The sequence below is a fragment of the Trichosurus vulpecula genome, chromosome 1 (assembly GCF_011100635.1).
Source record: "Trichosurus vulpecula isolate mTriVul1 chromosome 1, mTriVul1.pri, whole genome shotgun sequence".
Lineage (NCBI taxonomy): Eukaryota > Metazoa > Chordata > Mammalia > Diprotodontia > Phalangeridae > Trichosurus > Trichosurus vulpecula.
This window is the reverse complement of record NC_050573.1, coordinates 194,045,125-194,116,411: the sequence shown is the minus strand read 5'-3', so window position 1 is coordinate 194,116,411 and position 71,287 is coordinate 194,045,125. Positions and strand designations below refer to the sequence as shown.

At 39.9% G+C, this 71,287-nt stretch overlaps 3 protein-coding genes across 4 annotated transcripts; 2 read left to right on the top strand and 1 right to left on the bottom strand.

The window, feature by feature from the left end:
- Positions 1 to 11,988: 11,988 nt before the first annotated feature.
- C1H6orf62 (chromosome 1 C6orf62 homolog) lies at positions 11,989 to 26,993 on the top strand. Its single transcript, XM_036766055.1, has 5 exons — positions 11,989 to 14,469; positions 16,137 to 16,313; positions 20,110 to 20,232; positions 22,405 to 22,539; positions 25,646 to 26,993. The coding sequence occupies exons 1-5, from the start codon at positions 14,341 to 14,343 to the stop codon at positions 25,769 to 25,771; spliced, it is 690 nt and encodes a 229-aa protein (XP_036621950.1). The 5' UTR covers positions 11,989 to 14,340; the 3' UTR covers positions 25,772 to 26,993.
- Positions 26,994 to 28,266: 1,273 nt separating this feature from the next.
- Positions 28,267 to 38,514, bottom strand: ACOT13 (acyl-CoA thioesterase 13). Of its 2 annotated transcripts, XM_036766070.1 has the most exons (4): positions 38,353 to 38,514; positions 38,140 to 38,259; positions 31,276 to 31,460; positions 28,267 to 28,543 (listed from the first exon to the last, which is right to left on the bottom strand). In XM_036766070.1, the coding sequence occupies exons 2-4, from the start codon at positions 38,221 to 38,223 to the stop codon at positions 28,387 to 28,389; spliced, it is 426 nt and encodes a 141-aa protein (XP_036621965.1). In that variant the 5' UTR covers positions 38,224 to 38,259; positions 38,353 to 38,514; the 3' UTR covers positions 28,267 to 28,386. The 2 variants fall into 2 exon arrangements, with proteins under 2 accessions (XP_036621965.1, XP_036621961.1); XM_036766066.1 differs by having other exon boundaries at positions 38,140 to 38,361.
- A 155-nt stretch (positions 38,515 to 38,669) lies between these two features.
- TDP2 (tyrosyl-DNA phosphodiesterase 2) lies at positions 38,670 to 57,224 on the top strand. The gene is made up of 7 exons (XM_036740813.1): positions 38,670 to 38,923; positions 39,007 to 39,092; positions 42,455 to 42,628; positions 43,638 to 43,729; positions 44,550 to 44,668; positions 49,080 to 49,250; positions 52,673 to 57,224. The coding sequence occupies exons 1-7, from the start codon at positions 38,690 to 38,692 to the stop codon at positions 52,952 to 52,954; spliced, it is 1,158 nt and encodes a 385-aa protein (XP_036596708.1). The 5' UTR covers positions 38,670 to 38,689; the 3' UTR covers positions 52,955 to 57,224.
- Positions 57,225 to 71,287: the final 14,063 nt, after the last annotated feature.

Genomic DNA, 71,287 nt, shown 5'->3' with positions numbered 1-71,287 from the left:
TTAGGTTCATGGCCTCCGACATGACCACTGGACCTAGAACCACCTGATAGCGTCAGGTTGACCAGCACAGCCGCCTAGCTGTCCGACCCACTGAGACCACTGGACCGAGAACCACCTGATAGCGTCAGGATGAATAGGACAACCTGGCTGTCTGACCCACTGGGACCACTGGACCAAGAACCACCTGATAGTGTCAAGATGAACAGGACAGCCTGGCTGTCCGACCCACTGGGACCACTGGACCGAGCTGTCCGACTCACTGGGACCTGCTGAGGTCAGGGCCAAGAAGCACATCCAAAATGTTTGGAGAGCGAGGAGGGGGATTGGGAGAGGGGGAGGCTCACATACCTTCAGTCTTGGCTGGAGAAGAACTTGAGATTAGCAGTGCTTCCCAGTCAGGGAACCATAATGACGAGGGTTTGGGGTGAGAGGTGCTCAACACCCCAAAGTACCGACACACCGGGTCCTGCCGAAAGAATTCGACTCAAGCTTTCTCAGCCAAGGGAAAAGATAAAGTTTATTAAGAGTTAGCCAAATAGGCTTGCCCACCCCTTGCGACGCCTGTAAGGAAAGCGGGCCAGACCAATCTGAGCTAGATTGGATCTGACCACCTTCATGGAGGCAAGACGGAGATTATATACACAAAGGTTGGAGTGACTAGAGGTAAAAATGGGATCTTGGTAGTGATGAGGGCAGTCTCTGGGACCCCTTGAACCCTTGAACTCTCCTTGAATCTTCCCACTTGATCTGGCCTTGGCCTGAGGCTATAACCATTAGGCACAAATGCCTACCTTGCCCAGTCCTCTATTGTCCAGCTGTTTCCCACCCTTAATCCTGTTTCCCATCCTTAATCCTGATCAGAATATCTATACCCTAGCTCTGTTACCCTAGCCCTTTATGGTCTGTCATTTCCATCACCCCAGACCACCCCTCAATCCCTCCCACAATCTTTGTGTATATAATCTCCATCTTGCCTCCATGAAGTTGGTGAGATCCAATCTAGCTCATATTGGTCTGGCCTGCTTTCCTTACAGGCGTCGCAAGGGGTGGGATGTCTTGGGGGCAGGCCTATTTGGCTAACTCTTAATAAACTTTATCTTTTCCCTTGGCTGAGAAAGCTTGAGTCGAATTCTTTTGGCAGGACCCGGTGTGTCGGTACTTTGGGGTGTTGCACCCCTCACCCCAAACCCTCTTCAGTAGGATCAAAGGTGGGAAGTTGTTGCAGGCAATCAGGAGGTAACAGAGAACCTCCACTGGTTAAGAGTAACAGAGATATGGGCCTAGCAATGATGAAAGGCTTATGGCCTCAGGCAAATACCTCATCAAATGGGAAGATTCAAGGAGAGTTTGAGGGGATTCCCAGAACCTACAACCCATCAAAGTGAGGGTTCTACCATGTCACCACCTTACTCAGTAAACTCTAGTAGCTTCCTGTCACCTTCAGGGTCAAACACAAATCCTTTGTTTGGGTTGTAGAGCCCTCACAACCTAGTCTCCTGGCTCTTCTTTGTACCTTTTCAATCTTTTCACACCCTACATAGATCTTTCCACCCTCCTCCAAAACTCTTTGATCCAGTTACCTGAATAAGACCCTTCATCTCTTGACCTCTGGCATTTTCTCCATGCCTGGAATCTCTCCCTCTTCATCTCTGCCTCTTGGTTTCTCTGGCTTCCTTCATGTTCCAGCTAAAATCCTACCTTCTACTGGAAGCTTTTCCCAATCCCTCTTAATTCTAGGGCCTTTCTAGTGTTGACTATTTCCTATTTATCCATCAAATAGCTTCTGTGTACTTGTTTGCATGTTATCTTCTCCTTTATATTGTGAGCTCCTGGGGGGCAGTATGACGTATTCAGAGAGGACCAGCATCTTTGGTACTTGGGGGTTTGAACCATTTCAGGACTGACTATCTGCCTTTGGTGTTCAGCCTGTCACCCAGCTCTCACCTGTAGCTACAAGAAGCTGTAGCATTCCCATTGACCACACTCTGCTAAAACCATCTTGGCAGATGGGTTAAACTGGGTTGGGGGTAATCTACAGGCCTCAAACCCATCCATGAGTTAGGGAGATGTCTACCTCAAGCATATGATGAGAACAATTTGTTCCAATGGGCCATGAAATCAACTAATGCAGGCACTGTGGAGTGCTTAGAGCTTGGACAGACATCAAAGGCACCAACGTCATCCACTGCATCCTAGGCCCTTGCCAGTCATCCTAACATTTGCCCTGCCACTGGACGTTGATGACTCTGAAAGGGAGAGTGAAGCTGATGATTTTGTACAACTCTGCCTCACTTAAATCCAATTCACCATTGGAGATACCATTGGTCTTCTTCTAAAAGGAAAAGCAAATAAAAAAATTCTAGAGGGCAGAAACTGGCTTTTGCCCTTTTTTTTTATCCCTAGTGCTTAGCAGTCCTTGGCATTGTGTAGGTATTTAATAAATGCTTATTGACTGACTGACTGACTGACTGATCCCTATAAGGTATTAGTTGAGTTCCTGAAGAACAAAAAGCCTTTGAGATTAGAAGAAATAGTAGACTTTCAGCATTCATAATAGTTTGTGGGGGAGACTTTTTGTGTATCTAAGAAAATGTCTGCCTTTTACCATGGCAAACTTTGAATATATAACTTAAAACAAAATGCAATAAAGTCTATTCATATCTACAGAAAGGCTGAGCTAATGAACTCCCAACTGCTAAATCCAAAGGACTTATATCAGTTATCTTTCTCCTTGACCTTTCTGCAACATTTAGTATTGTTAAATATCCCTTCTTCTCAATACTCTTTCCTTCCTTCAATTCTATAACACTAAAGTCTCAGATTCCACTGCTACCTGACAGCTACTTTTCATTCTTCCTTACTAGTTTCTCATCTTACTCAAGCAACGTGAGCATCCTCTAAGATTCTGCCTTCGGCCTTCACCTCTTTTGGACCTTCTTTTGCTTGAGGGTCTGATCCACTCAAATATCTTTATTTATCACTTACACAGAAATCATTCTTAAAACTATCTCCTATGAACCCAGTCCTACATCTTGAAATAGTTTTCTACTTAGATGCAGTGAGGGAAATGATTTATCATATTGTTTGGGGAAAATTATTATGCTGTTAAAATCTAAATTTAAGTGATTAAAAGTGTTTCACATCCAGATTATTGCTGAGTTCCTTTAGGTCCTGGATCCACCCAAAGCATTCTTGTTTTAGGCTCTCATACCAAGTCTTATTTTGGGTCCCCACACCAAGTTTCATTTTGGGTCCCCACACCAGGTCTTGTTTTGGGTCCACCCAAGCTTATGTTTGGGTTCCTTTATCTTTTGTAGTTCAGTCACTCAGTTGGGATGTCCAACTCTTTATGACCCATGTCAATACTTGGCAATTTTTGGCAAGGCTACTGGAGTGGTTTGCCATTTCCTTCTTACATTAAGGCAAACAGATGTTAAGTGACTTGCCCAGACTCAAACAGCTAGTGAGTATCTGAGGCTAGATTAAAACTCAGGTCTTCTCAGCTCCATGACCAGCTCTCTATCCACTGAGCTGTCCCTTGTCTTTTGGCTCCGCCCAGATTTTATTGATCCTTTACAATTATTCAAATTTTTCTCAATTGACCTCACTTTCAAGTTACCAGGTTGTGGTTCTGTGGTCCTTATTCTGGTACTCTTGTCTAAATCCTATATAATGTAAACCTTCCAGGGAACCTGGACTAGAGGGAGCCATGCCTCCTTTTTGCCTTCCTTTCTACCAAATGACCGAATAAACTTCTTTCTATAACGATTTCAGACAACAATGCCGTGTTGTCACCATAAACTCAACATTTCTAACACTGAATGCATCATCTCCTCCCCCAAAGTTTACCTCTCCTTTTAGACATCTCCATTTCTATTCTTGAAGTTACCCAGCCTAGAAACCTCAGATTCATTTTCCTCCGTCTTGTCCTACTCTTTCCCACTGCCATGCCTGGAAGAGTCCCTTCCCCTACCCCTATCCCTCAATTACTCCTCTTAAAATTATTTTCTTTCTTCAATGTTGAGGTCAGGTGCCATCTCTTCATATCCCACCTCCCACTTCTCACCCAATAAGTGATTACTTTGTAATTCCCTTATTCTACTTTGGTTTAAACTTCTCCCATACATTCATCATATTATAACATTATTATGTTTATTTTGTGTTTGTCTTATCTTCCCTTCTAGACTTGTTGATGTTCAGTCATTTCAGTTGTATCTAATTCTTCATGACTCCATTTGGGGGATTTTCTTGGCAAAGATACTGAAGTGGTTTGCCATTTTCTTCTCTAACTCATTTTACAGATGAGGAAACTGAGGCAAACAGAGTTGAATGACTTACCCAGGGTCACTCAGCTGGTAAGGGTCTGAGGCCAGATTTGAACTCAAGTCTTCCTGACTCCAGGCCCAGCATTCTATCCATGGTGCCAACTAGCAGCCTCTAGTCCCCTTCTAGACTACGAGATCCTTGAGGACAGAAATTATGTCTCCTCTTACGTTTGTATACTTTGTGCCTAGTATAGTGCATAGTACATTGAATCGTATATGTGATGGAACGATGGGACCTGGACCCCTAAAAGGAAAAGACTGTGTCTTTGAAGGCAACCCAGTCCCTGAATTTTCCCATGCATTTCAGCAACCTAGATCACTGATGCCTCAGCCCAAGGCACCAGCCCACCTAGGTCACCTTATTGTCTTACTTGACATTCCTTTCACTGTCATCTTTGGCCCACCCCAGACTACTTGCATGCAGGACCACTCTTTAATCTCACCTAGATCATCTAATTAATGTACTTGATAGTCCTTTCACTGTTGCATCTGGCCCACCCCAGACTCCTTAGTCCAATCCAGATCCTTTTACTGTCCTTTTTGTATATGTGTCAGCACCATCTTCATCAAACTGTGGATTCAATAGGAACCCTGCTTGCTTCTATAGGTGTTACAATAAACCAACAATGTAACAATATTCCAATTTTCCTACATCCTATCCAGCAACAGACATAGTTTTGGTCTAGGAGTAAAAGGCTGTATTGGTAAGAAAGGTGGGACTTTTTTTTTTTTACTGTTTTCTCTTTTAGAATGCTAAAGTAATCAAGTGCCTTTGATTAAGTCTTACTAGGTGAAAAGCCCCAGGCCCACACCCTTTTGCTGACTAGGTGTAAAGCCCCAGACCCACACCCTTTTGCTGATTAGCTGTGAAGCCTTTGGGGGTCCTAAGAAGGGTATGTAAACTCAGGTGTTAGCATTTTGTTTGGGACTCTCACTCACTGGAACGGTGTTGGTGTGGAGACCCTGCGTAGCCGATGGAGCACCCCCACTCCCCTCCACCTTGAAGAAAACCCAGATGTTGGTGCTTCTCTTTTTGGTAACTATGTATGTGATGTCTGATCAGACAAAGCCTGTCTGTTGAATTGTGTTATTTGATCTGTTGATATTTTCTGTTTGTAATTTCTATTTGTATTTGCTCTGAAGTTCAGGGCTCTGGTTTTTCCCCTGAACTAAATGAATTATATATTTATGTTTGATAAAAGTGCGACTGTATACCCCTTAAAGTTGCTTTCCTTAGAAAAGCAGATTAAAGAACCTGTGCTGGCAGCTTTTGTTGCTGGTCTTGTTGGGACTTACACACCTATAGCAGCTGCTAGCCACATTGTTGTTACAAAGGCCTGTGAAATCAGCCTAGCATGGAGTTCACAGGATATTTCACATCATCCTATTACTTAAAACAGAAACGAGGTTCAAATATCCACTTGGCATAGTTCCCATCTAGTCCAGACCATTCCCTAGCAAGAATGGCCCCCACACATGAAGTTTCCTAACCACCCACTACACAGGTAAGGAGTCATCCACAGTCATAGAATGTGTCATGCTAGAGCTTTGCTTTCCTGACTCCCCTACCCCAAAGCTACCAAGCAAAGGAAAGTTTATAAGTGTTGGTGATACCATACCCAGAGACCGTGCGTGAGGAAAAGCTTGAGGCTGCTTTGTAAATTTATCTCTCCCTGATGTGCTCCCTGCCCACATCTAGGATAGTCTCCTGTCTGTCCTGAGCTGGGCTCAAAGCTTCTACTCTTGAGCCTCTTTGTGAGTCAACTTGTAGATTTTGGTCAGTCTAGCAACATGTGTTATGGTGGTTGTGAGCTGTAGTTCTTCTGTGCTGTGATTGCCAAGATAGATGATCTGTTTGTTCAGCTTGAAGGTGATATCCAGTTGGAGTATGAAGAACTTGAACTGGAATCAGGGGCTCATATCCACAGCAGGCAAGGGCACCTGGACGGCAAACACGATGTCATTGGCTTCCATCTGCCTGGGAGGGACCTCATCAAAGTCCCAGACCTTGTCTCACTTGTTGGGGCTCCAAGGCATGAACCATTTGGATTTGTGATCAACTTTCTTCATGTCCACGAAAATTTCACCAAAATGTAGGACCCTGCTGTACTGGGGCCCTGGAGTGATCAAGCCTCCCACCAGCAAAGCGATGACTTGGAAAAGAAGCAAGAAACCAGGAACAACGAGCTTCTCGGTGCTCACGTTCTCTATAATTTTCCCAGCCATATTTCCAGACTTTCCCTCCCCCCACCCCAGCTCCTTTCTTTTCCTTGGCTTTATTGCTTCTCTGCATCCCCCTTCCCTCTCAAGAATTTTTTCAACAGTGAAATCACAGGCTTCCATCAAGGGCAACTCAGGGAGACATGAATCAGCGCTCAAATGAATCATGTGTTAGGATTGTCTTTTGGATTTTGTCCATGCACTGAAATAGTTCTGCTGAACTTTTGTTGTTACCTAGAACAGCATTGTGTCAACACTATCAGTTTGTGTTTACATGATAGTAAAACATACTGTGTGCAAGATTCTATTTATTTCAAATTGGGAGTGGATGCTGAAAAACTCAGAATTAATTTCTTCAGATTGTAGGCAACAGTATATTCAACAAACATTTATGAAGTGCTTATTATGTGCAGTATAATGCAATGTGACCTTTTCTGGTTTTAGAGGATGAGGTGGTTCTCTGTGCTAAGGCTAACCCCCTCCTCTTCTGCCTTTGATCCTATTTTACCTGTCTCCTTGGGAAATAACTCCATTCTCTCTCACCATCACTCTCTTCCTCTCTAGTAGTTCCTTCTTCTCTGCTTACAGACATTTGTAATTCTCTCCATCCTAAACAGTTTTCTCCCTTGATAATGCTACTTCCTCAAATTATGGTATTATATTTCTTGGAAATTAGTCTACCAGCTTCCCTTATTTTCTCACTATCCATTTATTTCTTAATTCCCTGTAGTCTGGCTTCTGTCCCCACCTTTTTAATGAAACTGCTTTATCCAAGGTAACCAATAACTTTTTTTTCTGATCAACTATGTGACTTCACTGGTATTGGGAATGCCTAATGAGGAAGATATCTATACTAATGAAGGGACAACATATAAGTGCTCTGTCTAGGATCCTGAGAGATTAAGTGATTGTAATGGCAAGCAAAGTGGGACTTTTTGTTTTTCTCTTTTTTCTTTTGGAATTCTAGTTTTTCTCAGCACTAAGGTAATCAAGTGCCTTTGATTGAGACTTGCCTTTGTTTCAATAAAGAGTCTTTGATTGAATCAAGAGTCTTTGATGACCTGCTTAAGTCACAAGAAAGCCTAAGTCACATGAGTTTGAGTCATTTGGTTGTGATGCCCTCTGACCCTGAAGAAGTATATATATATACTCTGAGGCTAGCATTTTGCTTTGGTGGGTCCCACTCATTGGAAGACTGTTCCTGTGATTTGGCCAGACAAGACTGTGGGTAGCCATTAAGGAGCCCCCCTCCCCTTTTAATTATGTATGTATTGCTATGGACAGACAGTTAGAAGCCCTGTCTGCTGATTTGTGTTATGTGCTCTGTTTATATAATTTCTTCTTGCAATTTCTGTTTGTGTTTTCTCTGAAGTTCAGAGTGCTGACTTTTTCCCCTGAACTAAGTGAATGATATATGTATGTTTAATTAAAGTGAGATTGTAAACCCCTTAAAGTTGCTTTCCTTAGAAAAGCAGATCAAAGAACCTGTGCTAGCAGCCCTCCTGTGTGCTGGTGTTATTGGCCTTATACCTGCACAGCAGCTGCAAGCAGCATTGTTGTTACAGTGATTTATGGGCTACTCAGCCAATATGTGTATGTATCAGAGGCAGAACTTAAACCCAGATCTCAACTTCGTGGCTGGCTCTCTAGGTACTATATTATACTACATCAAATTAATAAATTCAAAATTTTTCTTAAACCTAATTCTTCTTGACAGGTTGCTACAGCATTTGATACTACTGATCACCTTGTCCTTTCGGCTTTGTTTTGGTTTTTTTGGAGGTGTAACCAGAATGGCCTTTGTTTTCTTTGAGTGACTCAATTTATCTCAGTGAGCTTTACTAGGTGCTAAGCCCCAGGCCCAAACCCCATTAGGTGTTAACGTAATCCATGTGGATATGAACCTCCCAGAGTCCTAAGGGGAGGGGCCAACTCAAGAACCAATCACCAGAGCCTGAGCTCTGGTGATTCAGATGATGTTTGATGTCTGAAGCCCTATAAGAAGGGAGGACAGAGCCATTTGTGCAGGGCTCTGGAGATGGTGTTGATAAGGAGACTCTGGGCAGCTGTAGCTAAGGAGCCCTCCAGCTTGTAAACCTGGATGTTGAAACTTTGTTGAACTCTGGTGTTAGGATTTGAATCAGACAAAGTCTGTTGATGTTTGTAATTTGTTTGCATTTTGTTTTGAAGTTCAGGGTGCTAGATTTTTCCTCTGAACTAACTGAATGATATTTGAATGCTGAATTAAAAGTAAGCTTGTCAACCCCTTCACCTTGCTTTCCTTAATTAAGCAGATCAGAAGAAACTGTGCAGTTGGCAGCTTTCTGGGTGATGGCTGTGGGTGAATCTTATACCCCCACAGAAGCTGCTAGCCGGGTTGTTAAAACAGGAGGCAATCCAGATCAAGTGACTTGCTCAGGGTCATTCAGCAAGTGTGTCTGAGGGCAGATCTGAATTCAGGTCCTCCTGACTCCAGGGCTAGTTACTCTATCTACTTCCATACTTAACTGCCCCCACTCTCACCATGCCCACGCTCCCTTGGTTTCTGTGTCCATTTTTTCTTGTTTCTTCTGCGTACTTGGGTCTTCTCTGATTTACCTCTCATACCCTGTCCTTGCCCTTCTCTTTCTACATTCCCTTGTCAACTTTCATCTAAGGCTTCAATTATTTCTATGCAGAGGACTCCCAGATCGAATGAGATAACATTAATAAAGTGCTTTGCATATGGTAGTTATTACTGTTATTAAACATCTCAGAGAACTTCAATACTGAATCTTCAATACCACCAGACATCACTTGAAAGTCTTATCTGCATAATGATGGGGTTTAGACTGTGGGAATCCCCTTGGATCCCAAAAGAATTTGGGTCCCATTTGTTTGAGGGGGGAATGATGAGGGCACACAGTCTCTGGGAACCCCCTTGAACTCTCCTTGAATCTTCCAGCTAGAACTGGCCTTCCCCTAAGGCCACAAGCCTTACATTATCATTAGGCCCAAATCTCCACCTAGCCTAGCCCACCCTTACTCCTGATCAAAATATCTATACCTTAGCCCAGTAACCCTAGCTCTTATTGTCTGTCATCTCCAGGTAGACTTCAGCTATTTCCCCATTTTGGAGTCTGACCTCATCCAGGTCCCATCAAGCTCCTCCTTAGACTCCTCCTCAAGACCCTCCCTAAACCCCTCCTCTAGTCACCCCAGACCACCTCTCAATCCCTCCCACAATCTTTGTGTATGCAAGTCTCATCTTGCCTCCAGGAAGGGGGTCAGATTCAAACAGGTGTCACAAAGGGTGGGATTTCTTAGGACAATCCATTATTTCAAACCCTTAATAAACTTTGTCTTTTTCCTTGGCTGAGAAGGCTTGAGTTGAATTCTTTCGACAGGACCCACAGCGTAGGTATTTTGGGATCTCCAGCACCCCTAGAAACCTATGGTTCCCTACCATCATCATTTTTCTTAACCTCTTCAATTTGAAAATCAATATATCCAAAACTGAACCCACCTTTTACCCCAAACCTTCTCTTTTCCCCAATTACCCTGTTTCTGGTCACGAAAAACTTCAGACACAACTTCCAGTCTTCTATCTTCCTCAAATTGTAAATTCCTGAGAGTAAAAGCACTGTGTTGTTTTTCATCTTTGTATCACGGAAAGCTTGAACAATACCTTTCCCCAGTAGGTAGGTCATAGGATCAAAAGATCATGGGTGAAAAAAAAATCATAGATGTAGACCTGGTTAAGGACCTTAAAGGTCATTTAGTCCAGAGTCTTCACAGATGAGGAAGCTAAGGAGCAGAAAGGGGGAAAGTGGCTTTGCCCAAAGTCACACAGGTGACTAGGTGGCTGAGCTTCTAATCAAATTAAGGTTCTTTTGATTCGAAATCCAGCATATTTTCCACTTTATCAGGGCTGACTCAAGTCTGTTAGATTGAATAAAACTGCTAGGTGCTGGGAAAGATGCAAAAATAATGACATAGGTCCCAGCTCTGGAAGAGTTTAAGAGCTAGTAAAGGAGATAAGACATAGGTGCTCAAATAATAACAAATTAGAATACGGGAAGTCTATTAAAAAAAAAGAAAACCAAAGCATATACTTTGGGGGTGGGGTGGGGTCATAAAATCCTTACTAAGGTTCTGATAGGATGTATTTAAGTCAAGATAGCTATACTTGTAAAAGTCTAACGTTTTGATTTATTGCAGGGGCTGCAGAAGAGTCACTTTAATGTTTGGTAGTTTTGTGCGTTTACGTAGAAGCCAGGGCGCCTCCGAAATAGCCGCTCCTTTGAACAACGGTGACTAAAATCCCCTAAAACTACATTTTCCCCCTCCAAGTTACCGGACTGAGCGAGGTGCAGATCTTTCTCAAAACAATTAGGAAAGAGAGGAAGCCCAGCCGATTTACTCGGAGATCCGATCAGATAATCGGAAAACAAAACAAAAATTGTAAGCGGCTTCTCCCTTTCGCCACAATTTAGCAAGGAAAGTGAGATTTTGGAGCTAGTTTCAAGCACAATGCAGAATTTAGCCTGGGGCATAAGGGCGGTAAGGAAAGATGACCCCGCTCTTGCGACTAGAGAGGGACATCTTTCATTCCCCCACCCTCCTTGGGGCCTGCTAGTCCGACCCCTCCCATTTTACCGATTAAAGGATTGAGGCTCTGAGAGTGACTTGCCCAAAGTCATCCACTCCGATAAAAAGTAGCATTCTAGTTGGAAGCCAGGTCCCGGCTCCAAGCCCGGCGCACTTTCCGCAGGGCTTGGCCCCACGAGGCAAAGGGAAGGAAGATCAGTGGGCAGTTTGGGCTGTAGCAGTTTCCCCGGAAGATCAATGATGGAATTGAACTTGAATTGGCTACAAAAAGCTTCCCTCCATCCCCCCCATCCCCGCTGTAGATCCCCACAATGGGGTAGGGGGGACTGATTAGCAGTTTGGAACAGAAATATCCGCAATAGAATGTCCTGAAGCCTACTTCGGAGTCCCTCTCCTCCCAACTCCGACTTCCCACCTCAGCCGCCAAGCCGGGTACTTATTACTTTCTTTCCCTTCCCCCAGCCGTCCTCTACAATTCCATCCGGGTGCTTCGTGGGGGGTTGGGGGTGGGGGAGAAACCGAGGGTTCTGACGTCACTGGAGGAGGGAGGAAGCTGGAAGCTACACGCGACCCCTCCAAGAGGGAGCGGAGGGAGTGGCGGGGACACCCTTCACGCCCTTCGGAGAAACCATAATGGAAAGGGGGGGGATTTCTTTTATTAATTTCTTCGTCTCCAAGGCCTTTAACTCATGATAGAAGCTTAATTTACATGATGTATTAATTTAATTAAATTATAGATATTGTCTCCATTTTAATTTTGTCCTTTTCATCCTTTTATTCCAAGTATCTTCCCTCGTCTTTGTCTTCCTACCCCTTTGCTGTGACGCATGTGGTACCGGCCGGCAGCATGCGCAGCCGCGGTGGCGTCGGGGCGGCACCGCTGAGGGGCGGGTGACGCAGCGACCGTCGCTGCCATTTTAAGTTGTTTGTTCTCGTTTCTTCCCTCAAACGCGTTACTGCCCCGGCCCGGGAGGCGCTTGCCGCCGCCGCCGCTTCCGCAACCACCGGTGGGGGTGGGAAAAAAAAAAATTCGAGGCTGTACCATCGTCGACGCCCACCACCCGCTGTTGCATCAGCTTTTTTTTTTTTCTTCCCCTATCCTCATCAACCTCGTTCTTTTCCTGGGAGCCCGGAGCCCGCTCGTTGGGGGGAAGAGAGAAGCGAGAGCCGATGCTCGGACAGGAATAACTTAATTCTTGGGGCTCACTCGGCTGACGGACCTTAGTGCAGGGTCCCCTCCCCTCCCCTCCCCCACCGCCAGCGCTATTCCCACCCCCCTCTCTCCTCCTCCTCCTCTTCCCTCTTGTCTTCCTTCTCTTCTCTCCCTGCCTCCTCCCCAGTCGCAGCCACCGCCTCCTCCTCAGCTGCCGCCGGGGTGCCGAGCTAGACTATGGGTCCCAGGTGGGGGCTGAGCGGCGGCAGCAGCGCGGGCGGCCCGGTCACAGTGCGCACTGCAGCAGGGATGGAGGGGCTCAGTTGGCTGGTGGTTTTCTCTTGACATGGCTCCTGCCCGTGCTGCTAGCAGCGCCCCCGCCGCCGCCGCCTCTTCCGCCGCCGCCGCCACCGCTCCGCCCGCAGGCTGCGGCTAAGAAAGCCCGAGCCCACCCCACCCGAGAGAGAAGAGAGTCGGTCAGTGAGTCCCGGTCTCTGCGGGGACACAGAGGGAAGGGGATCCCAGCCAAACAGCCCAAGCCTGCCCCCAGCCCTCTCCTCAGTCTGTTTTTGTTTTCCTAAAGGAACAAAAACAAAAGAAAATCCTTTCCTAGACCTCCCTGAACCCTAAACCAATACTTGGGAACATGATCTGCCCAACATGAGGGAAAACTAAGCGAAAACCGGGATTTTTTTTAAAGGGGGGGTGGGGGAGGGTTCTTTTTGTTAAATTTTTTGTTTCTAACAACTTTTATTTTCTCAATTGTTAACTTTTCTTTTTTTCCATCCACCCCTACCGGGGGTTGGGGGGCTTGAATCGCTTCCACGATGAGATGAACGAAACCCCGAGTGACCCTAAGTTTCCCGTGGTGCGAGTGAGTCGCTGAGGAAAAGGGGTGGGGGCGGGGTAGAGGGCAGGTGGTGGCCCTGGCCATTGCCTGGGACGGGAGAGCCAACCTGCCCTGCCATGGTCACCCACAGCTAAATCGCACTCCTCACCTCCCAGAGTGAGCAAGGGCTGCAAGAGAGAGAGAGAGACAGAGGGTCAAGTTCAGTAAGGAACCCTGGGGGAATGTAGCGCACTCTTCACTGGGCTGGGGGAAATTTGGATCCCGGACTTAAATCAGACTTAACCACAGAGCGGGAATAAGAAACGGTATTTCTCTATCCCCCCTCCTCCTGCCATCATGATCCTCCTTGGCAGCAGCTGCAGCCGCCTAAGGGTGAAAATGTGGGTGATGGGGAAGTTGGTAATGACTCCGCTGTTTTTTCTGTTGGCTCCTTTGGGTAACAGCTGCCCGCCCCCGGTGTACACTGTAGTTTATTGCAGGGAAATCCTGTACCTCTCTTCCTTTTCTACCGGTTTCGCACTTTCCTCTTTGCTCTCCACCAAGTGTAATCAATAACAAGCACTGGCGATACATAGCAATAGTGAAATCTGAAATACTAACCATAATTAGATACCACAGCCATGGGTCTGGCTGGGTAAAACCCAATTGGATATTTCAGTTTCATTCACTTACCCTTGGAAAAAAAAATCGGGGATCAGTTTCCCCTTTCCCCTTTTGATCCTTTTCCTTTTTAAACGGGCCAGAAACCAAACTACCCCACCAGATGGATTTAAAGGATTGGGCTGGTGTTAGCTGTGTTTTATTGTACACCTAAATCTTGATGAAAGGCTTCTAATTTTATTTACTTTCCTTGCCCCCCCCCCTTATTTTGGCAATTAAGTTGTCTCCCATAAATGTGTGTTCAAAATTTTTGATTCAAACTCTTTCCTGTCTTTCTACCCTTCTCCTTCCCCATTCCTATCCATTCCAAAATCTTACTGTCCAAGACACGATTGGATGGCATTTTTTTTTGTTAGCCCTCTAATATGATAGTCTCCTCATAATTGCTTGGGGTGCGTTTTTTGGGTTACAGCTGTTTTAGCTATTCAGTCATATTAGCAGGAATAAAACGACTTGTTTCTGTTGTACTTGAGTCTTAAGAAAAAGTGCCCATAGTTTAGCGACAATTTCCAAAGGCTTTAGTACCACCTGTATTTTACAAAATGGGGGACCCAAACTCCCGGAAGAAACAAGCTCTGAACAGACTTCGTGCTCAGCTTAGAAAGAAAAAAGAATCTCTAGCTGACCAGTTTGACTTCAAGATGTATATTGCCTTTGTATTCAAGGAGAAGGTAACTTAAGAAACTTTTTGTTCCATGAACACTTGGGTGACTTTATTAAAGGGTAACAAGTTAACTGTAATAGGTATGCATACTAATTGAAGAAAATTGCTTAAAATTGACATTGCCCCTGCTATGTGTTTCTTAAGTCCAAGGTATGTGTAGCCTATGAACATATGAAGTACCCTATTACACATGTACTTTGATTTGGGGGAGGGAGAAATTTACCCATTTGTAATCAATTTTGTGCTATAGGACTTTGTAGCATTATTGGAAACCATTGTTTGTAAGTTTATATATAGTCACGTGTAAATTATTGAATACCAGGTTTAAAAGTAACATTTGAATTTGAGGTATTAGAATTATTTAAAGGGACTAATTGGCACCAATAGCACTTTATGAGAGGGTTCCAAGTGACTGATCCCCTTCGACGTAGTACAAGAAAGGAAATATCCATAGATGTACTACTACAAGGAAATTTTTACTCAGAAAACAATTTTAAAGAGGAAGGCAAACTTTTTTTACAGCCAACTCTGAAGTTTAAATACATCATGATTTAGTTTTAAGTATCTGCTTAAGTTGAACAAAGCTTCATCTTAAGTGAACAGCTACTGTTGAATTTAAAAAACATTTTATCAAGAACTCTATCCCTTAGTAACAGTATTGACCACATAGTAGGCACTTTTATCATTTGTTGAATGTCATGTGTGACGATGCACTCTTGGATTTGTCTTACACTGTGATCCTATTGGAAAAGTAAAATTTGGCTTCTCCTAACTCCAACCAAAAAAAAGTTCCTGGTGCAGGAAGGATAAATACTGTGCATTAGGTGCCAAAGTGGTGAATTTTAGAGACCCTTCTCTTTGAAGTGCTAGCCTCAAAATTAATCCAACCTAGGTGCCAACAACCATTATCTCCAGTAGTCAAATACAGAAGTGATATCTCTGTCTCTTTATCTTGGATGATTTAAGCAAAAGCTGCTGTGGTATGAGAAATTAGGAATGAAACTGACACCGAGTACAACCTAGAAACCAAATTATTAGGCTTTAAACTTGTATTTTTGGCTAGAAGGTAGCTCAAACTCTTAACAGTTATAGATTAGCTTTGACCCCTATGGAAACCTCATCTGGGCTTACCCTGTCTTTGTGAAGTGACTAGGCAATTGCTATGACTACTGTGGTGAAGAGTTTGCTTAGGGACATGGGATCGTCATACTTGGAATAATGTAGTTCTTAAATGTGCTACGCTTCAAAAGTTGAGTTTTCATTGGTACTTGCTGTCTAAAAATGTTGATACTTGTATGTTTAAGAGGAAAGACCAAAACTGCTTTTTGCTAAGTAGTAAAAGTTATATGCTTATTCTTTGATTAGTCTTTTTCTTTTTTGTAGATGGGGTTTAAATTTGCAATTTTAAGATCAGGTTAAATTCTGTTTACTGCTAATGTGAAGTTATTTTAGTGAAGATATAGAAATGTTAGGGTCTAAATTTAATTGGGTGAGAATAAAAATTTTTAATGTTTTTTTCTTAAAAGTCTTCTTGAATTTGTTTTTTGTTTTGCAAACAATCAAGAATGTTGTTGGTTTAGAATTGTGTTTCACACTAAATTTCTAATTGGCAGTTACTAGATTGTGTGTAGCTGAAAACTTAAGCTAATACAAATGTTTTGTTTTTTTTTTTAGAAGAAAAAATCAGCACTTTTTGAAGTGTCTGAAGTGATACCAGTCATGACGAACAATTATGAAGAAAATATTCTGAAAGGTGTGCGAGAATCCGGCTATTCCTTGGAAAGTTCCATAGAACTTTTGCAGAAGGATGTAGTACAGCTCCATGCTCCCCGCTACCAGTCCATGCGAAGGGTGAGGAGCCTTGTTTTCCTTTGCGCTTGTCCTGATGATAGGTAGAGTTGTAGAGGTAGCTTGATTAAAATAAAAAACTTTAAAATGGGAAAGCTACTTTGGCTATGAATTTTTTGCTTTAAATATCATTGGATCATAACTCTTAATAACAAACTGACAGATTGACTTTTGAATCAACTGAGTATTTAGTATAACTTGAAATTCAGGTTATTTCATAATTCTCATTGGGCCAACTTAAGTCTGTAAACTGGGGTAAATTTTGTTAGTGGTCAATTAAAAGCAAATGAGTTTTAATTTTTAATTTCTATTAATTTGCCCATGGGGCATTATTGTCTGCTGGTTCTTAGCTAGCTTTCTAAACTTGGAGAGAGGTGGGGTTTTTTTCCCCTCCACTGCCTGCAGTTGCCATCTCATGCATATAGATAGCCAAAACCACACTAAATTTCAGGTCTCTACTGCTTTTAATTTTCCATATACATTTTGTATTTAGATAAGAATGAATCAGTTCCATATTTGTGCAGATAATTACTTTTGGGAAGTCAATTACATCGCATTTATGAGATGACTAAAATACTGTATAAGCACAGAGACTACAGTAGTATACAAATATCCAGGATGCCTTTTTTGCCCTTTAAGCTGTTTATGAATCTCACCTGTGCAGCCTTCTTTTGTAACTTAATTGTACACTTAGTGGTTTTGAAGTCCTCATCTTTTTTTGTTTTTTTTTTTTTAAATGTCAAATAGTTGTGTTCATCAGACTTTAGGATCTAAATTGAAAACCCACTTAAGGTATTATGTTCCTATAATAAAAATAAAGGCCACATTATGGTAGTGATTGGATAGAGAGCAAGGCCTCTTGACACTATTTGCTTTGAGATGCTTAACCTACTTAATCTATTAAGTGCCCCCAGGGCAACTCTGAAACTGAAAGTTACTAATCTTCATCAGGGAAGAGTTTCCATCTTGGAAGTACCAGTGGATAAAGTCTGGTCTGGAAAACTACCCCTTATACCCCCAATTTAATAAGAACTTTATACTCAAAAGAGTTTTATTATAGATGGCTTCACATAATTAACCTTTTGGTAAAGAGCTTGCCTGTTTAGAAGGGCAAGAAAATTGTGGTGTTAGGGACTCAGCTTTTCAGACTTTTTCACTGTAAAGCACATGTAGAAATTTATAAAGTATTGATGGTATTTCTGGATTGGGGGAAAGGGTTTGTATTCCCATTAAGATTATGGCTGGGTATGAAATAAGTCTTTGATATTCCCTCAGATAGAATGGTACTGACTGTAATTGATAAATGCTTTCTCATTGTTTGTAGCTCTTATCCATACTTGTTTATAAAATTGTCTGCAGAAGAGCTACTTGGTGTACTGGGAGCCCTTCTTTCCTGATCACCTTTTAAAAATTTTAAATCAATTCTTTTTTTAATTGGATTTTTATTTTAAATTTAAACAACAAAAAGTAGCATTTCCATACACAGCAGAGCACAGAGATTCTAGATGGGACTGTTAATTTTCATTTCATAATGCATGCTTTTAAAAAGCATATAATTTGGTTACTTTCAAAGCTGTTCTGTTTTGTACTTCCTTTTTCTTTGCATTCTTAAAAAAGTTTCAATGATCCCTTTTTTTTTTTTTTTTTGGTATTACTGTTGCCAACTCTTTCTCCTTCCAAATTAAGAAAGAACCACCCTTGTAACAATAAGCATAGTCAAGCAAAGCGAATCCACACAGTACCCATGTTTAAAACAACGTATGTCTCTTTCTGTACCTTGTGTCCATCACCTCTCTTTCAGGAGGTGGATAACATGTTTTTTCATGAGTCCTGGAGACAAGGTTAGTAATTGCAATAATGAGAGTCCTTTCAGAATTGTTTTCTTTACAATATTATTGTCCTCCTGTAAATTGTTCTGGTTCCATTCACTCTTAAAGTTCGTACTACTTGGGATACTCCAAAATCATCACTCTTACAGAGAAACAGTATTCTACTACATTCCATATACATTTGTTTGCCATTCCCCTGTTGTCCAAGAGACGCATGTAAGGCACCACCTTTTTTATTCTAGCTCTTTGCTTTAAAAAAATTTACTCTTGGACAGTCTTTGTCTTGACATTGAATATATATCAGTCAGTCAGAGACCTGGTTTGTTCATTTATTCCTTGCTTTTACTGCAAGCCCTACCCATCTCCTTTTCTGTTTGTACATTTTTCTACCTCTTCCCTGTAATTATGTGGTAGTTTGCAACAGCTTAGTATGTGGCTTTCTATTGTCCTTTGGATAAATTGCAACTTTAATTCTTCAGAAAACATTTAGTAAAACCTGATGTGTATGGGAAGTCCAGGTAGCTAATGATGTTTTGAATAGACTTAAGATAGATAATAAACTTGGCCAAGAATGGAAGAAGAGGAAATGGGGCCAAATTAGGGATGAGAGGAGGAGTGAGGAGGAAGGATAAAGCAGGGAGAACTTCGTCTACCAGTGAAAGTTGGGATCCTCTCTGCAACTTAACCACTCAATGACCTCTAGTCAAGTCTTTTAAGACTCAGCGGCTTGTCCAGAGACATACAACCAGTGTGTATCTAAGATAGGATCTGAACCCATCTCTTTCTGGTTCTGCTGCTACACTAATTGCCTCTTATTTTTTTCATAGGAAAAAAAGTCATAAATAGGTTTTCAGTTTAGATCCATATTTAAGTTACTCAGTCCTTTCAGTCGTGTCTGACTCTTCATGACACCATTAAGACATTGTATTTAATTTAAGTTAGTGACTTTCACCTGACTCCCAACTTCTGGAAACAAAGACTATGTTCTTTAACACTAATATTTGTCTGGTGAGCCTTTGTAGCTTTCAAACATGGACTAGCACTGTGAGGGTAGGCTTTTGTAAATAATATATTCTGATAAGGAGTGGAAAAAGGATAAGGTTGTGCACACAGAATTCCGAAATGAGAGCTCAGTTACACAATAGCACTGTGCCTGGCACATAGTAGGCACTTAATAAATGTTAGTTGACTAACTCTACCAGGATGGGCCATATTAGAAACCACAGATGATTATGTTCATCAGGAAGCTTGATCTGGGAAATGATTTAGAAATACTAGAATAAAATTCATAGTTTTATGTATAAACTTTCTACTTTATAGCTTTCCCATTGCCTCATAAAATGTTCTGTATGTAAGTGGTACTTAGTATATGTTTATTTTTGTTGTTTAGTCAGTCCTGTCTGACACTTCCATGACCCCATTTGGGGTTTTTTGGGTAAGGATACTGGAGAGCTTTATTTCCTTCTCTAGCTCATTTTCCAGATGAGGAAACGGAGGCAAACAGAGTTGAGTGACTTGCCCAGGGGTCACGTAGCTAGTGTCTGAGGCCAGATTTGAATTCAGGTCCTCCAGACTCCAGGCCTAGTGCTACCAAACAGCCCAACATGTTATTATACATATAATATATGTTTGTTATATTAAATAGTAAAAAGAGTAAGAGTGATAACACTGACAGTCTAACCTGGAGAAGATTAGAGAAAGTGTTGCTTGCCTTGACACTCAAGGTCTTGGATAGAAGTGGACTACTACTGTGTTCAGGCATGGTATTCAGACATTAAGCTACCTGACTTGCCTATAAGTTCAGTGGTAAAATATAGCTGGCATTAATACGTGAACTGTTAAGTATAAGGACAAACTATAATATATGTAGCCCTACTAACTTTTAGAATTTATAAAGCTTTTTGTTTTCTTCACTTAGGATTCTGTAGCTGATCCCTTTAACACCTTAATGTTTTCCATCTTTTGTATAGGATGTAATTGGCTGTACTCAGGAGATGGATTTCATTCTTTGGCCTCGGAATGATATTGAGAAGATTGTCTGTCTCCTATTTTCTAGGTGGAAAGGATCTGATGAGCCCTTCAGGCCTGTTCAGGTATTTTTAGTTCTAAAAAATTCTTTGAAACTTAATAAAATACGAGTGCCTTGATTAAACAGTGAAATCTTTTTTGGGTTAAGTAGCACTGTGTGTTGGTTAAGAACAGTTTGTGGGCTAGAGTAATAACATTTAGAAAGGAACTACGATACTTGGAAAATTTTAAAAGAAAAACCTGAGTTAGGAAGTAGTGTCTTTTTTTGTTCCTAGATCTTCCTAGGTGAATAGGGAACAGCTTGTTCCCTTGAAGAAAAAAAAAATAGGTCTTCTCTAGGCAAAGGACAGTGACTGATTCCTGATATATTTTACTATAGTTATCATTGTACCTCTCCATTTCTGAGGTCATTGGTCTATTTGTAGGCCCTTCCTAGAGGGAGATAGCTTATCTAAATATGAGACTGTTGTACCAAAAAGAGGGGTTCCCAAAATATGGGTGCTTGTTAATGGAAAGAATGATTGCAAATGGAATTAATTCTTAGAAAAAGCTCACAGTACAAGACAGCTACATTGAAGTTGCCACTGATGTTTAAGATGCTGGATGGGTGATAAAACAAGGATATCCAATAAATAGACCACTTGACTAATATTGAATTTCGTGGGCTGTTCAGGAAGTTTAACAATTGAAGGGATGAATCAGCTTAGTTCAGCAGCTTAGATAAATATGGAAAAACAAAGAACTAAATTGTCAATTTGAGAGTTCCACATGGTATGATATATGATGGCAGATTTAAATAATCTTAAATTTAGTAAGATGATTTTAAAAGTATATATTTGAATACAGTGGATGAAAAGAATTTAAATATTCTTGCTTCATTGATGTGTAGATTACAGAAAGAAAAGTAGATTCAAAGTTTCAAAATCTTTGGCTAAGATACTAAAATCTGAAACTTTTCGTTGAGATACAACATAGTAGCATTTGAAAAACGAGGCTTGGCACCTTTAGTGTTTCATTATGTTCATTGCTACAGCCTTTAATTACAGAATTAGTTCAACAGACCAAAGCAAGTTTTCTTTATTGAATATTTTTTAACTCCAGTACTTAAGAGAAATGAATGTAAGATTTAGAATTTTTAAATGGAAATTGAACATGGAAATGAGGTTTTTTGGGTTTTTTTTTTGGTTTGTTTTTTTTTTTCAACTTGAATAAACTACTTTTTTCTGCAGCTATAGCAGTGTAATGGCAGCACAGATGGTAAAGGCATCAGTTAGTGGATTTAGAGTTAGAGCCTGAGAAGTATACTAGAAATCTATTCCAGCCCTCTCATTTGATTGAAGAAAGTAAAGTCCGTAGTTTGAAAAGATTTGCTGAGTAGCATAGCTAGAATTGGAGCCCAAGTTCTGAAGTTAAAAAGGGAACAAAAGGTAGTGTCAAGTCAGTCTTTGAACCCACACTGGGGCATAGATTCTCCATGCCCCAAATTCCTAATTTCCTTTAACTTGGTATACAAATGTTTTTGAATTTAAGCTTTAAGTGTCTAATTTCAACGTTTGTTACCTAGCTCTCCATTTGACAAAATTTTTCATGTTAATTTTGTGGTTAGGAACAGATGTGGGCTAGAAGGTAATATATTTGGGTGGATTTGGGATTGGTTGAATGACTATATCCAAAGTACAATCTGTAGTATTGAATATCTCAGTGTCAGCTTGAAGGAATGTATTTACTGAAGCACTCTTAAGGATATATCCTTGCTTGGTTTTTATACACTTTACAACAATTATGAATGGCCTCGTTGAAATATGGATGGCATGCTTATTTAATTTTCAGGCAACACAGAGCTTTGGAAAGACAGACTTAGTTTTGATATGAGGGCAGATTTCCTAATAACTAGCACTATTCCAGGATGGAATGCTTTAGGTAGTGTAGTAGGTTCTGCCTTCCTGTATTTCATCCGGCCTTCACTTTAAGGAATAAGTACAACTTGGACCAAATAGCATCTGTATTCTCCTCTGACTAAAATTCTCTAAAGTAGTAGTGCCAGACTAGGACCTGTGACCCAAATGTAGTGTTCTTTCCGCTGTTATGATACCTTCTTATAAGTCTTTTGGTTTGACTTATCAGATGTTTTTTCTAACCCCTCTAGTTTTTGGGGGGCACCTTATTTGTAACAGTTTCCCATTAAGATGGACTGTAATGTATGATTATGGTTGTACAGCACTATCTTTCTCATACAGGCCAAGTTTGAATTTTATCACAGTGACTATGAAAAACAGTTTCTGCATGTACTGAGCCGAAAGGACAAGACTGGAATTGTTGTCAACAATCCTAACCAGTCAGTGTTTCTCTTCATTGACAGACAGCACTTGCAGGTAAATAACTTTGTAATATTTTGTTTGATGGCTCTCAAAATTAAATGGAAATGTGAGCTTTGCCCTTGAATTGATGATTTACAAGAAATTAACAGATATGTATTTAAAATCCAAGTTTTCTAATAATGTGGAGTCCTTCACAGTATTGTGATAATCTTTTAAAATTTGCCCCTTCTGAAAGCTGAAATAGGAAATAATGTAGATAAATTGTGTGGTTACTTGAAACTTAAGGGGTCCTTAAAGACATAACACAAGCTGCTTTTTTTTTCAGTGCATTCTTGGCCCATGCTGCTTTATTGCTAAAAACCAAAACCAAACCCCAAAAGTTTTATACATAGTTGCAGAGTTTCCAACTTAGGTTTTTAAGAGCAGTTCCACTTTATACCATCAAAAGAATAAAGTCTGTCCTTCAAACACAAACTTCTTTACCCTCTATGTCTTTTAAGGCAGGTTTTCCAGATCAGATTTAACACTTTTCACCTTAACACATCATTTTGCCTTTAAGTTTATATGGTATTAGCTCTTTAAAGTTACCAGCCTGTTGATGACAAAAACAGCCTTGGAGTCAGGAAGAGCTGAGTTCAAATACAATTTCACTTTGTACCTGTGACCTTGGGCAAGTCACTTAATGTCTGCCTCAGTTTTCTCAACCGTAAAAGGGGAGACCAAAGTACCTACTTCACATGGTTATTGTGAGGATCAGTTAAGCTATTTGTAAAGCACTTGGCACAGGCCCTGGCACAAGCACAGGCTCTTCATTATTGCTTATCCTCTCCCTAGAAAGCCTTAACTATTTTTAACATATATTGGACATAAAATAATTAAAAGCTTTAGAAGCAAAGAAAAACGATGGTTCCTGTTTCCTTGCCTAGTGCTTGGCTTATTCCTAGTTATTCAGATAATCAGAATTTTCTGATTTTCATGGCATCTGGCATAAGATTGTGTAGTAAGAGATAGGCTAGTTTGTACCCCTTTGAATAGGAATGGATTCTTAGTCATTATTAAGTACATTCTTAAATTAAGCTGTTGCCTTCCCAGTACTTCCTGTTCCCCATTTGATATATTCTTCCCTTTATAGGTGCCTAGTTATGTCTTCTCCTTCCCCTTTACCCTTTCAAAATCTTTCAAGGAAAGATCTAGAATTCATTCATATTAAGGTAAAAATGGCTAATGTATTATCCTCTTCCAAGATATTTATATTTTAATAATGACAAAGTTTTATATCTTAACCATGAGATTTTTCATTGACTTTAAAGCACCAGCAATTTTGAGGTGTAGTACTTGTCACATATTAGGTGCTTAATAAATGTTTGTTTGAATTGAGGCAAAAGGATGATTTGGAATCTCAAATCACCTGGCTTAAATAATAGCTGTTTCAAGAAAGCTGGCCCTCAAAGTAACATTTTGTTAACAAGTTAAATTTTTGGCAATTTAGAGTGGGAACTTTCCAGTCCTAATATTTGGTAAGATGCACTAATTTTTTTGTCTACCCAAACCACTTCATTTCTCATTTTCTGCCAAATTAATCTATAGACATCTAGAACCTTTTTCATATTGGCTTAATGCATCTGTCTACTGTTAGTACTAGATTCTAGAATTAATCTCTAGTAGCCATTTCATGATTGAAAGTCCTCTAGTTCTGATTTCTAATAATGTGATTTTGTTGCTATGTAATTTTTTTCTTTGTTTTATAGATAGTATTCATTAAATGGGTTTTATTAATTGCTTACTATGTGCCAGGAACTATGCTAACCACAAGGGATGCAAAAAGACAGAAATACTACTGCTGGCAAGGAGCTCACATTCTAATTGGGGGCGGGGAGAGGGAGAACAATACAGCATGTAAATAGGTATCAACATAAATATCTACCAGGTGAATGGGAAGTAATCTAGGAGGAGAAGGCACTTACAGGGGAGACCTAGAAAGGTCTCCTGCAGAAGATAGAATTCGAACTGAAACTTGAAGGAAGCTAAGTCATGGAAGTGAGGAGAAAGAACATTTCATATATGTGGGATAATTAGTATAGTGTTGTGAGATGGACAGTAAATGGGCCAGTGTAGCTATAGTAGAGTTCATAGAGGGTAGTAAAGTGTAAGAGGAGGGGAATGGTAGAAAGGTGCCAGAATTTAGGAAAAGCTTTGAATGCCAACAAGAATATTTTACATGTGCTCCTGGAGGTAATAATGGAGATGTGATCACAATTATACTTTAGAAAAATCACTTTGGCCGCTGTATAGAAGATGAACTGGAGTGGGGAGATACTTGAGGCAAGGAGACTATAATTAGAAGGGTTATTGTAGTAGTCCATGTGAGAAAGATGAGAAGGAGATGTGTATGAGAAAGTTTGTGAAGGTAGACTGAGAAGATTTGACAGTGGGATTAGGGTGTGTAGCATGAGTCAGTCAGGGTGGCACTGAAGCTGAGGGCCTGGATAACTAGGAGGAGGATGGTGCCTTCATACCAGTAAAGGGGAAGTTTTAAAGAGGAGGAAGGTTTTGAGGGAAAAGGAATGAATTTTGTTTTGGACATGTTGAATAGGACCTCAAGTTTGAGATGTCCAGAAGGCTGTGAGGTGAGACTGTAATTCAAGAGAGACTAGAGCTGGTGTATAGATTAGGGAACCCATCTCTGTGGAGATATGAGAAATTGTAGAGTGAAAAAAGGCCCATAACAGAGCTTTCAGTTAAGGAGTATGAAGTATGGGTGAAGTAGATGAAGATCCATCAAAGCAGGGTGAAAAGGAACAGTCAGATAACTAGAACCTGAACAGACCGATATCAAGAAAATCCAGAGAAGAGTATCCAGGAGGAGGATGAAATATCAAATGTTTCAGAGGTCAAGAAGAATGAGGATTAAGAAAAAATTAGATTAAGCAATTAAGAGATTAATAACTGTGGTAAGAATAGTTCCTGTGGAATGATGAGATTGGAAGCCAAAGTGTTGTGGGCTCTGTCCTTAGAACTAGATTGTATTGTCAGTCAGCATTACATAGATTTATTTAACAAAATGGTATTTACATGTTGTTCTTATACTGCAAGGAGTTTGATTAATCTCCATTTTAAAAAAAAAACCTCACTAATAAAAAACCATTCCTTTCTTTTCCAGACTCCAAAAAACAAAGCTACAATCTTCAAGTTATGCAGCATCTGCCTGTACCTGCCACAGGAACAGCTCACCCACTGGGCAGTTGGCACCGTTGAGGATCACCTCCGCCCTTATATGCCAGAATAGAGTACTGGCCAGCAAAATGGGAAAGATCACAGAATGCAGCAGCGATTTTTTTCTTGTTTTCTTACCATTTTATTCTTTCAGAGTTTAGAAGAAAATGGACTCATGCACAGAACACTATACATTGTGAAACTTCTTCATCCTGGATCTTTCTTTTATCATTTGTATCTCGGAACTTTAAAAAAAAAAAGATGTCTTCTGCATGGACCTTGTGAAAGAAGGTGCTTTGCATATTTCTGCATTGCATCAGCATCTTACTAAAATGTGAAAGGACTGTTGTACACTGAAATGCTTAAATGTATCTGAAAGCACAAGGTGAAATTCATTTGTGATGGTCTTCCCATTTGTGCTGGTTATGCCTCCCCAACATTTTGTCATCAGTATTCAGAGGGTGAGAAGTGAATGTAACAGGTATATATATTTTTTTAAAAAGCAGCCTTAGCTTGCTGTAATCAGTTCTAGACCACTGTCCAATTCATTCTAATGAACAGAAATGGTTGCTACAATAGTAGTGGGGAAAGAAATCTCACATGAAAAAAGAATCTCATTCATTGTAGGCATTTTTGCCTCTTATTTTTGCTGGGTCATGTTTATTTCCTAGCACTTAAATGTGTCTCTTTCAGATCTCTTTCCCCAAGTTGCTGTGTAAAAAGAGTATTCTGCTGAGTGGATACAGTTAATACACATTAAAGCAGACCTGGAGTCTGAAGTAGCGAAAAAAGCAGCTGTTAAACTAAGACAAAGTGTATTTATAGCTGCAAAAAAACATACATAAGAATTTTTGTTTTCTTGAAGAGATGACACTTTTTAAAAAGCTGGTAAATTGTGCCGGAAATACTGGTTTCTAAAATGTCATAAAAACCCAGTAAGGTGGTTTTTGTTTTTTTTTTTTGTTTTTGGTTTTGTTGGTTTTTTTTTTTTTGTTTAGAAATTATAAAACAGTTGTGATCTTAAATTGTAAAATAGTGTTTTTGGAGTGTCAAAGTTGGTTCTGACAGAACATTTTGTTAAGATTGTGCAATGAACCTAAGGAAGACTACTGTGTAGGGTTTTTTGTTTTGTTTTTAATGAAGAAGGCTTTGCTTAAGTAAGTACTTTATTGGAGTAAATCTGTATAAGCCTACTCCCTTGGGGTAAAAAATAGTGCTTACCTGTTTCAAATTTATATTTAGCTTTTATTTGGAATTGGAAAAACAAGAGATCTAAATAAAATAGGTGAAAGCTACCTGACTTTGTATTCATGTGAAACACCCAGTGGTTGGCACAATGGCAAATAGTTTGAGAGGCAGGCTGGCATAAGAGAGAGCTTACATTAAAGCCATGAAGAGTTGGGTTTTAGTCTTTGTTTCTGTATGTTTACTGTATGTACTGTGGGCAAACTGCTTAACCTCCGTGTTCCTTGCAAGACTGAAGTTACAAATCACTATTGGTAGGTGTTTGCTCACTGAGAGCTCTCTATACCAATGAAATCAGGCCAGTTCCTATCCCTTTCCATTTCCAAACTGTAGTTCTAGAGGAGTTTTCTCTTTAACTGTTATATTTATATAATGCTTTATAAAAATTACTGGATCTTCACAACACTAGGGTAGGTGCCATTATCATCTTAAAGATGGTAAGTAGGCTCATTAGTTAAAATGGTTTATCCAGAATCACACATTTAGTATATGAAACAGGATTTGAACTCAGATTTTCCCAACTCCAAGACCAAAACTCTTATCACTTTTTCTTCACTTGCTGCCACCTTCCCTTTCTGGCATGTGGCTAAACCATTAGCTTGAGAAAATTATGATGCTGGCCATAATGAACATTACTTTATCTCATTCATACCAACTTCCTTGAAAATATCTTGTTTTTGGATGTTATAGTATTTTCTAAGTTTCAAATTTAAAGTAAAATGAAAATGATAGTTAAACTAGATTTTACTATTATATTCAAATAGCTGTTTTTCCTCTAAAGTAGGAAAACAACTCATCTAGTATTAGAAGCTATAGAGAGCCTCACTTGACCAGGCACCCTCAAAGAAGTATTGATTCCACATGACTCCTTTGTCAGTTAATGAATTTAAATGGAAGCTCAAAAAGTCACATTTACCTAAGAACTACCTTGTTACAAGGTTTAAATTATTTTAGGAATGAGATTTTAAAACAGGGAAGTTGATACTATGGGGACAAAACCTCCAAATCTGCTTTCCTGTATATGTTGAGGGAGATGATGGTTTTATTACAACCTAGTTACTACTTGTGAAAGGCATTTTTGACTTGGTGCCCTTGAAGGCCTACAAAGGGTTTGAAATTCATTTTCATTTTTTAGTGGTATCCTGGGTCCTTCACAGTTGAAATTTTTACTTACCATCAAAGTCATTTGTATTTTTGAGTCATTTAAAGACTCACCCTCTGTACACATTTGTCTAAAACTAAGCTCCATTTTATGGCACCCCGCCACATACTCTCTGCTGGATGTTCTGCTTCAACTTTAGTCTTTGAATAGCTTCCACAGAATTTCACAGCTAAAATTGTTTATTTTCAAAGTTAAACTTTTTAAAACAAGTTACTTGTTCAAACAAATAACAATGAAATAATGATTGCTTCTTGAATAACATCTTTAAAGCAATCTTGCTTTTAGTTTCCTAGGTGTTTTGTATGTCTCCCTTGTGCTATCAACTTTCCTGTGGCCTTGTTTGTCAGATCCACACTTGCAAAGGCAAGAGTTTTTCCTTGCTTGAGAATGTGAGCAGCAATCACTACTTCTTCTCCTACCTTAGCCGGGGATAAGTACCTTGAAATAAAACATAAGGGATATAATTAATGGAAAGAGACTGATTAAAGGAATAGATACTTCACATATTTAGAGTGGGAATGGACCTCTAAGGTCATCTAGGAAACCCCTCATTTTACAGAAGGCTGACTGAGGCTCTAAGAGCCACTTAATAATGACTGCCCAAATTCACAGTAGAACCAAGATTTGAACCTATTTCCTCCAACTACAAATATATCATAATTTCAACCATTCAGTGCTGCCTCTGATAGTGTTTCTGTGAACACTGGGAGTACTAGAGCAAAATCTTGACCTGTTCTTTGCATTTGTATGCCATCTCAGGTTTGATTTGACTTAGTTTCATGTAAGTGCATTTTAAGATACTGGAGTGGTTTGCCATTTTCTTCTCCAGTTCATTTTACAGATGAGGAAACAGGCAAACAAGGTTAAGTGACTTTTTCAGGGTCACACAGTTAGTAAGTGTCTGAGATTAGATTTGAACTCATGAAGATAAATCTTCCTAATTCCAAGCCCAGTGCTCTATCCACTGGACCACTTAGCTACACCCCTGCCTCTGCCTCCTCTCTGTGATCCATTTCAATGGGTTTACTAGCTAGATTTCTTTCTCCAAAACCGAGCCTTAAAGCCAATTCACTCTGGAGCTCATAGATTGGACAATAGGTCCCTGCCCTCCTAGCACAGAGTGAATGTAAATACCGAATAGTAACTGTTTCTCTTTTGGCCAGCAACCTTGAGAGTCTTCCCCTCTCAATTGGATTTTTTTTTTTGAGTTTTGATTAAAGGGGCCTATTTAGTGAATGATGTTACCTCACTCAAAAGTGAGAACCAGAAGGGACCTTAGCCTGAAAGGGCCAGGGTCTCGCAATGCATCCTGGGCCATCTCCAGTCATCTTGGTGAATATCAGGCCACTAAACCGAGATGGCTCTGGAGGAGAAAGTAAGGCTGGTGACCTTGCACAGCCCTCCCTCACTCAAATCAAAGTCAACTACAAGTCATGTCATCATTTCCCTGATGTCATGGATCAAGTACAGAGGCTATTTTTAAAACACTGACTGAAAATACTAATTGCATGTTTAATTAGAACAAAATTTGATCACCTTCCCCCAGTTTTTTTTTCTCAATTTGAGTCATTTATAAACGTCTAGGTTGCAACAAGGCTTATTCACCTCCCCTTTTTAGTCTATTTGGAAAATTAAAGGTCCAATATTCAACCTAGAGCTTCCTCTTGTTGCTTTGTCAACCTACATTTGTGACCTAGTAAAAGATTCGTGCCTGGCACATGGCAGACCCTTAAAACACTTAAAATCAAGGTTTATTTGATTAGGCATTTTACCAGAGTCAAAAACTTAATAGTGGTATGTTAAGGCAATTTTAATTTTGTTGAACCTATTTAAAGATTAATTTTAGACTTTTAAAATAGAATCCATACTGCCATATACCATGAAAGTCTCATTTATCAGTGTGTTCGTGCTAAGATTTACAGCCTTGCCACAGTAGCCCATCTGAATTTGTTGTTTATTGAACTGACTTTTCAAACACAAGCAATGCTAAACAATTTACTCAGACTAGCCTCGTTTCCCCTTAGGTGGATCAGCTTGACAGCTACCACCAGGGGTTGCCCAGCTGATATCTTTGGCTATAAAAACTTTCAAAGAAGGAAGCTGTGCTGAAAAAATTTTCAGGGTGGTTTCAGAATTGTGTAATTTTTTTGTCATGAGGGGCAAGGGACAGACTGCTAGGTTAAGAATCTTGCTTGAGGTCTATGGAAGAAGTGTTACTAAGTAATCTAATTTTTTTTTTTTGCTCAGATGGAATAAAAAGAGGCTATTAGGAAGAACTTCTCAACTTTCTGAAACTTAAAAAAAGGCATTAACTCGAACCCTGCCCTATTATGTGTTTGTAACCTCAGCCAACAATTTAAAAGAATTCTTTTCTTCCTATTTTTATTGGTAAGTGTGAAAGGGGAATGATGGCACACCCACCTTTTTCTGATGCTCAGACCACCAGCAATTCTCTGATGTTTATATAATTCATTTTTGCTATAATGTACTCCTTTATGGAATAGGAAGGTTTAGTTCTAGCTTGTATGTTTGGCAAATATACTGACCTGAATATACCCTCTCCTTAACACTGCTGGCAGAATATGACATCTGGACCTCCTCTGCAACTCTTCAAATGGGTCTTGTAGTATGAGGCTCAGGAAAGGACACTAAGAAACGCAAGAAGTTACCTAATTTCTATTTCCTCTTTCTTCCTGTGGCTGTCCTTCTAACATTACTAGTGACATATTCCCTGACTAGTAATTTTCTAGTGTATACTCAGATACTTCCCACATTATAATTCTTTTCCTTTGGGATTTTATTTTGCAGTAATGCCCCATATTTACTATGATAACTGTTGTAGCACTGCAGTTTGTGGAATTTATCCATACTTAGTTGTATATGATGGTACAAGTTATCCTTGAAAGAAAATAAGGTACCTAACATACACAGTGGTAAAATTTATAGCTTAAATATATACCAGCTAGGAATTTGTGGCAGCTTTATGATTTTCTCCATTCGCAATGTGTAAATTAAAGGGTAAGATGGCTGTTTTCAGGGGCAGGGTAGCTCTTAGAGCTAAAGCCATACTTGCATCTAGAAAATTTATAAAGCTAGTCTCCTAAGCTTATTTTTATCTTAATAGCTCTTTTATCTCAGCTGATGCCATTTAAAATATATTAAGTACATACGTTATGTTTATGTCCACACTGACTCCAGGTTTTCCCCTTTCTGTGTTGATCAAAGCAAGTGTAGATATGACATCTACCAGAGTTGCTGTTAAGCCACCATGTAGAGAGCCAATCCTATTCAAATGTTCTTCTTCAACTTTCATTTCACAAACCACCTTTTCGGGACTTGCAGAGAGAACCTTAACCTAAATGTAGAGGAAAGATGAACACAACTGTTCACTAAATCAATGCATAATTTTATCAGATTAAATAGCAAGACACACAAATGATTAGGATGTATTTCTGGGTGAACCTAAAGTTGAATGAGACATCAATTTTCATCCCTAAACACTGCCTAATTTTTTAATCACCGATTTAAAAAAATTCATCTTAAGGAATAAAAAAATTAAAGATAAGTAACAAATAAAGCAAAACAATCTCAACAGAAAAATGGTATTGTTATACAATTGTGTTAAACACAATTGTTTTCTTGTACTGTATTAAAGCAGTAAACAAGTTATTGTTGATATAAGTTGATACATGTTCATTGTACAGACAAATGAAGTCTTAATTAGTGTCCTCACACTAAGGCCTGTACAATATTTAGCTACTGCTGGAGAGCTTTGCAAATGCACCCATTTTCAGCATTTTCAATGTGATACGATCATCATTTATGTATTCATAACTTTTATGAGCATTTCTTTCTACTTCTAGGCTGCCAACTCAGTCTGTCAATCAAGAAATCCTCAGTTAAACACTTGCTTTGTGTCCAAGCACTGTGCCTATATGTGTTGTCAATAGTATTCATTACCCTGAGGAGTTTGCAATATATGGGTTGGGATGAAAAGACCCACAAGAATCAGAAATCAATCCTTCTTTAAAATTATAAGAAAACAGAATCATGTTTAAAACCCTCAGCTGTTAATGGAGAAGGAAAGAAGAGAGGGTAGGCATATTTCTGAATATCTTAGGAAATAGGAGGGCAAGGGAGACAAAGCTGATGAGCTGAAATAATTGTAATTATTTAAAATTTGAACAAAACGTAAAAGGGAAATGAAATTAGAACTGAAAGGTTTGGTGTGCTTTTTTTTTAAACAACTGTCCCAAATAAAAAGATATACCTGGATATTGATGGCTGCAAGAAGACAGTTTATACAGGTAAATGCACATAATCATATAGCAAAATGTACTTTTTCCCAACCATGAAATACAAATTAAAGTATTATACCCTAATTAAAGTATTGTAGTCTATTAAACAATCAAAATAATACTCTCGTCTTGGGTGAGGAAAGGGCTCCTTTTGGCCTATCTCTTTGAAAGCTTCTCTCCAAACTTCAATAAAAAGAAAATAAAAAGCTTTGATCTCTTTACTTCATCTATTACAGGTACTCTTCTAAATAGCATTTAAACACTTTGGGTCATTTTCCCAGATAGGAGAGAATGAAAAGAAGTGTAGGAGTAATTCAGTACCCTTTAAAACAGACACAGGGAAGGTTTAAATAGGCAATATTTTAAAGTTCTTTGCCAATCTGCCTCTGAGCAAAAAAATGGGATTGCTGTCTGTCAGTTATTCCTTAGATCTCAAGTAAAGTGATAAACCTTATGGGATCACTTGGAAAAATACGTTAAATTATAATAGATGTGAAAATGCTTTATAAACTATAAAGCACTATTCAAATGTGAAGTAGTAGTATTCTACTAGAACTGGAGTGGAAAAGAGCAGATACTAAAGCACCTGCAGAGATCATGTATACAAATCAGTATTTCCCTTGGTTGATTTTATTTGGTTTTCTCTGATGTAGCAACAAAGATAATGCTGAGGTTATGAATCTAGGAGGCAGAGAGGATGGTTCTGTCTTTGCTAGAATTAGGGTGGGTTTGGTGGGGAAAGATGAATGTGGTTTTGGACATGCTGAGTTTGAGGCCTTGTGCTAATTCCAGTTTGAAAATATACAACGGGCTGCACACCATCTTGGGGTGGGGGGAGGTGAGAGATGGGGAGAAAATTTGGAACTCAAAATCTTATGGAAATGAATTTCAAAAACTAAAAATAAATAAATACAATAGGCAACTGGTGATGCAGGACTGAAGTTGAGAGAGATTAGGGCTGGAAATAACAAGATGTATAAGTCATTGGCATAGATGATCAAATCCATAGGAGCTGGTAAAGAGCTTTGCCAGTCATACTCAGGTCCTGTGACTCAAAACTATCACTTGGTACCATGCTAAAACACCTTGAGGATAGGACTGTATGTCCTATCTTTTTGTATCCCTCAAAGCACTTGGGACAGTGCTTTGCACATAGCAGGCAATCAGTATTGATATGATACCGAAACAGATATCCTTAAAGCAAATCCAAATCAAAACTTTTGTGTAACTTTCCTTTTGCAAATTCTGAGCTAAATAGAAAAAATCGATAATTTCTCCCTGGCTCTGTCTAAAGAGGCAATTGTATTTTCGCTTTTTGTCCTGTATGATGCACATTTCTGATTTGTACATTGTAAATATACTTTATTTTTAGTCAGTATTTGTTCAGCTATCCTTCACTGCCTGAACAGAAGGACCAAAACTCTTCCCCTACCTCTAAAGGCATCCTTTGTTGCCTTGGAATCTAGGATGCATGCCAGAATACCCAAAGCCAAGAGATTCTACAATCTCTGGCTCAAAGCTTACTCATTCTACACTACAGGTAACACTAAATGTCATAAATTCAAAGCTATCTTACAGTGTAAATTTTTGGGAAAAAGACTATCTCAATTTGGTTACAGAGTAACATAGAAGCCATAGAGGTAGCCATTGGAAATTTGAGACATTAACTTTGTAGTCATTGTCTTCAGAAATCATTAATAAAATCAAATCTATTTTCTAACAGCCACCAAATCTTATAGAAATTCCTGTTTATTCCTGTTCCTATCTTCTAGTTCAAACACAGTCCTTTAGGGAGGGCTAGTTGTTTTTTTTTTTAATAAAATTCAAGCTGTTATGAACTTATATTGAATAGTTTTTATAGGTGGCATGATACTGTGGATAGAGAGGTGACCTGGGAGTCTGGATAACCTGGGCCTTAAGACCTGCCTCTGATACATACTAGCTCTGTTACATTGGTTAAGTTACTTGGCCTCTTAATACTCTAACCAACTCTCTATGACAGGGCTATCCAAAATTCGGCCCTACAATGAGAATGTACCACAAGCGCAGAAATGCTTTAGTAAACAAAGCCAAGCTACCATAGAGCTCTCGCTAAAATGGTGAATCAAAATATATTGTCTATTGTTTCAATAAAAACTTTTAAAAGTAACATGACTTTTTGGAGCACTTGCTAAACCTAAGGTAAGACTACACGTTACCTATTATATTGGTGTACTGTATTTTTTATTCTGGGTGTGGCCCTCGAATAATTATTTTATTTTAATGCAGCCCTAAGATAACCTAAGGTTGGACAGCCCTGCTCTATGATTATAATGTTCAGTGTAATTGCTAATCTACATTACAGGGGGCACAGGGGTACTCATCTGGAATCTTCCTACCTACATGGATGAAATCACAGGCCTGCAGTGCCCCCAAAGTGTTAAAAAATAATCAGCAAATAAGCATTTATGAGGCACTTTTTACTATGTACCAGGCACTACGTTAAGCCCTGGGGATACGAAGAAAGGCAAAAGCAGTCCCTGCCTTCAAGGGAATGACATCAGTGGAAGAGACCACTTGTAAATTCAATATATATAAAACAGATAAAGAATACATAGAAGGTAATCCTAGAAGTTACTTTATTCTCTTGGTTGCTAAGAGGACAAAGAAAAAAGCTGCAGAAGGTGAGATTTGAGCAAAGTACTGAATGAAACCAGGGATTCTAAGAGGTGGAGGTGAGTAAAGAGAGCAGCCCAGGCATGGATGACAGCCAGTCCATAGGCATAGAGACCATGGATATAGTGTTGTGATCAAGGGATGGTAAGCAGGACAATATACCTGGAATGATGTGTACCTGGAGCAGAGGGAAGTAATGTGTCAAACTAGAAAAATAATAAAGGGCCAGATGATGATGCACTTTAAACAATGGACATATTTTATTCTGGAGGTAATACAAAACCACTAGAATTTAATAAGCAGGGATGTAATATTAAAAACAGCATCAGTAATTCCATTTTGTTTTTTAACCATCATTTAGTGAAATTAAGTTTCAGCTGCCTGTAAGTCACCTGATTTTAAGGCATAAGTTCACTCCTCTTCCCCTCTATCATCTGACCACAAGAATATCCCCATACCCCTCACTTGATTGTCTCCCAATATCCTCCACCAGTAAGAAACCTGGTATCATAGTCACTTCATCCTATTTTTCATTTCCTTCAAATCGTATTTTAACTGGGTAGAAACCAATGATAAGGGTTCTTTGCTACTGAGAGATTTGGTCCCAGTTTGTTATGCGAGTTGCATGCATTGCTTAATAAATCATTTCTTTATTTCAATATTAACAGTTTTGACAAGTTCCAGCCAGGAGAGGAAGATGTGAACCTTCACCAAAAAAAAAAATGGAGATGAAATGGTCAGATCTAAACTTTGGGGAAATGACTTTGGCAACTAAGGGAAGGATGGGTTGGAGTGGGGAGAGACCAGACAGGGAGACCAATTGACAGCTACCCAATAATCCAGTTGAGAGGTGATGAAAGCTTGAAATAGGCTTGTGGTTATATTAGTCAAGAAAAGGAGACATATATGAGATGTTATGAATATTGGTGAAAAGAATATTGCATAGAACTGAACTGGTTCACCAAAGGATGAAGATTTGGAAGGGAAAAGATTTTAGCCAGTATAGGAGTGATGGCCTGGGGAAGTATTGGGAGGTAGAGGGATTAGAGTTCTTAATGAGAAGAAAGAACAGGGTTAAAGGTTGTAAAGTGTAGGGAAAGGTGGAAACTTTGGTCAAACTGTTTGACCAGTTAAAAGAATTTCACTGTTCATGAATATGGAAATGGAACATTTGTGGGTGATAACAAGATCAAGGGTATATTTATCTCTGTGTGGGCTGGTCATTGAGGGGAAGCATCAATATTTATTCTGGGGGAGGGGGGCAGCTAGGTGGTGCAGTGGATAGAGACTGGTCCTAAAGTTAGGAGGACCTGAGTTCAATTCTAGCTGTGTGACTCTGGTCAAGTCACTTAATCTCAATTGCCTAGAAAAAAAGTTATTCTGAAGTCCTCTAACATGAAGGTAGGAGTTGGGGTTGAGAGAAATCTGTAAGCCAGACACTGAATTCACTGAAGGAAGAATGACCTAGAAGGAAAAGGAGTGGTCTGGTTTGGGTGATAAATTTGGATATCATGAAATTCAAATAAGTTGATGAATTATGTTGGAAGAGAGTCTGGAGGTGGCAATGGAGAACAAAGAATATTTTGACTCCCCTCATCCTGACCAGCAAATTGGGGAATATGAAAGAAAATGTAGCCAAGGCTGGAAGGGTGACCAGGGAAATAGTGTTGTCAGGAAGCAATTAAGGCTTAGTGAATAACAGAAGATAGGAGGGAGAAAGAAGAGGTTTAAAATGAAGGGAAGTTTCTCATTATGGAGCAAGCATTCCATAAGTCAGAGTGGAACGGGTGGGCAAATCTGGAATGGGACACTATAGGGGAAATGGCAGGCTGGAGTTGAGGTAGAAAGAACCAAGTAACTACAGGAGTTTGTTATCAGCAATCAAGGTTTTTAGAATCAAGGGGATGAGGAGAGAAGGGGTTGGTCACATGCTAAGAGGTTGGTGAATAAACTCTTTCCATTTTACAGAACTGCTTCCCAGTGCAATCAAAGGCAGATAAAACTATCCCATTTTTATTTCATTCACAGTCACAAAGCCTCCACACCCTGCTCTAGAAGAGTCAGACCAGAGTCGCCCAAGCACTCTAAGTTAAAATGAAGTCAAAATTCATACATCATATTTAGCTTTGCAAAATGATTTAGACGTCTTCACTCATTTGATCTTTACAACCCTATGGGGTTGTACCCTGTATTATGGGCACTGTTTTACAAATGAGTACACCAAGATTCAGAATTTTTTTAAATCAATCATCATCCACAAGTGTTCCATTAATGAACAATGAAATTCTCTGAGCTGGTTAAACAGTTTAACCACCTTTGACCAAAGTTTGCACCTTTCCCTACAGTTTATAACCTTTAACCCAGTTCTTTTTCCTCAATGTGACCACTAAACCCTGGATACTTTCCTAGGCCATCACCCTTACACTGGCTAAAATTCGGTTCAGAAAGTGATTCGCTGATGCTCACAGAACTGGAATTAAGAAGCAGGATTCAAATTCAAGTCTCACTTGACCCAAAGTCACTAACATTCTGCATGGTGACGCGGTGCTTCCATCTAGACTGTACCAAAATTTCCTAGGCTTCTACTATCCTTCTGCTTAGTCATGTCTGGAACAGAGTATAGGCATTCTCTGCCACCTACGAAGACGCAACATTTCCCATGCTTTAGCAGATGATTTATTGTGGGCCCCCAAATCTCATCATCAGGTGACTGCTCTCTGTACTTCCCTGGTGGATATAACGGAGGCACTGCACTGGCCTTCCAGTCTGGCAGGGACGGTCTGAGACACCAGGGTCAATGTTGAAAACAATACAGTCATTAGATGGAGGAGGAGACATTCCTAATGGTAAAGGAATTCATTAGAATTTGGTGCCTGAAGGGAGATGAGGGGGTAGAAAAGAAAGTAACCGGGCTACTGACACGCTTTCGGGTCTGATAAGAACAAGCTGTATCGTAAGGGACAAAGCCTCCCAGCGGATCTCAGGGAGGACTGGAGACCCTCCCGGCCCCAGCAAGCCCACTCCCGCTCCCGCGAACAGGTGTTCCGCTTGGGTCAAGAGCCCGCCGCAGGATGGCGATACCTTTCCCAAAACTCTATCAAAGCCGCTTGACTCCCCGAAGACCTTCAGCACCTCCTGGACTTTCTGTATACTTCGGTAACTCATGGCCAGTCGTTGCCCAGCTTCTCAACCCTGCACAAACTGAAAACGGAACGGACAAACCAAAATAAAAAAACTGCCCGGGTAATTGCGAGAACAGAAAGCAGGTGAAGACGCAAGCCCTCCCGCCACGACCTCCAAGATGACTCCAGATGTCAGACACCCGGGCAAATAAAGGTTTTCCCCAGTGCTCCCCGTTCCCTCCGGCTCTCTACAGAGACTGCAGCACTTGAGTTCCGCAATCAGACGCTCCCCTCTGAGTCTCCTGGGGATGCGTTAGAACCCTAACCTCGATCCTTCCACCCAGACTAGACCTGGCCAGCCCCGCAGGGCGCGCCCTCTTTTCCCTCCTCCTGGAGCACGAGGGAGGGGTTAGAAGAGGGCGGAAGCAGGTGCGGTTTCCCAGCCGGGCGTTTGTGCTACGCAGCGGCGGAGGAAGTGGCGCCTCAGTCTGGACGCTGGTAGTCAGGGGATGCGCCGGCGGTTACTCGCTGTCTCCAGTGCCATGGATCTGGACGACTCACCGAGGGAGCTGCGGGAGCCGCGGGAGGAGGCGAAGGTGGAGGAGGAGGAGGAGGAGGCTGAGGAGTCGGAGGAACACTTAGTGCAGGAGCGCCAGCGGTTGTGCGCGGAGTTCGCGGCGATTACAGGCCGCGGCTGCGGCGTGGCTCAGTGCTATCTGGCGGAGAACGACTGGCAGATGGAAGTAAGCCCTCGCTCTCGCGTCCGGGGCCCCGGCCGTGGGTGGCTGCGCGCGGCCGCCTCCATCCCTGTGCCTTTGCTTTTCAGAGGGCGCTCAACTCCTACTTCGAGTCAGGCGTGGACGAGGGAGCGCCGGAAGCCGGGCCGAGGACCCCCCCGCCCGCCGCGGTCTGGTGAGTGAGCGAGGAGGGGGCTGGTGGGCAGGGGCCACGGCTGTGTCCAGCCTGACGTCTCTTCGCCGAGTCTGCGAGCACTTACTAAGATCCTGTTCTGGGCGAGGGGCTGGAGATGCAAAGAAAGGACGGTGAAGATCAGCCCCTGCCCCTTGCAATATGCAGGCAAGATCATGAGTACATGTGCATTGCATGCATGTATGCACATGCATACATGTATGTATATGTGTCTGTGCACACGAGGCAGCTAGGTGGTACAATGGTTAGAGGTATGTGCCTGGAGACCTGAGTTCAAATTCGACCTGACACTCGCTAGCTGTGTGACTCTGGGCAAGTCATTTAACCCTATTTAATCCACTAAAGCGAAATATCTTTGCTAAGTATTTTTCAGTATCTTTGAAAAGAACACCCATACGGGGTCACAAACTACAGAACGACCAGAACAGTACACATGTATGCGTGTATATGCATATATGCATATTATATATGTGTGTATATGTATACAGGAGGAATTGGAACTAATTTCAAAGGGAGGTCATCTTCAAGTGCCCTGAATTTCCATCTAGAAGGAGCTTTGGAAACCTAATGCAAAGATTTTTAAGGTGGGGCACTCTAAGGAGTCTCATCAAATGAATTTCAGGGGGTCCAGGAAACTTGAATGGGGGGAAAATTTATTCATATTTTCTAAACTAACAGAAATTTAGCATTTCCTTCAATTATGAAGGTAGGCAACAAAACATTATGAGGAGGGATTTATAGGTTTACCTGAACTTTGAAAGGGGTTACTGATCTAGGAAGGGTTTAGAAAAGCCCTGGTATACTCTATTCTCCTCATTTTTATAAATGAGGAGCTTGAACTCTAGAGAGTTTAAAAAAAAAAAAACAACAAAACTCGGCCAACTTGAAGCCACACAGATCTGTAAGTGAAAGAAGTGGAATTTGAACCCATGTTCAAGTCTGCTCCTCCAGATCCAGTACCTGATAACTGACTTTTAATATACAGTCTATTGCCAAGTTTTGTTATTTCTACCTTCACAAAGTCTCTTGTAGTATATGACTACTTTCCACTCATACAGCCACCCCTGGACTAGATGGCTTCCAAGGTTCACACATCCTGTTTAACCCTCATCCCTTCTCTCCTGAATGGTTGCAGTAGCCTTCAGATTGGTCTCCCTGCCTCAAGTTTCTCCCCAAATCCCATATTCCACTTATCTGCCAAAGTGATCTCCCTGAAGCCCAAATCTGACCATGTCACCTCCTTACCCAATAAACCTATTGCCTAGAAAATCCTCTGCCTAGCTTTTAAAGCTCTTCAGAAGCAGACCTCTTTCTGCCTGCTGTTCACAAGTTGTCTGCTTCCTATTGTTTTAGTCTTTTTAGACTTTACTTCTCTCCTCACACTCTTAAAATTCAGTGACCTCTGGCCCTCTTACTGTTCCTTATAACATTCCATCTCCCCGCAGTGTACCTTTTCACCTGCTGACCCTCATGCCTGGAATACTCCCTCCTTGCCTCTGCCTCCTGACTTTCTGGCTTCCTTCAAAATTTAGCTCATATCCCACCTTCTGAAAGGGGCTTTTCAAGGTTCACCCTTTCCCTCACCCCCAGTAGTACCTTCTCCCTGAACTTATCCTTTCATTTACACTGTGTGTATTTGTGTGTATCTTGTATGTACAATTTCTTTGCATGGTGTTTCCTCCTTTAGAATGTGAGCTCTTTGAGGGCAAGGACCTGTTTCTGCTTTATTTTCCCCCTTTCTTTTTATTCCTAGCCCTCACCCTCAGCATACCTATCTAGTACATTGTTAAAGCTTAATAAATGATTGTTGATTGATTCTCTTCAAGGGTAAGAGGCCATGTATGGAAAGTTCTAAAACTTCAGAAGGAATAACAATCACTTTAAATAGTGCTTTAAAGTTTGCACAGTGGTATATATAAGTGATCTATCTCATTTCATCCTCACTACAGTTCTTTGAGGTAGGTGCTATTATCACTTCCGTTTTACGGAGGAAGAAACTGAAACTCAGAGGAAGAAATTAAAACTCAGGGACTGAAATCTTTGCCCTGGAATGTACAACTAATCATGTCTGAGGCTGAATTGTAATGGAGGTTTTCCTGATGCCAAGTCCAAGGCTTTGTCTCCTATAAAGTCAAGATAAAAACCTTTGACTTGGTAACCACTAATCCCTCAGGGACACATAGGAAACTGGAAAAATAAAGCTTTGAAAATAGAGTTGACATGACATCTTTGAATGAAAATTATACAAACATTTGCTAAGCATCTGTTAGATTGCCATTGTCTACTTTCTTGTGAGAGGCAATGGTGGTGTGAAGCACAAAGATTAACAAGTCTACGTATGTACCCAAGGACTTCAGTCTAGTTAGGAGATATATGACAGATACACAGTTACCTGCAACGTAAAATAAAACAGGACCAGGACATAAGAATGGTACAAAGTGGTATGTGAGTCTGAGGAAGTAAAGGTTATTTGCTGCCTGGGGAGATGAAAGCAGTTCTTGGAGAAAATGGCATTTGAAGGATTTGAGGAGCACCTGGTCAGATCGGAACTTGCTCAGTATTTATTTACATTACTTTTTTAATCAGCAGGTTCCTTGAATGGTCATTGCTCTTTAGTCTTGAAGTCAAACATAAAAGCAAAGCTAGGGAATCATTCTTACATTAATCTTTGAAAACCATGAACAACAATAATTATATTGTTAATTTGTGAAAATGACAAAAATCTAGTGGAGCCAAGTTATTCCTTGCTGCTTTTTCTAACACAAACATTCCTTTGATAATACATCTTGAGCTACTTATCTCATTTTCTCCAGTAGACTTGATGAAGAAAAATTTAAGACAGCTGATAATCTTGCTAGACAAGAAAAGGAACTTTGTGCTAGAATGAAAATCTCAAGAGTTTAATGAGTTTAAACATGCTACTGAAGGATATTCAGAGAACAGTCTACCTAGTATAAATGGTCTACTATATAGAGAAGGCATTAACCTGTGGTGCATGGAGCCCTGAGGGGTCTTGTGTACGTGGATGGGGAAAAAAATCAAATCTGTTTATACTTCTAATTGAAATTTAGCATTTCTTCAATTTTGAATTTTTAAAATAAACTCCATAGCTTCACCAGACTACCAAAGGCAAAGAACCACAGATTTAGAGAACATAGTTTGAATGACTTAATTTTTCTTTAGTCATCTGAGCATATTGTATGTCTTCAGACAGATGCCTTAAGTCTTTTGTACTTTGCTGTGTTCCTCTGCAAAATGAGGGCAATGAAAGCTTTTAAAATAATTCTTAAATTTCTTAAATTATACATAATTTATAAAACTATTTTTCTTTCTATTCTTGCTAGTGTTGACCTGACAAATGAACCAACAATTAATGTCACCAGTACTGGTGTCAGTATAGAGAATTGTGTCCAGAAAGAAGATGACAGTACATTTTCTTTAATTACATGGAATATTGATGGATTGGATATACACAATTTGCAAGATAGGGCTAAAGGAGTGTGTGAATATTTAGCTTTGTAAGTATTATTATTTACTTCTAATTATAGCAATTCTATACATTTGTTTAACAACTTAATATTTCAAAGTGTTTTCACATCTATTTTCTCATAACTAAGGTAGGTAGGGCATGTATGATTATCCCCATTTTAGAGATAAAAACTGAAACCTCTTAGATTAAGTACATGAATGTCTAAGGTCACAGAGTTAAATTAGAAGAGCCAGAACTGAAACCTGATTCCCAGAATAGTCTTTCCACTAAGATGCCTCACTTTTTGTATTTATAGACCATACTCAAAATAATTAAATTCTATATTTTTGAGTACAAAGTATAATTCTAGAAAGAACATAATGTTCATAAGAACATCTTTGCAAAGGAGTAAATGTCAAGTCATAAGTCAATATCAAAATATAGCTTGGGATACAAAATTTCCCATGGGAAATGCTGTATTCAAAGAGGATTACATTTGAGCATATTTTTGAAGTTAACATCTCTAGCTGGATTTAATATGGCAATACCTCTTATGTTGATTATGTGTTTATTGAATATATTATTGGGGAGTTTTTAATCCTAACTTAATTTCAGCAAAAGTAATTGCAGGGTCATTTTTGAGGATATAGGCTAGACACATAAAATCAAAGATTTGGAAGAGAACCGTAATTTTAAAGTTGCATTTTATTTAAGTCGAAATATTTAAATTAGATGGAAGAAAAGGCAGGATTGATTCTCTGCAGATAACTTTGATTCCAAACTTTCATGTGGGGTGTTGCTATAACACTATTTTTCCAGTATTAGAAAAATGAGTAGTTGGTGCTTTAATTTCTGTCCATGAGTACCCTTCAATAGCCAATAAATAACATAGTAAATTGTTAACAAAATTGTCTTCATTTTTGGAATTCTGGTAAAATGACAGCTTGTGTTTTTCTCAGTTATAAAGTAATAAGTTTTGGTATCATTTCCTTGAGTTTGTCCTAGTGAAATATTATATTTGTTATTAGTCCTATGACAAACTCATTTTTAAAAATTAGGTACACTCCAGATGTGGTGTTTCTTCAAGAAGTGATTCCACCATACTACAGCTACCTAAAGAAAAGAGCAACCACTTATACAATTATTACAGGTAACACCTTTCTGCTAATTTAGCTTACCTGTTAAGAGAGTGATTTTCAAAATATCTACCTCTTTAAAAACATCTTCCTTCCCCTCTTTTGTTTGGAAAATTGTCTCTTTCCTTAGTTGAAATAGTTTAATCATTGATGTTAGCTATGCAGTGGCTGGGAAGAAAGTGAATAGTATCTGGTTCTTAGAATGGGATCAGTAATGACAAATTATTTGTTAGGTAAATGACTTTAGTTTCTGGGGCGTCATTTTAAAATACTAACTTTAGAGACAACTTCATCTTTGAATTAAATTTATCTTTGAAAGTAGATGATAGTTGCACTAACAGGCAATGCTTTTCTTGAAAGAATTTATGTGAGTTTATAACTGTTCTTTGTACAATGAATGATAAAGGACATAAGATGAAGATGGGTTGGACTCGAAGTGCTCTTGAAATATGTTCTAGCCCTTAATTCTATCTTTTAGTAATCCTTTAGATCAGAGGTTTCAAACACCAACGCTTCCAAATGCAGCTGAACGAGATTAAAATGTAATTGGGAAACATTTAACAAAATAAATTAAAATATAGTACAACATAGATAACTTTTTTTAATTTAAAATTTTTATTTTCAGATCCAAATTTTCTCCCTACTCTACCCACTCCACCATTAAAAAAACAAGAAATATGATACCCAATATACATAATAACATTATATTTTAAAACTAAGTCAGTATGTGGCCCTGTGTGGATTAGTCACTCCCATTTCTATTTCAGTTTGACAACACTGCTCTAAATGACATGTTCATGGAATGTAACTTTCTTTTTTAAAAAACATATTAAGGTAATGAAGATGGCTATTTCACTGTAGTAATGTTGAAGAAGTCAAGAGTGAAGTTAATAAGCCATGAAATTACACCTTTTCCGACTACCCAGATGATGAGAAACCTTTTATGTGTGCATGTAAGTGAACTTCTAAAGAAATTACTCTCATTTTTGTAATTTCATAGACCTATAATTTAATAAAAGTTTGCCTTTCTCTTTAAAATAAGTTCCTTTCAATGTTCATGAACTTTGTGAATGAGCTCAGATGTCAAAATCAATTTGTTTAAAGGCGTATCTCTCCTGAGATAGATGGATTTAATTTAAATCCATGTTTGCTTCCTGAAAAAATTGTTGCTAGTTCTCTAAGTAGCTGGCACCTTAATATTAAATGGCAAATTACCCTCAATTAACCAACCAGTAATTGGAGAAGAAAACATCTGAGGGAGAGGGCAGTGGAGGGGAATATTTATTGGCAAGTATAGCTTTTGTGGCTTCACTGAAGGCATTAGATGAAGTCAATTCAAATGGCATTTTCTTGAGGAAGTAAAGACCTTTCCCACTTAGACCTCACCTAGCACCCGTCTCATTGCACAGTGCCCTGCACCTTGTAGATGCAGTATGATCAATGTTCATTAAATCTAATCAGTGTAAGATAAATTCATTGCTTACAAGTACTTACCAGTAAGTACTTAGGGAAATACACAAAACTTAGAAAAACCTTGGTTCCTGTCTTTATGGAACTTACAGTCCTTTAGGGACATGTGACCAAATATTAATGACTGTAATATATAGCAGTACATGCAAATATATAAGAAAGATGTACTATGTGAGTTACAAGAGGGAAAGGCCATTAATAGGAGCGTTGGGGAAGACTTTCTGGAAGTGTCTTTTGAGTTGGCTCCAGCTACTGAATCCCCATCCCAAGTCTTTTCTTCTCTAAGCACTGACCCTTCTTGTCCGTGGAAATCCTTTCACATGCACCCTTGATCCCATCCCCTCCCATTTCTTTAGCACATTGTCTCCACTCTCATCCCTACTTTCTTACTAATTTTCTGTAGCTCTCTTATCTACTGGCTCTGTCCTGCCTATAATACACCCATGTTTCCCCATTCCTTAAAATACCTTCACTTGGTCCGACCATCCCTCTTAGCTGTTGTCCTATATCTTACCTCCTCTTCTAGGCTAAACTTTGAGAAATCTGTCAGTAGTTGTTGTTTCCACTGTCTTCCACTCACTCTCTTCTAAACAATTTGTATTATGACCTCTGACCTCATTATTCTACTGAAACTGTTCTTTCTAAAGTTAGTGATCTTAGTTGCCAAATCTAATGACTTTACAATCTTTTTAGTCATTCTTTATCCTTCTAGAGAGGGCATGTAGGTGGCTCAGTGGATAGAGTGCTGGGCCTGGAGCCTGGAAGACCTGCATTCAAATCCATACCTTAGACACTAGTTGTGTGACCCTGAGCAGGTCACTTTTAACCCTGTATGCCTCAGTTCCTCATCTGTAAAATAAAGCTGGAGAAGGAAATGGCAAACCCTTCTACTATCTTTGCCAAGAAAACCCCACTGAAGAACTGCTTAACAATTATCCGTCTTGACCACTTTGCTGTCTTTGATACTATCAGTCATCCTTTTCTCCTGGATGTTGTTGTTCAGCTGTCTGACTCTTTGTGACCCCATTTGGAGTTTTCTTGGCACAGATAATGGAGTGGTTTGCCATTTCCTCCTCCAGCTCATTTTACAGATGAAGAAACTGAGGCAAAAAGGGTTAAGTGACTTGCCCAGGGTCACCCATCTAGTCAGTATCTGAGGCCAGATTTGAACTCGAGTATTCCAAACTCCAGGCCTGGTGCTCTAGTCACTGTGCTACCTAGCTGTCCTCTCTTTAAGTCTTCATGATATTGCTCTTTCCTGGTTCTCCTTGTTAATCTCTTTTTTTCTGGATCGCCATCTGTGATACTGCCACAAACTGGGAGTATCTCCCAAAGCTCTAAAGTTCTAAACCTTTTTCTCTTTTCCTTCTATACTGTCTCACTTGGTAATTTCATCTCTGTGCATGTAATACTCAGATCTGTATATCCAGTCCTAACTTCTCTCCCAAGCAGCAGTCCTGCATTATCAACTGCCTTTTGGACATCTCAAATTAGAAAACTTTTAGCCATCTGAAACCTAGTAGCGTGTCCAAAATAGACTGCAACATCTTTCTTTAAAAAAAAATATTTCTTTCAGTTGTTAAAAATTGGTTTTCTTTCCCTCCCGCTTCTTCCATTGGGGGGAAAAATTCTCATGTAAATATGTGTAATGTTATATTACCAGCCTTTCCCCTAAGCCCTTTCCAGATACTGTGTTGCTGAGGGCACCACCATTCCCCCGGTCACCCTGGCTCACAACTTTGGTGTCATCCTTGACTCTTCTCATCCCACATACCCAGTCTTGTCAAATCTTGTCTCTTCTACCTTCACAACATCTCCATCATATGTCCCTTTCTACTCATACAAACACCACCCTTATATAGGCCCTCATCACCACATGCAGTAGTCTTCTAAATGGTCTCCTTGCCTGAAGTCCCTTCCCAGCCAATCCATCTTCTACTCAGCTAACAAAATGATTTTCCAGTGGACATCTGACCATGTCACCCCTTTGCTCAGTAAACTTCAGTGGCTCCCTCTTACCTCCAGGATCAGTGTAAAATACTTTGACATTTTAAAGCCCTTCAAAGTCTTGCTGCTTCTTCCTTTTCCAGTCGTAATACTTTTCTCCCTACTCTCTGTTCTGTCTACATTGGCTTACTGGCTGATCCTTGAATGTGACAGTGCATGCATTTACACTTGTTATCCCCCATGCCTTGAATACTCCTCTTTGATACCTCCTTTTCTAGCTTCTCTGCTTTCCTTCAAGACTTAGATCAAATCTTTTTTAACTTTTACTGTTTCACATTATCATATCCTTTCCCCTCCGCCATCCTGCCTTTCTTTGTATCTCCATTGTTTAACACAACACACATAGTAAGCAATTAAAAAATGCTTATTGAATTGACTATATGAATACAAAATGTGGTTCTTTGGGAGGGGGGAGGGTGCAGGGGCAATGTAAGAGTCCATTTTTCATGGGAAAAGATCTGATGGTTTTAGCGGTGTTGTATTGGCAATTAAGGTGGGACTTTTATTTACTGTTTTAGAATGATAAATTAATTAAGTCTCTTTGAGACTTACTAGGTGCAAAGCCCCAGGCCTAGGTGGGTGTGAAGCCCTCAGGGTCTTAAGGGGAGTTGCTGGGACCAGAGCCAATAGTAGGAGCCTAAGTTCTGGTTGCTCAGATGATGGCTAAAGAGTGTATAAAAAGAGGGAACAGCTATTTGCTTGAGGCTCTCATTCCTGGAAGAGTGTTGGTGTGGAGACTCTGGGCAGCTGTAGTTAAGAGCCCTCCAGCTTGTGAACCCAGATGTTGATGCCTTCTTGGTAACTATGAATTGTATTTGGTCTGTTTGTAAATGTATGTTTGTAATTTGTTTGTATTTGCTCTGAAGTTCAGGGTGCTGGCTTTTTCTCCTGAACTAAGTGAGTTTATATGTATACGTTGGATTAAAGTAGGATTGTTAACCCCCTAACGCTGCTTTCCATAGTAAAACAGATCAAAGAGCCTGTGCTGGCAGCATCCTTGTTGTTGGGCTTGTGTTGGTCTTTCACCCCCACAGCAGCTGCTAGCTGAATTGTTGCAACAAGTGACTTCGCTCATTATGAGTATGACATGGTAACCTAAAATATCAACATTACCTTGAGCTGCATTAAAAGAGCCATCATGCCAGAATAAGAGGGGTGATAGTTCTTCTGTACTCTGCCCTGATCAGATCATACTTGGAGTTCAGGTCTGCCACATTTTAGGAAGGATACCAGTATATTTGGAGGCATGTACAGAAGAAGGCATCTAGTGTGGTGAAAGACTTAGAGGTGATGCCACATATTGTTGAGTATGTCATAGAGAAGACAGGCTGGCCACATGAGAGCTTTTTTCTTGGCCCCAGAGAACAGAACTAACAGTTAGCTCTGTCTAAAAAGGGAATGGATTGCCTTGGGAGATTGTAGGCTCTTCCTCAGTGGATTTCTCCAATTGGAGGCTAGCTCACTTCTTGTCAGGGGTGTTAATATATAACCAGTTCCTAGATTTTGTAATTTTTCAAGTTTGGTGTCAGAAGATAAAAGGGTAGAATTCATCTAGCTACTTACCTATTCCATTTCTTATCTCTCTTCTTTTCATATTCAGACTTTTCTTGAGAAAGTTGTTCACTTTCTTGCTACTCTCTCTTTCCCCTTATGATATGGCTTCTAACCCCACCCCTCCATTCTCTTATAATCACTGTCCTTTTTTTATACCCTATATTTTCATGTCTCCTTACCTGTGCCAATCTGTTCCTTATTTGTTGATAATAATACTGATTTGATGGTTTAGTGAACTTTTGAGGTGTCCTCAGACCTTCTCTGATTAAAGTTTAGCATTGGAAATTAAAATAGGCAGGCTGCAACTTAACTCAGGGTACTTTTCTGTTGCAGGTGACTATATGTGGTAATGAGCTTTGCCTGTTGAACTCACACTTCGAGAGCACCAGAAACCATGCTCGGGAACGGATGAATCAGCTAAAAATGGTGTTAAAGAAAATGCAAGAGTTCCCAGAGTCAGTTACAGTTATATTTGGAGGAGATACAAATTTAAGGGACCATGAAGTGAGTTACAGTGTATCATTTCAGTGTTTCATGTGGTAAACTAGTTGCTTTGTCTTTCTTTTCTCTCTTAAGTGACCACAGAATTTCAGAGTTGTGAGGAACCTTGGTGGTTTTCTAGTTCAGCCTGTAGCTGAAAAATAATCTCTTCTGCAGCCAGTGGTCGTCCAGCCTTGACATGAAGGGCTTCTTCCCAAGAAAGCCCATTCTACTTTGAAGTAGCTCTAGTTGTTAGGAAACTTTTTGTTTGTTTGTTGGTTCTTTTGGGTTTTTTTTGGCAGGGCAATTGGGGCTAAGTGACTTGCCCAAGGTTACACAGCTAGTACCTGTGTCAGGTGTCTGAGACTGGATTTGAACTCAGGTCCTCCTGACTCCAGGGCCAGTGCTGTACTCACTGTGCCGCCTAGCTGCCCCAAGGAAACTTTTCTTATGTGATTCAATCAGCAAGTATTTATTAAGCCTCACCTGTGGGCCAGGGTAAGCACTGGGGATATACCTACAAACCAGAGGCTGAAAGAGCTTACCTTCTACTAGAGAGGACGCTTGTTGCTTCTGCAACAATAATTGATAATGTGACCCAGTCTGTTAAGCCCAGGTCTTTAATCAATCTGTTATATGCACAAACTATTATGTATATCAGCCTAATTCTGTAGTTATTTACTGAGTTGTCTGCTATGTGTCAAGTATTCTTTTAGGTAGAATGGGTATATGAGAAAGTGTAAGACATGGTCATTGGCCATAAAGACCTTATAATCTTGTTAGAGAAACAAAACAGGAATTAGGTAATGATCTGAGGGTTTATGCCTAAGTACCCAAAGAAGTCACACAGACAGTGCCCGCTGTAGGAATTCAGAGCAGGAACACTCAGTGTGGAGTTGGGTAATCAAGGAAATCTTGGAGTGTCAGTGTGTCCCAGTGGACCGAATGTTAAACATGATGTGAGAAAGACCTGGCTGCCAGGCCTTCCTCAGACCCATGGTAGATGTTTGACCACTTAAATTCTGGGACACTAAGGTCCCTTCTAGCTTTCAATCCATGGTCCCGTGATTTGAGGTGTTGGTGCTTGATCTGGGCCTTAAAAGGGTGGGTAAGATCTGGATAAGCAGAGAATAAGGAGGTGGGAAAGGACATTCCATATGAGAGGGGAAGGAAGGAAACAAGTATTTATTAAGTGCCTACTATGTGTCAGGCACTATGTTAAATACCTTACAAATATTATCTCATTTGATCCTCACACCTTGTGATATAGATGCTATTATTATTATCCCCACTTTATAGTTGAGGAAACTGAGGCAGACAGGTTCTTGTGACTCGCTTACTTGCTCTAGGATCACTCAGTAAGTGCCTGAGGCTGGATTTGAACTCATATCTTGACTTCAGGCCCAGTGCTTTATCTGCTGTGCTACCTTAGCTTCCAGGGAGCTGTGTAAGCCTAGAACTATAGGTAGTGCCCAGCAGGATATATTTGGGAAAGAATGAAAAACCTGCCCTAGTTGAAGCCAAATTGCTGTGGTGGAAGTAAGAGAGAGAAGGTTGGGATAGGTATGGTTAAGCTGGTCATGGCCTCAAAGCTAGTCTGGGGACTCAGACCCTTGAGTTTACTGTATGCAGTGAAGGTTTTATGTTCAATTAGAAATATGTCAGGTGGGAGGGGTGGGGAGTTCTAGCTAATAGGGCTTAAAATTGAAACTGCTGCTCTTTCTCTCAGGCTTTCCCAGTATTATGGCTAATCCATTAAGAGTTGCCTGAGAAGCATTCAAGTAGGCACTGTGTAAGTGAGAAGTATCTGCAACAGGAAGACCTGTTCTAAAAATGTAAACTCCCTAGAGAATAGGACTGTGTCTTTTGTTTCCATTTTTTGCACCTTTTGTATATTTTGTGCCATGCTTGGTACAGGATGGAGACCCCATAAATTTTATAGGGTTAGTCTTGGCTTTCCTTTTTACTTCCTGCTCCGTAGTTCATATCAGAGTGAAATTGAACCGAAATGTCGGTATTTATTCACTTCTGCTCCACCACAAAAAAATATTCTAGGTAAATTAAACATCTCATTTTGTGCTCAGCTGCCTCTCCAAATAAAACAAATAATTTTCTTCTCCAATCCCAGTAACCTTAGCTCACATATCTAAGACTGTTTAAGACCAGACTTTTTCTGGGACTCCTGGTACTCCTTGGATATAATATAGCATGGTGTAGTGTGGTGGCATGTGTGCTGGACTTAGAGTCCCAGCTAGACTAGAGTTGTACAGGTCATCTGACCTCTTTAAACTTGTTTTCTTATCTATAAAATAGGAATACTGATTAATCAGGGCAGTCCTGAGGAAAGTGCATTGTAAACAAAGTGTGTGAACTCTGTCTAAATGTAGGTTTTCATTAGAGCAGTCAGTCCTCTGTATTGATGCTCCGATAAATTGTGGCACTCTTCCTAGTTTCCTTTAAAGCTCAGCTTAAGTGCTACATCTCATGTGAAGTTTTTCCTGATACTGTCAGCTTCTAATGTTTGACTTCTCAGATCGCCTTGGATTTATTTTGGACTTAGAAGCATATGTATTGTCTTCTCTGGTAGAATGGAAGGCAAGGATTTTTTGATTCTTTGTGTTCCGGGTGTCTAGCATAGTACCTGACATATAATAGGTATGTAATACATGCCAATTAATTGCTTTTAAAATCCTTAAGAATGAATTACAGGAAGTCTTAGAAAAACTTCAGGAATCTTGAGGGAGGAAAAATGTAACTGGAGCATGCTTGAAACGTATACAGGGCATCACTTGTTGAACTTTTTTAAGTCAGGGTTGAAGATTCAGACCATAAAACAAAATAATTTGGATTACAAAGGAAACCTATTATTTTGAAGTACAATTATCAAAAATTTTTCAAAAGCATGTTCATGGACTCCAAATCAAGAATCCTCGGTGATCCTGTAATCCCTGCTATTAGGGCAGGCTGTGGCTGGTGGGAGTTCTCACCTGGAGTCTGCTAAGCTAATTGGGTGTCTGAACCAAAGCCAGCACCAGTATGATGAGCCCCAGGTCAGAAGTGAAGTAAGTCAAAGCTTTCACGCTGATCAGAATTGGGGTTAGGCTCCCATGTGACTACTGGATTTTTATCCTGAGTTAGGGAGACCTAGTCTCTAAAAATAAAAATAAAAAAATTAAAGACAACAAAGAACCCCTGCCTTATAAAAAAGAGAAATGGAGGAAAGTTTCACAGAACAACAAGTTATTTACTCCTTTTTCAGCCTAACTCACAATATTTGTGCTTTTTCCTGTGACTGTGTAGCACTTATTTTATATTGAGTTATCTAAGTATTTTGTAAACAAATGGTTTTAACTGTTTTAATATTTACTATTGCATCTAAGCAAAGTAAGTAGATTTTTTTAGACTGCCAAAAAAAATTTGATGAAAGATTTCCCCTTCTTTTTTAGGTTTCTAAATCGGGTGGCTTGCCAGAAAAAATTTTGGATGTTTGGGAGTTTTTGGGCAAACCTGAGCACTGCCGTTATACTTGGGATACACAAGCCAACTCTAATTTGGCAATAGAGGCCACCTGTAAACTACGGTTTGATAGAATATTTTTTAGACCTGCAGCAGATGGTTGTCACATTGTTCCACGCAGTTTGGACTTAATAGGGTTAGAAAAACTGGACTGTGGTAGATTTCCCAGTGATCATTGGGGTCTTCTGTGTGGGTTTGATGTAATACTGTGAATATATTTCAGATGTGTATATTTTTTAAGTCTATTGTACAGTTTTCTATCAGATTTCTTGCAAAATACTTGATGTTTTGAACCTCTTTGGAAAAATGTATTGAATATCACCTAAGAGGCTGGATCTTTGCTGCTCCATTATTATTTCTCTTTGTAGATTCATCCCACATATTTTTCTAAAGTCTACTTTTTCCCCCCTCTAACAACTATACTTTTTAAGCAAAAGAGCTTTTTGAGTTGGCCTTTCTATTTTTCCTCTAGTCTATGTGGTTGGTCTAGATGACATGAAGACATGGGTTGCTTAGTCCCTAGCTCTGGTACTGCTGCTACCATTGTTGTGAACTTTCTTGGTGATGGGACTCTGGCTTTCCTCATCTTCATCTTGGCCATTTCCTTAACAGACCACCGGAAGGATAGCATGAGTAAATAGCAATGAGAAATGGATACATTTGTTTTCATTCTGTCTCTCTAAATTAAAGGCAATAATGTGTAGTGGTAAAAGACAAGTGGAATTCACACATCGATGTATTTCGTCTGTAGTGACAGTGAGAGGAAAATGTAAATGTGTTAATAATAATAATAGCGTAACATAAATCTTATCGGAAAACTGGATAATGTGATTAATCCAATCATTTAATAAGCCATGAAACGTGTAAGAATATATCTAGTTAAATCCGTGAATTAAATTAAATTGTATTTTTAATTAAAGAGTATAAAAGAGCCAGTATTGCTGTCTGCTTTTGAGTCATATAGAATCTAAGTTAATTTTCTCTCCCATTATTTGAACCTAGAACAAAGATGAAAAAAAGATTGAGTTTGGCTAAATGTTAAAAATGAAACCATTTCTGAACAACAGGTTTTGGATAATCGGCTTTCATGGGTAAATAAGTCAGTGACCCTACCCTTCATACTCCTTGCCCTTTAATTAGTTAAAGAAGTAGAAGCCAACCTTTAGTATGCATAGAGGTTTCTGCTTTAGGTTCTTTGACTTGTATCTGTTGAAGTTTTGCTTGATTGTCATGTTTACCCAACTATTCTGCCTGAATGTGACTAAGGAAACTACTTTTTTCTTGTTCAACTGTTTGCAGAGATTAAGTTGACTACATAGCATAGCACTAGAAATGTTAGATCTTCTCATCTTCTCTGACTCAGAGCGGGGAATATATTAATAAGCAAATCATCTAATTTTACTGTGTTTCCCTTCTTCCAAGCCAGAATAATACCCTGCTGGGTATTGTGAGGCTGAGTCATCTTTTACATGCTTTAAGCTATTTGAGAGGAAGTTCAGATGTGCAAAAGATACCAATTATTGTAACTGCATTTCTCTATTGTTTTAATTGTTTTCCTTCCTTCTCAGCTTAGACTTTGAGGATAAAAGAATTTTATTTTTGGTTCCAAAACTGACTTACTGAGTGACTTCGAGTAAGTCATTTCAACACCCCATGTGATTTTTTTTTTGTTGTTTGTTTCCTCATAGTATATCAGTGTTGTCTGGGTCTGAAGGCTGGTACCAGGGTATGGACCAAAGGAGATGAAAATGTGAAAGAAAGCCAAAAGTCATACTAAGTACATGGTCATTGTGCTCAGCGTTATAAATTGTATGAATGTGGGAGGAGAGGGACAGAGAACAGAGCAGAGAAGGTGAACAACAAGACTGGCGTTGATGCTGTAGAATTTTAAACTGTTTTGAAATAGTGCTCGCTTATGAATAGGTCTTTATAGATTGGTTGATAGGTATTGACCATCTCCACCACCTGTTTGATGTTCTACCATTAAAAATTAATTACTTGGATGAACTTGATAGCTTTTGGCCTTCTGTAGACCTTTATTAAAATGTAAACAATAATTATGAGAGGGCAGTGTAGTGGATAGAAGGCCCCCCTCAGTTAGGACAGCCTAGATTCACATCCAGCCACTGGCCTTGTGAAACAGGGCAGGTCACTCTCATTGCCTTGGTGACTCTAAGATTAAGTTATAGAACAGTTGCTTATCTGCATCTAAGGAGATTTTGCTCACTAGGAACTCCGTGGTAGAATCCCAGATCTAGACAAAATAATAACAATCATCCATGTAGTGCTGTGAGCTTTACAGATCACTCTCCTGCACAACAACTCCTGGCCAGTACAGCATTCCTCTCATTTTTATTTTTTACAGAAGAGGAAACTGACACTCAGAAGCTACAGGGCTGGGGAGCCCTGTCATCCCTATAGTGGGAGAGTTAGCTAACACCTTCCTGGGAACTAGTGGGCATCAAATTGAGAACAAAGTCTTGTGGAAAGGGAATTCAGAAGAGGTGCTTGGAACAGAGGGAGAGGAGGAGAAAGACTGAAGGCTGTACTTTTGTCTTTCACAATTTGGACTTCAGCCATAATCTTTTTAGGAATTCATTTGCAGGTCCCTAATTGTTCAATTGAAGGCATTTTTTTTTTTAAATGTCTGCATTTGCTGGGAGGAAAGCTAATTAGTAAGACTAGAGGAAATGTAAATGGCTTCAGATAGGGTGTTCAGGAATGTAGTTTTGTTTGTAGTAGGCTGTCACTGGTGTCTAGAATCTGGCCTCTTTTCAATGGTTGAGAAATGATATTTGCCATTAATAAGCAGATGGCTGCTATCCACAGTCCTGATTCCAACTAGTTCAAACAAACTCAATAGAGGCAGCCCTACTTCTCCTATGAAGCCTTCCCAGATCCTTTGTGGGTAACAGTCTTATCTCTAGCATCTCTTGTGGCAATCTGTACCTAAGTACTCATTATTAGGTATTATAGCCATGTGTTTGAGTCACAGTGAGTTGGGAGGTACTTTAGGGACCATCTAGTCCCACTTCATTTTACAGATTAGGAAGTTTGAGGCCAGGGAGCTTGAGACTTGCCTGTCCTACCAGCAGTGTTAAAGGTGGATTTGAGCCCAGATCCTCTGACTGCAGAACCAGTGTGCTTTTCACTCTTAAGTGGTGCAGTAAATAGAGTGCTGGGGCCTGGAGTCCGAAAGACCTGAGTTTAAATCTGGCCTCAGACACTTACTTGCTGTGTGACCCTGGAAAAGTCGTTTAACCCTGTTTCCCTCAGTTTCCTCATCTGTAAAATAAGCTGGAATAGAAAATGGCAAACCACTGCAATAACTTTGCCAAGAAAACCCCAAATGGTTTTACAAAGAGTTGGACATGACTGAAACAACTGAACAACAACATACCCCAGTAGAATAAGAAAAGGGACTGTTTTTGCCTTTCTTTGTATCTCCAGCTTGTAGCACAGTGCCTGGCAATAGTAAGTGCTTTAAAAATTCTTATTGACTGATGATAATAATAATAGCTAACATTTATGTAACGCAAAACGCTTTACCAATATTATCTTGTTTAATCCTCATAACAACCCTGGTGGGGAGGCGGTGTTATCCCCATATTGTAGATGAGGAACCTGAGGCAGATGGGTTAAATGCCCATAGTCACACAGCTAGTCAGTGTCTGAGGTTCACTCCAGGTCCAGCACTCTGTCTGTTGCTATCAAGAAGTCAGTTAGACTGTCTTCTCCCAGTAAACTCCATGAGGTCAGAGATTGTTTTATATAAACTTTGTGCTTCCTACTGCCATAGTGCTCTATATATAAGTTCTTTTTTTATTTTAACACTTTAATAATATTTTATTTTTTTGTCCCTAACTATAGGTAAAAACAATTTAAAGTTTTGAGTTCCAAATTCTATCCCTCACTCCTCTCTCCCCTCCCTAAGATGGTAAGCAAGCTAATATAGGTTATACATATGCAATCATGTAAAATATTTCACATGATAAGTACTTAATAAATGTTGCATTTAATTAAATGGATTACAGTTTGTCTCTTTTCATTTAGTCTGATATTCTTCAGCAAAAAACAAAATACATGTCAGTACTCCACCCTATCCCTACCATGACTATTTAAATTATGGTCAGATGCTTTTATTGGTGTTAGCTCTAAGTGGTTAATTGGGTGACTGAGTTGGATTTTTATTATGAAACATGTAGTTGAGATTACATTAATTTCACAGTGTCTTTCAGAGGAGGCCTTAGAAATCATGGCTCTCTGAATTCAACCATATGTAAAGGATTCACAAAACCATCTGGGGAAAGAACTGAAAAAATCTTTGGCAGCCAAAAGATCAACACTCTCGTCTAAGTGTTGCTAATTAGGTAGCACCGCAGTTGCTCTATTAAGGTTTACTTTGTTAAAACTCTATAGGCAATTAATTTCAAGGTCATTATACTTTGGGGCCACCAATCTATAGACCAGTTGTGTTTTTGTTTTTGTTTTGTTTTGGGGGTTGGGAGAAGCAATTGGGATTATGTGACTTGTCTAGGTCACATAGCTATTAAATGTCTGAGGTCAAATTTGAACTCAGGTCCTTTGACTTCATGGCTCTGTCCACTGCCTCACCTAGCTGCCCCTGGACTAGCTCTTTTTAAAAATTATTACTCATTATAATAGATTTATAGTGCTTTTAAGGGTTGCAAAGCATTTTACGTATTTTATTTGATCCTCACAACAACCCTGTGGGGTGTTATTATTCCTATGTTATATATGAAGAGATCTTGATTCCCACTTTGTTCTGTGTCTAGATCATGGATTCTCAACAAGTAAATCAATGTCATAGAATCACATAGTTGGGAAGAATCTCGGAGGTCTTTAGTTTGGGGTTAGTATTTTTTAAAAACTCCCTACAGTTTTTGTTCCCCCTCCCCCCCAATTAACAAGCATTTTTCTCTCTTCATTCCCACCTTCCCAAATTGAACAATTAAAAGGAAAATCCTCATAACAATTATGCATTGTCAAATAAAACATTTTCATGTTGGTCATGTCCAAAACTGTCTCATTCTACATTTTAAGTCCATAACCTCTTGCAAGAAGTGGGTAGTAGCATGTTTCAACATCCTTCTGGCATTGTGGATGGTCATTGCATTGCTCAAGTTCTCAAGTCTTTTGACATGGTTGTAATGTTGTCATTTATAAATTTTTTTATAGTTATGTCTTCAGTGTATCAATTCATATATTCCCAGTTTCCTGTGAAACTGTCCATTTCTTATAGGGCCAATAATATTCAATTACATTCATAAGCCATTTCCAGTTTTTTTGCTACCATGAAAAGAACTGCAATAAATATTTTTGTACATATAGCTCCTTTTCCTTTTTTTTTTTTTTTTGATCCCTTTGGGTTGTATGCCTTAAAGTAGTATTACTAGGTTAAAGAGTATATATAGTTTAGTGACCTTTTGGGCATAATTCCAAATTACTTTTCAGAATGGCTGTACCAATTCACAGTTCCACCAACAGTACATTAATATGGCTCTTCCCTCCCCTTTCCCCCTCGCCCCCCCCAATATTTTTCATTTTCTTTCTTTGTCATCTTTGCCAAATGATGGGTTTAAGGGAGAACCTAAGATATGCTTTAATTTGCATTTATATGATTATTAATGATTTAGAGCATTTTGAAAAATATGGTTGTTGATAGTTTGGATTTCTTTGAAAACTGCTTGTTCAGCATTTTTCAGATGAAGAAATTAAAATTATCTATAGTCATGTGAAAAAATGCTCTCAATCACTGTTGACTAGAGAAATGCAAATTAAAACAACTCTGAGGTACCATGCTAATATGACAGGAAAGAAAAATGATAAATGTTGGATAAGATATGGGAAAGTTGGAACACCAATGCATTGTTTGGAGTTGTAAACGGATCCAGCCATTCTGGAGAACAATTTATATCTACGCCCAAAGGGCAATAAAACTTCATACCTTTTGATCCAGCAATATCGGTGCTAGGTCTGTATCCCGAAGAGATCATAAAAATAAGAAAAGGACCCATGTGTACAAAAAAATTTATAGCAGCTCTTTTTGTGGTGGCACAGAATTGGAAATTGAGGTGATGCCCATCAATTGGGAAATGACTGAATAAATTGTGGTATATGAATGTAATGGAATACTATTGTTCTGTAAGAAACGACAAGCCGACAGATTCTGGAAAAACCTGGAAAGGTTGAACTGATGCTGAGTGAAGTGAGCAGAACCATGAGAATATTGTACACAGTAAGAGCAACATTGTACAATGATCAACTTTGATAGACTTAGCTCTTCTCAGCAGTACAGTGATCCAAGACAAATGCAAAAGAATCATGATGGAAAATGCTATCCACATCCAGAGAAAGAACTATGAAGTCTGAATGCAGATTGAAGCAGACGATTTTCACTTTTTTCTTTCTCATGGTTTTCCCCTTTTGTTCTGATTCTTCTTTCACAACATGGCTAATGTGGAAATATATTTAACATGATTGTGTATGTATAACCTATATAAGATTGCTTGCTGTCTTGGGGAGGGAAGAAAGGAAGGGGAAAAAATTTGGAACTCAATTTAAAAAAAATGAATGTTGAAAACTATTGTTACTTGTTATTGGAAAAAAATAAAATACTATTAAGTACCAAAAAAACCCTGCCTATTTGTATCCTTTCACCATATCTCTATCTTGTGATACAAAAAATTCAAGAGACATTAATTAATAAAAGCATCAGTGGCACTCTCAAATGCCAAAGACCCCTCATGGAACTCACTCAATGCTTATGTGCCCTTGGAAGAGTCAGTCTTCCTGAGGCTGGCAATCAACTCTGGTTAATAAGTAATGAAGGAATGAATGTTGTAATGAGAGCTGGGCTTGTTCCAATGAGGATTACTCAGTCTTGGTCAAAGATACTTATCTATACTCTTATTACTTTATCTAGGGTAATTTAAACAAAAGGGAGAATCTACTTCCCACCCCCACCCCCCCACCTGTCTGATTAAAACACAATGGGCTGGAATCCATCAATTCACCTAAACTAAAATTTCTTTACCTTTTGAACAGATCTGAGTTTTCTCTCTCATTATCAGCCCTGCATTTTAAAGGCTACCTGAATAACCTACAGGGGCTGATTTCTGAATGAGGAAGTAGACTAGGGGAAAAACCTCAGTCCTAATTCAATAGTTGGTTGTTAATATGAGAGAAATAGTTATTTCAATTTTAATCATATAAATTTGTATCAGTTCTTTAAATATCTTGGAATAAGACCCTTATCAGAGAAACTTGCAACAAAGATTTTTTTTTCCAGTAAAGTCTTTCCCTTCTATGGGACCAGGTCTTAAAGGAAAGAAGGATAAAAAAATGGAAGGAAGGAAACAAGCATTTACTGAGCATCTACTATACGCTAGGCACTGTGCTAAGTGCCGGGGATGTAAATACAAGCAAAAGGGAGATAGTTCCTGCCTTCAAGCAGCTTGCATTCGAATAAGGGAGTACAACACAGGAAAAAGAGATGAAAAGGCAGGTGTGAACCTGGCATGGGGCATAATTTTGAAATCTGTAAAGAAGTCAGGAGCATAGGCTGGAACAGGCCAGAATAGAAGCCTCAGGAGGAACTTACCAATAAAAGAAAAAGGACCAGCATGGTGGAAGGATATTCCAGGGTAAGAAGTTCACAGGAGTAGTGGAATATTCCAGGTTGGGGGTGGTGCTAGGTGCTGAGGCAAGATCTAGGATGAGACAGCAGCTGACATGTGATTTTTCAAGTCCTGAAAGAAGTCAGGTACATAGCTGGGAGAATAATGTTCTTAAAAGAGCATACCTTAGTTCCATGTAATACTAACTACCTTAGTAGAATGTCAACCCACTTATTCAAAGGCCGGATTTCTCATAGAAAACTGTAGAGAAAATCCCCAAACCTCAAAAGTGAGGGAAAATGTAAGGAAAGCTTTCTGAGTGCCAAAGCTGGTCAGGGGGTTATTACCTCTTGTATTAGCAAGCATGCTGGCACACCCAGGATGGCCTGCTAGCACAGGTTCTTTGATCTGCTTTTCTAAAGGAAAGACAGTTCAAAAGGGGTTAATGATCTTATTTTAATTAAAGATACGTAAATAAAGAAGATAAAAGGTCATTCACTAGTTCAGGGGAAAGGTCAGCACCCTGAACACGGAGAAAATACAAACAGAGAGAAATTAGCACAGAGATCTAATAGACAAGGCTCCAATTGTCTAAATAAAGTAATAGATACATAATCACCAGACAGGGAGCACCAATATCAGGGTTCACAAAGGTGGGCAGGGGGGCTCCTTAACAACAGCTACCCAGAGTGTTGTCTAGCCAAATCACCAAGACCTCAGGCAAAGCAATATCTCACTGCAGAATATATATATACACTTCACTAATAGGCTCAGAGCCAGAAGGCATCACAACCCTCCTGATTCAGTGCCTAATAAGCTCAGTACCAAAGGGTGTGAAAGCCTTCCTGCAAGCAAGCCTCCCAGTAAACAAGCTCCTCCTTAGGGAAGTTCCTCCTCCTCCAGTGGGCTCCATGTGACTTAGGATGTATCACAGCTGTGAACTGGGCTAGAGCTCAAAGCAGCAAGACATCTGTGGTTGAAATACCTGCGTCCCTTTATACCTAGGAACATGGCCCCTTTTCCAAGTTAAAAAGGGAACACATGTGGTCACATAGGCCTATTAATGGACAGGGAAGATCTTACATGCCATTAACCCTACACCTCTACAAAAGAAAAAAAATTCTCAGCCTGGTACTTGAAGCCCACCACAATCTACCCACCTTTCCAAGATCCTCTTCATACCCAGTTAAACTGGCATTTGTTCCTGGAAGATCTAATATTTCACCTCCCATCTCCCTTCTGCATGTCTTTGAACAGGTCCTCCGCCATTCCTGGAAAGCCCTTCCTCCTCACTTCTACCTCTTAAGATCCTTAGCTTCCTTTGGGAATTAGCTCCCATGACACCTTTTCCAGAAAACTTTTCCAGATCCTAGCAACTGCGCTCCCTTCTTCTTCAAATTATCTTGTATTATCCTGTATTTTCTTTCTTTCCCTCCTTCCCCCAATAGAAAATAAGCTTAAGGACAAAGATCTTTTTTGTCTCTATGTCCCCAAGTGCCCTACACTAAACTTAGTAGCTCTTAATAAATGTTTGTTGAATTAAAGCCAGATTGGTTTCTTTCGTCTTTTCCTTGAGCTTTACTTACTCTTAACCTTAACATGTGGTCGATCAGTTGGAGATACAGTAGGACTCGTATAGCAATCACTGCTGCAGCTGTTCAGTCCTGTCTGACTCTTTGTGACCATGGAGTTTCCATTTCCTTCTCCAGTTCATTTTCCAGATGAGGAAACTGAAACAAAAGGGTTAAGTAGCTTGTTTCAGGATCACACGGCTAGTAGGTGTCTAAGGGCAGATTTGAACTTAGGTCTTCCTGACCCCGGGTCTAATGTCATCTAGCTGCTTCTAGAGCGATTGCTTGACTATAGAATGAGTACTCTGGGCTTTAGGTTCCCCCTCTCCCATTCAGATTTGAGATTTCAAGATGAGACAGCTCTGATTCTATTACTGCAGCTTTATATAGTTTCACTTACGTTATCTCATATAAGGAAGTTCTCCCCACCCCCATCCTCCTTCCTCATCCTCCCTGTCCCCACCAGTCCCTTATTTGTTAGGGAAACATAACCAAAGGAGGCAGCACGTATCTTAGGAATGGTCCCTAAGAGTTCAGTTCAGTCTTAAGGGAGTGTTCAAAGGCCCTCATCTGGAATTTTGCTTGGCTTCCAAACTTCCCAAGCATTCAAAGTAAAACAACATTAGGGAATAAGTGAATAAGAAAGTCATTTGAATTTGATCCAGGATCCACTGCATAACAACTCTATTTTCTCAGCCCAGGAGACTGAGAAGCAGCCAACCAGAAGGGAACAGGTGGAAGTGAGCTATTACAGGGTGGCGCAATGACAGGAAAAGAGATGATGAAAAGCTGACTTAGTGGGAGAGGTATGCACAGAACTGTATACTCATAATGATTTCCTTGAGTAATGAGAATTGAATTCAATAAATACATGGTGGGTATTAAGTACCCACAATGCCCAAGACACCATGCTGGGCAATGGATTACAAAAACAAATTAGATACCCTGTCCTTGACAAGCTTACATGGAAGTTCGTGGGAAGGAAGGGCTACTTCACTTAAGGCTTGAATCATGTCATATGTTAGGTATCCCTATTTAAGAAGGCAGGAACGTATGCAATCCATTTTAGAAATAATTTCACTCTAAGTGGTAGCAGCTAGCATTTACATAGTGCCTTAAAATTTGCAAATTGCTTTGCATGCGTTATCACATTTGAACCTCACAACAAGTCTGGGAGATAGTGGCTTTTATCATTCCCAATGAACAGATAAAGAAACTGAGTCTGAGAGAGGTTAAGTGACTTGTCCAGGGTCACACAGCTAATAAGTTTCTGGGAGACCTCCAAGTCCAGCACTTCATCCACTGCTATCTAGAAAAAAAAAATTTTTTTTACGTGTAAGGGCCATTATCTTCTCCATCTCTTCCTCCTACCCCATGATAGTGAAAGTGTTTGTATACTTTGAACCTTTCACAATTCAGTGGGAAGCATAGAAATAGGAAGGAAAATAGCACCATTTTGCAGTGGGAGGATCTATCCACCATTTCCCCCTACCAAGTCATTGTAACAATTTTTACCCTTGACCAATAAATAGTCACTTTTTAACTTGTGATCTGGATCTCTTGCTCAGTGCCACTTACTATAATATCAAAAATCTGCACTCACCTAGGATGGATAATTTTATACAGCCAGGGATTTAGAAATGAGCCTGAAGAGAATTGATCTCTGATTCTAGGTTCCCTCCAAATAAAATAAAGAATTGGATCCTAAAATAAAGAACTGGGACCATTAAAGATCATTTAACTTACTCCTCCCCGCCCATCCCCCCCATTTAAAAATTATGAAAGTTCCAAACAGAAAATTACTTGCTCAAGGTCACAAGTGAAATTCAAACCCAGGTCATTCTCTAAATCTGGTACTCTTTCCTGTACAGCACTGGTGTCCTTCGTTCCCCATCTTGTTGGCAAATCACACACATTAGAGCCTTTTTTTTTAATTTTTATTTTTTAATTTAATTTATTTAATATATTTAGTTTTCAGCATTGATTTTCACAAGAGTTTGAATTACGAATTTTCTCCCCATTTCTACCCTCCCCCCCTCTAAGATGGCGTATATTCTGGTTGCCCCATTCCCCAGTCAGCCCTCCCATCTGTCACCCCACTCCCCTCCCATCCTCCTTTCCCTTCTTCTCTTGTAGGGCAAGATAAATTTCTATGCCCCATTGCCTGTTATCTTATTTCCTAGTTGCATGCAAAAACTTTTTTTTTTTGTTTTTGAATGTCTGTTTTGAAAACTTTGAGTTCCAAATTCTCTCCCCTCTTCCCTCCCCACCCACCCTCCCTAAGAAGGCAAGCAATTCAACATAGGCCACATGCATATCATTATGTAAAACCCTTCCACAATACTCATGTTGTGAAAGATTAACTATGTTTTGCTCCTTCCTAACCTAACTCCCTTTATTGAATTTTCTCCCTTGACCCTGTCCCTTTTCGAAAGTGTTTGTTTTTGATTACCTCCTCCCCGTCTGCCTTCCCTTCTATCGTCCCCCCTTTTTTATCTTCTTCTTCCTTCTTTCTTGTGGGGTAAGATACCCAACTGAGTGTGTATGGTATTCCCTCCTCAGGTCAAATCCGATGAGAGCAAAATTTACTTATTCCTCCTCACCTGCCCCTTCTTCCCTTCCTACAGAACCGCTTTTTCTTGCCACTTTTATGTGAGATAATTTACCCCATTCTATCTCTCCCTTTCTCCCTCTCTCAATATATTCCTCTCTTATCCCTTAATTTGATTTTATTTTTTTAGATATCATCCCTTCATATTCAACTCACCCTGTGCCCTCTGTCCATATATATGCATATATATACACCTACATATATATATATGTACATACATAGACATACACATATGTATACACACACACACACACATATATGCATATTCCTTTCAGCTACTATGATACTGAGGTCTCATGAATCATACACATCATCTTTTCATGTAGGAATGTAAACAAAACAGTTCAACTTTAGTAAGTCCCTTATGATTTCTCTTTCTTGTTTATCTTTTCATGCTTCTCTTGATTCTTGTGTTTGAAAGTCAAATTTTCTAATCAGCTCTGGTCTTTTCACTGAGAAAGCTTGAAAGTCCTCTATTTTATTGAAAATCCATATTTTGCCTCGGATCATGATACTCAGTTTTGCTGAGTAGGTGATTCTTGGTTTTAATCCTAGCTCCACTGACCTCTGGAATATCGTATTCCAAGCCCTTTGGTACCTTAATGTGGAAGCTGCTAGATCTTGTGTTATATCCTGATTGTATTTCCACAATACTCAAATTGTTTCTTTCTGGCTGCTTGCAGTATTTTCTCCTTGACCTGGGAGCTCTGGAATTTGGCAACAATATTCCTAGGAGTTTTCTTTTTGGGATCTTTTTGAGGAGGCGATCTGTGGATTCTTTCAATTTCTATTTTGCCCTGTGGCTCTAGAATATCAGGGCAGGTCTCCTTGATAATTTCTTGAAAGATGATATCTAGGCTCTTTTTTTGATCATGGCTTTCTGGTAGTCCAATAATTTTTAAATTATCTCTCCTGGACCTATTTTCCAGGTCAGTGTTTTTTCCAATGAGATATTTCACATTGTCTTCCACTTTTTCATTCCTTTGGTTCTGTTTTATAATATCTTGATTTCTCATAAAGTCACTAGCTTCTACTTGCTCCAGTCTGATTTTTAAGGTAGTATTTTCTTTGGTGGTCTTTTGGACCTCCTTTTCCATTTGGCTAATTCTGCCTTTCAAGGCATTCTTCTCCTCATTGGCTTTTTGGAGCTCTTTTGCCATTTGAGTTAGTCTAGTTTTTAAGGTGTTGTTTTCTTCAATATTTTTTTCAGTATTTTTTTGGGTCTCCTATAGCAAGTCATTGACTTGTTTTTCATGATTTTCTTGCATCCTTCTCATTTCTCTTCCCAATTTTTCCTCTACTTCTCTAACTTGCTTTTCTAAATCCTTTTTGAGCTCTTCCATGGCCTAAGACCAGTTCATGTTTTTCTTGGAGGCTTTTGATGTAGGCTCTTTGACTTTGTTGACTTCTTCTAGTTGTATGTTTTGGTCTTCTTTGTCACCAAAGAAAGATTCCAAAGTCTGAGACTGAATCTGAGTGAATTTTTGCTGCCTGGCCATGTTCCCAGCCCAGCCAACTTACTTGACCCTTGAGTTTTTCATTGGGGTATGACTGCTTGTAGAGTAGTGAGTACTGCATTCTAAGCTTGATTGGATGCACCGTTGATTTCAGAGCTATTTCTATACAGCCAGCTCTGCCACACCAGCACTCCTCCTTACCTAAGAACTGCCAACCTGGACCTGATGCAAATTTCAGCAGGCTCTGCACTCCTGCTCTGATCCGCCACTTAATTCCTCCCACCAGGTGAGCCTGGGGCTGGAAGTAACTGCAGCTGTAGTTCTGTAGCTGCACCTCCTCTGCTGGCCGAACTGCAAACTTTTTTCACTCTGTCCCCCACAGCTTTTCCCACTAACCTTCTCTGTTGTCTTTGGTGTTTGTGGCTTGAGAAGTCTGGTAACTGCCACAGCTCACTGATTCAGGGCGCTAGGGCCTGTTCAGCCTGGCTCCTGGTCTGGTTGGTCCTGCCTCCACCCACGCTGAGCTCCGCTCCCAATCCGCTCTGTGAATGATAGACCTCATCTAGCCATCATCCAGGCTTATCCTGGGCTGGATCCCTCCTTCCCTCTGCTGTTTTGTGGGTTCTGCAGTTCTAGAATTTGCTCAGAGACATTTTTTATAGGTTTTTGGAGGGACCTGGCAGGGAGCTCATACAAGTTCCTGCTTTCCAGCTGCCATCTAGATCCTCCTTTTATCCCCCAATGTCTTGTGGTGTGCCCACAACCACCTCGATAGTATGGGAGCATATGTGACAGGTACAGCACTATAGCAATGAACTCAACTGGGGAGGCAGGAGAGGCTACCAGCTTCCTTCTCCATACTCCCATCTAGTGCCCTGCCCCGCTCCCCACTTCCCCACTCACATACAAGCTCCAGTGCAAGTGCTCCTTCCTCCCCTGCCTGCCCAATACCTTATGTGTATATGTGTGTGTGCTTCCATTTTTAGGATGGTTGTGTTTGTGTTCCATATCTGTGTGTTTTGTATGTGTATGAATTAATGAAAATGCATTTATTTAGATGCCAAGCAGTGTTCAGCTGCTAGGAATACTGAAGCAAAAGTGAGATATAGCCCCTGCCCTCAAGGAGCTTAGATTCAAATAGATGGAGACAAGTACAGAGAGGAATGGTGGCCAGGGAAGAGAATTTTGGTTTGAGGAGTCACGGGGATGATGAGTTGAACCATAGAACAGCCATTTTATACACCCTTTTTTCTTTTAAAAATTATCATTTTTTTTAACAATTTTCAAAAATTTTGAGTTCCAAATTCTCTCCCTCCCTGCCCTTCCCCCTCCCACTGAGAAGCCAAACAATATGTCAATTATACATATAGAATCAGACAAAATGTATTTCCATATTATCCATGTTACATACCCCAAAATGCAAAAAGATAAAGAAAGTGAGAAAAGTGTACTTCAGTCTGCATTCAGAGTTCATCAGTTCTCTTTCTAGAGGTGGATAGCATTTTTCATCAGAAACGCCTTTTCCAGAAGGAACCATAGTATTGATTTGAGGTTGATGATTTCGACCAGAGCTGGAGATGATAGTAGCCTCGACTCTACAGGACTCTGTGTGTGTGTGTGTGTGTGTGTGTGTGTGTGTGTGTGTGTGTGTGTGTGTGTGTGTGTGGTGTGTGTGCGGTGTGTGCGTTCGCTGGCGTGCACCTTCAGGTGCGTTGTGGTCCTTTCTCTGGGGTTTGAGACAGTGCATCTATGACTGGGTGTGTGAAGGAGAGGCGCGGCGTGCGCGTTGTCCTGGTAACAGTGGTCCAGGCTGCATCACGCGCGCGCAGGCTGGCACCTGCCAAAGCTTCCGCGGCCAAGGGGTCCAGGGAGCGGGCTACATCCTTCAGTGCGCTGGAGCTCCCACCCCACCCCTACCCCCCCACCCCCGCAAAGTTGTCCAACCTGGTGTGGCCAGCTCTGGGGGAGGCGGGCGGTGCCCCTGCTGCAGCTGCTGCCGCTACCGTCGCGGCTGCTCCTGCTCTCCCTGCCTGAGGTAAAGAAAGCAGCCGCCGCCGCCTCAACACCGCAGGAAAACTACTCCAGGGACCCGAGGCTGCTTTGGCAACACCCTCGCGTCCAGAGGGAACGGCGGGGGAGAGGAATGAAGCGCTTCACGTGGATGGGTTGCTAACTCCTTTCGAATTCTTGACGGAACCCGTGCGCGAGGTTGTACAGGGAGATGATGACGGGGAAGGAACGAAGCAGATTGCGGTGAATGACGCTTCCAGGCCTGGGGGTCCGACAGGGAAGAGTATCTTCTGATTGAGCAGCGCCGATGTCCAGGTACGGTATGTGAATCTCCCCAATGGGTGCTGACGAAGCAATGAAAACGCGGAGCACTGATAGTGGTGGGCTATTCCAAAGAAATGCAGAACAGCTAAATGGAGTGTGAACCTAGGAGGGGATGGGAGCAGGTGCTGTGGGTTTCTTGTGGTTGTTCTGGTACCTTGCAGTTATCAATTTGGAGTGGAAGCGCTGATTGCTGCAGAGACAATAATTGTTTGGGAGTGGGGTGGAGCCCGGGAATGGAAAGTGCTCTCAGCGGGTTGCCCAACCTCATGGAATTAATTTTCTTTAGACTTTGGCTTTTTATTTGAAATGCTCTTGCCTTGTTTTGCATTGTCTCCTCTTGTCACACTGGCTGAGGGAATCAGGAAGCCCTCTGTGATCTACATTGGTGTAGGAAGCTTCCACACCGATGCAATCAAGGATTCATCGAAACATCACTTTGTCATCTATTAACTTCATTGTATTAGCTTAGCCCAGACTGTAGCTTAGGGATTTTAAAGATCTTCATTTCTCTCCCTTTGAACTTCATTAACTAACTGGGACATTAATCTGAAAAGATGAAAGTCACCATTCTTTCTGTGAGTTTGTAATTCCCTTAATGGTAAGGAAGGAAAATTATTGTATGAGTGTTTATGTGTAATTATCATTTGTTCATTTTTTTTAACCACCCGATGGTTCTGCAACATAGTCTTTTTTGAAGAATAAAAATTTATAAACAAGAATAGGAAGGTTATAGTGTGAGCCACATAAAAATAATTGAAGCCACCAAATATGTATTTTCAAATATATGTTTTATTATAAAAATATCAACCTCTGCCAACAGATATTCAGATATACAAACCTCTCTCAATACATATATTCATACATACAAACAAGAACAATAGAAAGGGTTTTGCTGTTGCTGTTAAAGGAAAAGGTGTTTACTGCTATCCTTATTGCTTTGAGTCTGGAATGCATAATTGTTGAAAAACCTACACCTGTTGTATAGAAGACCAGAGTCAGAGAAGATACTGGACACGTACACTGAAAATCCAGAACTATTCTTACTGATTATTATTTTAAACTTGTGTTTTGATATAAAGAAGCTAAGCACATTGAAGTATCAATTCAGATAAAAACTGAGGAGATAATCACATATGCATTTAGAAAAAGGAGCATACCAATATAGCATCCCAGGACTTCCTGGGATGAAAGCTGTTTTAAACATTTGTCATCGCTAACTCATAACTCTATGATAAAGTGACTATACCTTCATAAAAATGGGTACAGTTTTGTATATTCTCTTTTAAAAATTAAAATAACATAACATCCATATGAAACATAACATCCATAATTGCATATAAAGTTTAAAAAGAGGAGCTTATTTAAATATTCATGACTTATATATAAACATTTATTTCATTTCAACCAAATAAAAAGAAAACATGCAATTTAAATTTCTTTAAATATAAAGATTGTATGTGTATTTGAAGTGGACTTTCCCCGACACCATCAATATCATTTATTAATTGTGCCCAAAGCTTATTCTGACACATTCATGATAGCAGGTCACCTTAAAATGTGTAAATTGGCTGGTTCCCAGCATGTTAATTAATACAAGCACATTCACTAAATATAATAACAATTACATTTAAAACAGGGGAGGATCCTTGCTGAGGGACGATTAACCTGAACAACCTGTTTAAGACCTCAGAAAAGTTCTCATTCTAAAGTAGGCTCTATATTTATGAATGCATAGTGAATGGTGATTTCTACCCTATCTCCCTCCATTTTTATTTCCATGTAAGAGTAAAAATGGTGGAATTTAATGTTTTTTGACCTTGAATAATCTTCTAATAGAAGCTTTTAAAATAGTCTAGGACATAGTCTGTCTCTGGGGTTTAACTTATAGCTAGATTAAGTAATGTGTGGGTGGGTTTCACCTCCTTCCCTCCCTCTGTTCTTTCCTCCCGATAGTATCTTGCAAAAAGATGGATGGCGTTGCCTTGCGGGAAATTCTGATTTTTTCCACCCACCTCCTTGTCTTTGCCCACAGGCCCATAGAAAAACTATGTTTAGTAAGGGGTAAATTTGACCACTACCAATATAATTAAGACAATGCTGTCATAGAAATAGGTCGATTCAGAATCCTTAATTGTTTACTTTCAATAAAATCATCTTCACTGTCTCTATCTCACTTTAATGTGAGTAGCAATGTGGTGTAGTGGATAAGAGTTGACCTAGGGGTCAGGAAGATCTGGGTTCAAGTCCCACTTGTGCCATATTGACTGTGTGACCTACACCCTGCCATGCAAGGATCAAATGAAAAAATATTATGTAAAGTGCTTTGTAAACCTTTAAACATAATGTAAATGCCAGCTATCAGGTGGCACAATGGATAGAGCATTGGACATGGAATCAGGAAGACATGAGCTCAAATCAGGCCTCAGACACTTAATAGCCATGTGATCCTGGGCACTCACTCGGCTGCTGTCTGCTCCAGACTCCTCATCCATAACATGGGGGAAATAATAGCCCCTATTTCTCAAGACTGTTTCTAGGTTAAAATGAGACCATATTTGTAAAACAGCTTACAAGCCTTAAAGTGCTATGTATAAATGTTAGCTTTTATTATTAATTATGATTATCAGCATACTCCAGCTTTTCAGTAATATTCCAAATATTTCTTCTATTTTGGAATCAATAACCATTCACCCTGCTTGTTATCTCCAGCTATCTTTCCCTTTGAGCCTTTGCTCTGAAAGAAAGTGAGGTGTATTGTCAATACTGTGAGCTTTTTAAGTCTTCTTCTTTGACTTCCATGTTTGCCATTGTACCAGAAACTTAAAGTCATGGTATTTTCTAATTCAAAGTAACTTTAAGCTAACCTAGATCTGTTTCTTTAGAGAGATTTTTGGCTACTAGATAATCAGGATTTTGTTTCAGTGTAAAAATA

Bases quoted from the DNA above. Each gene is read 5' to 3' on its own strand.
- ACOT13 (XM_036766070.1), bottom strand. From the start codon at position 38,223: ATGAGTTACCGAAGTATACAGAAAGTCCAGGAGGTGCTGAAGGTCTTC. The intron at 31,461-38,139 runs GTATCGCCATCC...CTCTACATTTAG, and splicing joins TTGATAGAGTTTTGGGAAAG to GTTAAGGTTCTCTCTGCAAG. The intron at 28,544-31,275 runs GTATGTACTTAA...TTTTATTTCAAG, and splicing joins AGTGTGGACATAAACATAAC to GTACTTATCCCCGGCTAAGG.
- C1H6orf62 (XM_036766055.1), top strand. From the start codon at position 14,341: ATGGGGGACCCAAACTCCCGGAAGAAACAAGCTCTGAACAGACTTCGT. The intron at 14,470-16,136 runs GTAACTTAAGAA...TTTTTTTTTTAG, and splicing joins CCTTTGTATTCAAGGAGAAG to AAGAAAAAATCAGCACTTTT. The intron at 16,314-20,109 runs GTGAGGAGCCTT...TCTTTTGTATAG, and splicing joins GCTACCAGTCCATGCGAAGG to GATGTAATTGGCTGTACTCA.
- TDP2 (XM_036740813.1), top strand. From the start codon at position 38,690: ATGCGCCGGCGGTTACTCGCTGTCTCCAGTGCCATGGATCTGGACGAC. The intron at 43,730-44,549 runs GTAACACCTTTC...AAACATATTAAG, and splicing joins CACTTATACAATTATTACAG to GTAATGAAGATGGCTATTTC. The intron at 44,669-49,079 runs GTAAGTGAACTT...TTTCTGTTGCAG, and splicing joins GAAACCTTTTATGTGTGCAT to GTGACTATATGTGGTAATGA.